Source organism: Salvelinus namaycush, chromosome 22 (assembly GCF_016432855.1).
Source record: "Salvelinus namaycush isolate Seneca chromosome 22, SaNama_1.0, whole genome shotgun sequence".
NCBI lineage: Eukaryota > Metazoa > Chordata > Actinopteri > Salmoniformes > Salmonidae > Salvelinus > Salvelinus namaycush.
This window is the reverse complement of record NC_052328.1, coordinates 12,099,256-12,160,203: the sequence shown is the minus strand read 5'-3', so window position 1 is coordinate 12,160,203 and position 60,948 is coordinate 12,099,256. Positions and strand designations below refer to the sequence as shown.

The 60,948-nt window shown below is 42.8% G+C and overlaps 1 protein-coding gene across 1 annotated transcript; it reads right to left on the bottom strand.

Annotated features, from left to right (window-relative positions):
* Nucleotides 1-5,403: 5,403 nt before the first annotated feature.
* Nucleotides 5,404-39,305, bottom strand: LOC120017551 (suppressor of cytokine signaling 5-like). The gene is made up of 2 exons (XM_038960392.1): nucleotides 38,918-39,305; nucleotides 5,404-10,199 (listed from the first exon to the last, which is right to left on the bottom strand). The coding sequence occupies exon 2, from the start codon at nucleotides 10,180-10,182 to the stop codon at nucleotides 8,497-8,499; it is 1,686 nt and encodes a 561-aa protein (XP_038816320.1). The 5' UTR covers nucleotides 10,183-10,199; nucleotides 38,918-39,305; the 3' UTR covers nucleotides 5,404-8,496.
* Nucleotides 39,306-60,948: the final 21,643 nt, after the last annotated feature.

Here is a 60,948-nt window from a genome sequence, read left to right as displayed (position 1 = left end):
AAATGGAAAAGGCAAGTGAAAGGGGGAAAATGTAAGGAAATTTTCTGTCGACCCTGCATTAAAGACCAACATTGGTAGCTTGGTTTTGGTCACAGGTCCAGGAATGGCTGAAGAATTGCAACATTTACCTAGAACTAACGCTGCAGATAGCAATACTGGGTGATTTGAAAAGTCATAGTCAATCCATCAATAATATAATAATTATTTTAGCAAAAATGTTTATCTTTAATTTACAATCTGTAGAAACGATGAGAATAGAAAGGTTCAGTACTTTTGTGAAGCATCACAGCACAATTGAAAAATATATGGCAAATAGAAATCCAATATGGATGGTGTTAAGAAAGGGGTTGAATGGAGCTGAAGGATGGGACTAATAACCAATGTAAAACATACAGGGTCTGTAAAATGTATATAGGTTCAGAACTTTTATGAAATAGAACAGTTACAAATATATGGCAAATAGAAATCAAACTGGATGGACATCAGAAATAGAGGAAGGCCAGCACTAAAAACAAACAAAATATAACTACTGTAAAATAGATTGTGTCTTTAAAATGTGTGTAGTATGTATAAGCCGGAAGTAGAAGTCTAAGTGTTTTTGTTTATTAGTTTACTCCAATTGGGGGAGCGGTGGTAGGGTTTGGGGAATAATACAGGAAGGTATATTCTAAAAAAAGTGTATGTGTATATATGTATGTATATATGTATGAATGTTTATATATACACACACACTACCGTTCAAAAGTTTGGGGTCACTTAGAAATGTCCTTGTTTCTGAAAGAAAAGCACATTTTTTGTCCATTTCAAGGCCTACTTTCAAACTCAGTGCCTCTTTGCTTGACATCATGGGGAAATCAAAAGTCAGCCAAGACCTCAGAAAAAAAATTGTAAACCTCCACAAGTCTGGTTCATCCTTGGGAGCAATTTCCAAACGCCTGAAGGTACCACGTTTATCTGTACAAACAATAGTACGCAAGTATAAACACCATGGGACCACGCAGTCTTATTTATCGACATAACCTGAAAGGCCGCTCAGCAAGGAAGAAGCCACTGCTACAAAACTGCCATAAAAAAGCCAGACTACGGTTTGCAACTACACAAGGGGACAAAGATCGTACTTTTTGGAGAAATGTCCTCTAGTCTGATGAAACAAAAATAGAACTGTTTGGCCATAATGACCATCGTTATGTTTGGAGGAAAAAGGGGGAGGTTTGCAAGCCGAGGAACACCCTCGCAACCGTGAAGCACGGGGGGGCAGCATCATGTTGTGGGGGTGCTTTGCTGCAGGAGGGACTGGTGCACTTCACAAAATAGATGGCATCATGAGGGAGGAAAATTATCTGGATATTTTGAAGCAACATCTCAAGACATCGGTCAGGAAGTTAAAGCTTGGTCGCAAATGGGTCTTCCAAATGGACAATGACCCACCCCAAGTATACTTCCAAATTTGTGGCAAAATGGCTTAAGGACAACAAAGTCAAGGTATTGGAGTGGCCATCACAAAGCCCTGAACTCAATCCCATAGAAAAGTTGTGGGCAGAACTGAAAAAGCGTGTGTGAGCAAGGAGGCCGACAAACCTGACTCAGGTACACCAGCTCTGTCAGGAGGAATGGGCCAACATTCACCCAACTTATTGTGGGAAGTTTGTGGAAGGCTACCCGAAATGTTTGACCCAAGTTAAACAATTTAAAGGCAATGCTACCAAATACTAATTGAGTGTATGTAAACTTCTGACCCACTGGGAATGTGATGAAAGAAATAAAAGCTGAAATAAATCATTCTCTCTACTATTATTCTGACATTTCATTCTTAAAATAAAGTGGTGGTCCTAACGGACCTAAGACAGGGAATTTTTACTAGGATTAAATGTCAGGATTTGTGAAAAACTGAGTTTAAATGTATTTTTCGGAGGTGCATGTTAACTTCAACTGTATATATGTGGGTATGTGTATGTATATATTTACCCCGAAAATATGGGGGATTGGAAATGATGCAGACAATTACATGGACGGAAGCAACAATGTTGCTGATCCACCCCCTAAAATAAAAATACAAAAATAAAATAAAAAGACCTTTCCTAGAGCTGGCCGCCCGGCCAAACTGAGTAATTGGGGGAGAAGGTCCTTTGTCAGGGAGTTGACCAAGAGCCCAATGGTCACTCTGACAGAGCTTCCTCTGTGGTGATGGGAGAACCTTCCAGAAGGACAACCATCTCTGCAGCACTCCAACAATCTGGCCTTTATGGTAGAGTGGTCAGACGGAAGCCACTCCTCATTAAAAGGCACGACAGACCGCTTGGAGTTTGCCAAAAGGCACCTAAAGGACGCCCAGACCATGAAAAACAAGTTTCTCTGGTCTGATGAAACCAAGATAGAACTCTTTGGCCTGAATACCAAGTGTGACGTCTGGAGGAAACCTGGCACGAGCTCTTTGGTGAAGCATGGTGGTGGCAGCATCATGCTGTGGGGATGTTTTTCAGCGGCAGGGACTTGGAGACCAGTCAGGTCTCTTACGATTGAAAATCTCTGGAGACCTGAAGATAGCTGTGCAGCGACACTCCCCATCCAACCTGACAGAGAAGAATGGGAGAAACTCTCCAAATACAGGTGTGCCAAGCTTGTAGCGTAATACCCAAGAAGACTCGAGGCTGTAATCGCTGCCAAAGGTTCTTCGACAAAGTACTGAGTAAAGTGTCTGAATACTTATGTAAATGTGAGTTATTTTTATACATTTGCAAAAATGTTTAAAAAACAAAGTTTCTATCATTATGGGGTATTGACGAGGGATAAAAACAATTCAATCAATTTTAGAATAAGGCTGTAATGTAACATTTTGAAAAAGTCAAGGGGTCTGAATACTTTCCGAATGCCCTGTACGAAGCTCGACGGGTCTAGACGCACAAAAGTTGCTTTGTGGTCTGATTGTGTTCAGATCTGTCTGACCACTGCAGGTGGTGGTCAGGGATGCATTGTGTCTGGACGCAATCAGGCTACCAAAAGTGCATACAGTGGGCGACGTCATCAGCACTCCTCCCACAAGTCTCCAGAAAACGTGTGTTTTGGAACCGCGACACCTTTTCATTGATGGTGCTTCCAACAATAACTGCTTATTCCAGCTCAATGTGCTCAAGAGATATGTGTGTATATTGTGGAGGCTAACACTAAGACTCTCTACTGATGAGGTGTCTCGGGTTGAACCGAGTCAGAGCCCAGCAGGTCTAGAGGTCTTGTGGGTTTGGCCCAGAGCTCACCGCTAGAATCCCCACCTCGTTCCAGTGGTGTCTTGGTCCAGCTCAGGATTCCACAACTTATTGGAAATTCCCTGAACGCCTTGGGGTATTTGTGGCTGAAGGCTGAAGCTTTTAAGGGACTGAGGCGGGGTTACAAGTGAACTTGATGTTGGCATTGGTAGTGTTGGCATTGGTAGTGCAGCACATTTGTTGGGGATCTGCCTGCAAAAAGGTGCTGCTCAGAATCACTGATCTAAAATTCACCTTACATGCCAAATAACCACTCATTATGTGATCAAGCTGAGCAAATCTGTGTAGCACCTTGCTCAGGCTCATCTCCTCAAACATGCTGAGTGTTGAGGGATTGTGAGCTTTGTGCATGTTCAGGTATTTATTATGTATTGAGCTCGAGGTTTTTCAACAGGTTCAAGCTTTTGAGTCAAACCCTGCAAGCCTACATCCTGCGCTTGCTTGTCCCCCTCTCTCCCTCTGGGCGAGCTTCAATTATTTATACGTCTCGGCTAGCTAACTTGAAACCGATAACCCACATGCTATTTATACTTCATTTCAAGGAGCAAATACTAAACTCTAGGGTCGTGCTCGCGTCTCCAGTCAGCTACTGGTAGGCCCTGATGGGAAAGGGAGGATGAGGAGTGGGGAGGCTTGCCCTAAGTGGGCCGGACCAGACAAGAGCAGCAGCCAGGCCTGAGCTGGGAGGAAGGGGTGGGACCAAGGATAGAATGCAGAGAGGGGGGCAATACATGCAGTATTAAGTAAGTGGGCTGTCTCCAGATCCTCCTACTGATCACTTTGTCCCCAGGTCACTAGGCTAACTCATATCCAACCGACTCCACAAACCAAATCCTGCCTGGGTGGTCACCCTCATTTAAGTTTGAAGGTCAACTTGACTAGACTACTTTAAAAAGGTTAGGAAACAAAACACATTTTGTAATTTTTGTGAATTATCCCTTTCATTTATGGTAGAGAGAACGATGAAAGGTAAGAAAATACGGCACAGTGAGAAAGGGAGAAGAATGAGAGATCTGAAATCAAACACGGCCCAATGTAGATTACGCTTAACAGTTTTATTTGGAATATTAAGACAATGAAGCATAAGCCAAGCACCAAGAGTGACAGCTACAAGTGTCGCATCATACGGCTCTTTAAAATGAACAGGTTATAATGGAAAGAAACAACTGTCTGAATGGTGAAGCAGATACACAGAATAACAAAGACACTGAAATGTGAACATTTACACTCTCCAAATCCTTCCTGACAACAGTAAAAAAATGTTTTAATAATAATGGGACGGCGATATTCGTCTGACCAGAGTTTTTTGTTTTTAAAGTCTGTGGCAGTGCCTGCGGCCCCAGATTTGAAAGGGCTCTTGTGATTGGTCAGAATGAATAAGGCAGTCTGGGAACACAATGGTGCTGTAGAATGACAACCATTAGTCCCCATCATTGTCAAGTCCTGTTGCCACGGCACCCACATCCACACAGCAACCAATGTGCACATACAGCATTAAAGTGACAGAGGATTGCGACCATTGTTACAGTACACTCCATTGCATATAAGGGAGAAGAAGAATGAAAAATAATAATTCTTTAGTCATACATCTTTTCATTTTTCCCCCCTCGTTTGCATATAGCATTTTTACCCAGCTTTCCAAAAAAAATAGGGGAAAGATGAGAATAAAACTTGTATTTTTCCTCTAAGAGCTGAAACCTTGATCCAGGCCAGGGGTCGTGATGTGGTCAAACAGGGTTGGCTGGTGATATGACCTGCCTGTCTCAGATTTATAACAAGTAAGTTGAGAAGAGATCCTGGAACTCGCCTAACATTGGGCCTGCCTGAGAATAGGTGGACGAGGCATTGTTCATAGGGGGGGGTACCCCTCACAGCAGACTCCACATCCCCTCCACCAGACCCCCTCTATGTGGTCCATACACACACACACAAACACACACACACACAAACACACGTCTGCAACTCAACAGAACATAAATCTGTCCTCCAACATTGCTTGTGATGTATGAACACAAATGAAATACTCCATACTCACACCCACAACTCCACCTTGAACAAATAAACAAACACACGCACAGACAATTAAAGTGCCATTACTTCAACAAATCCCTAGACCCCCCCCCCCCCCCCCCCCGCACCCCATTCCCACAGCAGGAAACCGGGCCTTCAATGGTACATTGTGTGACTAAGGTGCTACTCTCTTTTAATGCTAACTTTAGCCTAGCTCCCAAACAGGGCTGGGGCGGCCGCAGAACGTGGAGGGGGAAGCAGCCACCAGCACAAACAATAGCCCCTAAGTCTCCTCCACATATCCCAGCAGCATCAGCAGGGTCATGTTGAGGATGTGGTCAGAGAAAGAGAGGGGCACCCATTAGGAAACACAGTGACCCTTTTAGCGCACGGTAAATGTAGATCCTGGCGAGGTACATTTAGCCAGCGATTAGTGCCAGTAGGCCATAGCATGATAAACAGGTGACAAAGAGTAGGTGTGTGTGCGCGCGAGGGTAAGAGCCTGTGTGTGTGCGCAGGAGAGTGAATTTGTAACAGCTATCCCATACAAGATGTCAGGGTGATAGATATGGATGCGGATATAGAACATACAAGTGCACATGCAAGTGACTTATATGTCAACCTATTTTTTTCATTCTTCAAACAGTTCTCCACAGCCCTTCATAGATCATACAAATGGGTGATTTTCACATGCAATCTCCAAGCTTTCTGAAAACAAAGTAAGTTCTGTCTGATTGGGTTTAGGACACAGAAGAGAGAGGGAGGGTCGGATATGAAAAAGAGCATTTAGTTGATTTAACTATCACCCACGCGCCTCAATTACACCATTGACCCTTGACAACGACACACTTTCCTGCCCTTCTGCCTTTCATTAGCACACTGTGATAGTAGCACAGAAGGGCTTGGAAGAGGCCAGAGCAGTTGCAAGACTGAGGTGTAAGGTGATGGGGGCTTGTCTCTGTTTCTACCTGGTAACATCGCCTGCCCTGTAGGCTTAAAATGTTTGTTCAGTTGAAATCAAATTCAGTATGGTAATTTTAAAGAGCCCTAGAGACATAGTGGCGAGCAATACTACTAAAAACAATACAGGTTGTGTGCAACACCGTTGAATAACAGAGCTTTGGTCACAGACACTCAGAGATGGTCATGAATATGCTAATCATATGCATTCATTGCATTTTCATTCATGATCCTCCCCCTCTGATAACACACAAACACACACACACACACACAAACACACACACCGTGTTGGGTAGTTAAAATAAACATCTTCCCTGCCATTCAGAGAGACGGGATTCGAGTTATCTATCCAACCAGGATAAAAATCACTGATATCACACCGATAATTTGTAAGAATTATATTTGTATACATTTGCAGATAGTATTTCCATATACAGGTACTCCTCATTTCTTATCTTTTTCAGAGCGTTCCATAGATTTTACAGACTCGTGCCTATGTGTCGCTATAGGTGTGCCGTTCTAAAACATGTCCAGTGTAGATTCCCTCCAGGACCTGACGCTGCCTTGCCCAACCTATCCAGCCACCTATAAAACCCAATGACTTTTGGAAGTGAAGCCAATAAATGATTCTAGACAGCAGTGGGAGGAGCTACTGTTGGGAGGAGCTATAGGAGGACGGGCTCATTGTTATTGCTGGAATGGAATAAATGGAACGGTATCAAACACCTCAAAGATACGGGAACCATGTCTGACTCCATTCCAGCCATTACAATGAACCCGTCCTCCTATAGATCCTCCCACCAGCCTCCACAGCTAGACAATGGAGTAGTGTATTCACTTCTAGCTAGCTAGCTAACATTGACAATATTTTCTTGATGAAATAGAAATGTGAAAAATGTAAATATATATATAAAAAATATTGAATGTGCACCAATGAACAGAGAGCTCTTCATCCCCTGCTCCTCATCATTCCTTTTCCTCCTCCTCATCCTCCATTTAAGGGCTACATGAGTGGGAAGTGCTGCTGGAGTATTCTATGCACCAGGCTCAAGAGTTTAAAGTAGATCAGGAGGCTCTATGAAAGGCACATAGGTTACGCTTTGTTGTATTCGTCTTCCTGATGCAAGCTTTCACAATATGCTGGGTTATTACGGGCATGGCTAGCAGCAGTGACAATGCGCATATCAAATGTAGCTCCTTCGGGTACTAATACTATAAAGCGGGACTGTGGCTGTAATGTGTAAAGCAGAGTCAAGTTAACTGTAAAATGTAAATGGTCTATGGAGGGTGCAGACATGAATTATATTAACCCTGAGCAGCATGGAGGATGCCACAGAGAGAGATAAGGGACACCATGAAGGCAGAACACAGGTCCAGAAACAAACCAGACCCTGAGACAATAACCAGTGTGTGTGTCTTCAAAAACTGCACGCACAGTTAAAGTGCCTGTTCTGTAGCCAGTTTGAGCCACTCGCTCCCTACAGGTGTACGGAAGCAGGACGCTGTAGCAGCACCTTTGGACCTGGCCGCATTCCACATTGCCCTTGGGGCGAAGACCTACTGGACAGCACCCTTAAACAGCACTTTATTTCAGACATAGGCCTACTCAAAGATGCTTGATGATGGCTGGGTGTGTGTCTGTACGACACTGTCCACCAAGCGGGCCCTAACGAACTGCAGTAGGAGTTTTAGTTGCAGCAAACCCCCCCGCCCACCCCCCTCTCTCTCCAGTAAAGCCACCGTCAACTCCACACCTCAAGCCTCACGATGCCCGCCAGGCATTCTTCTAGTTGCTTGATCAAGCAACAGGAAAAAAAGGAAGGATAGAAAGTATGAGTGACTGTACAACATAGCTAGCTAACCATGTGGGCCTAGATAGAGACTGGGGGAGGGGGGCCATGCAGGCAGCTCATGCTGTGGGATCAGGCAGACACTTGACAGAATGAAAGAGGAGAGAGGGAGACCAAGCATGAAGGCTTGTGCTCTCCCTTTCAGAATCTGTTCAATAGTAAAAATGTGCTTGCCAGACAGCATTATACTGAATATAATAGATATGTATTCCATGTGATGTAAGTAGTAATAAGTAAAACAAAGAGATTAGAATGAATCTAGGATCGATCACTTTACCCAACTCCTCCCCTCCAGTTACCCCTCCCCGCTTGACTGAAAAGTGCCATGTTCAGTATTACCTCTCCTGATTGGATGGGAGTTTTTCCTGTTTTGACTAAGCCCGCGGCTGCATGCACAGGCCGCCAGAGCCCCGCCACTATTTGATCTTGAGTGGCGGCTCCCTCTCCAGCCAGCGCACACGCACTTTCTGTTTGTAGTGATACTCCTTGAGGAAGTCCTGCAGGGCCAGGGGCAGTGGCAGGCCGCCGATGCCGTCGTACGTGGTCCGGGGGCAGATGGCGGCGCGTGCCAGGTGCTGCAAGCCGAAAGGGAAGGCCCGGTGGAGTGGCGCCGTGAGCAGCGGCTCAAAGAACATGCAGGCGCTGGGGTCCTTGTAGTGCTCCAGTAGGCCTGTGACGGTGGATGAGTGGAACACGCAGGGGTCGTGGGCGTCGAAGCTGAAGTTGTGGTTCCACTGCTCGATGCGGGCATGCAGCGAGCGGTTGTAGCGGCGAAAGCTGACCGAGAACAGGTAGTCCTCCTGGGCCGAGTCGCGCAGCAGGAAGGTGCCCTCGGGCCGTCCATCCAGCAGCGCCTCCGCCTCATAGCGGTCCATCACGCCCCAGTAGCAGGGCAGTGCAGTGATCTGCAGCAGGTCCGGTACCAGGCAATGGATGTAGTCGATCTGGGTGTGCACCTTCCATGGCCCAGGCTGGTTCCGGCTCAGATTGCCATCCCCGGACGCGTGCCGCTGCTTGGGCCTCAGGGCCTGCAGGCATAGGGTAGTTGAGTCCTCCTCCGAGTCACAGTCAGCCAACTGGGCTGTAGCCCCCCCGAGCACCTGCACCGATACCCCCCCTCCTGAGCAGCAGGCCGCGGCGCCCCGGGCCTCCCCAGAGGCCTCTGCAATGCCGGGGGCCATCTTTGGTCCCAGTTTGTACAGAGAGGAGCCCTGCGCCAAGGCCTCAAGGGTGTGGATCTGGGCGTTGGGTGGGGGGTCCACTCCCTCTTCAATGCTGAGCCTGCGGCGTTCGCGCAGACGCTCCTCCTCGTCCTCGGGGGAGGGGTGGGCGGTGTCGAAGGCGTCAAGCAGAGCCGTGGAGGAATGCGGGCTGACGGGCGCTGTGTGCTGCTTGATCAGGTGCCACTTGTTGGCCAAGTCCGAGCCCTGGGGGAAGGGACAGGTCTCCAGCATCAGCTCTGTTAGGTGGATCTTGCGCTTCGAGATGGTGGGGGTCTTGGAAGAGCGCGAGCGGCGGCGGGGCAGGGGGAGACACAGGCCCACTGTATCGCTAAGCCGCTGGCGCAGGGAACGGGCGCTCAGACTACAACCCCCGCCCCCAGAGTCCCCCATTTCCTGGATAGAGCTGACCCCGTAGCGACGCTCCCTCCGGCCAGCGGCCCCGCGCGCACGCCCTGACCGCCTGTCTGTATCCATGGAGCTTTGAGTCTTAGTGGAACATGAGTGTTTTTTCTTGCCCCCCCAAGGTGCATGGCGTGAGTACGAGTCTCTCCGTGCCACAGGGACTCCTCCACGACCCCCCCTCGCATCCTCACTGTCTTTGCTGTCTATGGTGATCTCCACTATCTGGGGGATTTCCGACACACAGTTGTGACGTCGTCCTCCAGTAACCATGGGGAGCGGCAAGAGGCTTCGGGACAGGCTAGAGGCCCGAGAAGCCTGGGCCTCGCCTGAATTGTCTCCCCGTCCCAGGTCCACCACACAGTGCATACCGTCCACCTCCACCACGCTGTTCTCTGTACTGGATCCCGCACCGTCGCTGTGGAAGAGGGTCTGGCATCGGATCCTCAGGTTGCTCCACATCTTGCCCACTTTCTCCATGGATAGGAGACCAAGACCTGCCAGACAGATGGACACATCAGATTAGACCAGTTGTAGGGTACAGGAATCTCACACAATCCATGACCTACATTACAATACAATTGCAGAATTTAACCTAAAAAAAGTAAATTTTGTTAGGCTAAACAATTTCCATCCAATTGGCGACAGATTTCCATGCGAATATTCTGGAATCCGCATTAAGAAAATATGCAAATTTCACACCAGTGATGTGTTATCACCAAATTGACTTGTTGCAGATAAAAAATCAGTGCGTGATGACGTAGTGCACACATTTTTTTTTTATGCTTATGTTTCCATGTACCAAAACAAATCGGTTTCCATCGGTTTAAACTCTAATAATAGTTGTCACAAAAATGGTTGCGTTAAATAGCAAATGTGCCTACTCTGGTCTTGGCACCTGCGCGCTAGCCAACAGCTCACAGATACAGTGCGGGTAAACTGTGTGGGTTGTCTAGTCTACATGATGAGATTATTATGGATAATGGATAAGACCCTGGATATATATTGGAAAGCAGCATCAAGCTCATCAACGTGCACTTTCACCACCCTGTCAAGTTCATCATAACTTATTTCATATGTAGCCAAATAAACTGCATGCTTTCCCGAGTCGTAGTGGGAGGACCAAACACCATATCACCACATGACTCCAAATTGACTTCGATATGATGGTTATTCTATCAATATTTGAGCATAAAGGCGTTTCTACCTCAATTTCCCGCATAATTAATTTTAGACACAAAAAGATCCCACCATGTCGAACGAACAAACTATCTGTCGGTATTTATAAAATTACATGGAAACGTAATGTTTCTGTCACGATAATGTTTTATACTATATGACTTTACTTGAATAAAAACTGTGGATGGAAACGTGGTTACCGTAGCAATTCTGCAAATTCAATGGTAGTGATCCTAGAGACAACATTTGGGTGTGGGGGCAATTGGGTGATTCTTTGCACGTGGGATTTTTGCACAGGGATTTCTTGTGTGTGAGAGAGAAAGAGGGCTAGTTGGAGCAGTAAAGTGAGTGAGGAGTTGCCAGGCAGACGTGCAGGGACACAAGGCCACGGCTGTAAACTAACACAGGGATCTGCCTGCACCCAGCTGACCTGCTGGTATGTACCGTATTACAACGTCCGTCTGGACCTGACCAAGATGTTTCCCTTTCCCTTTCACAACAGTGTAGATAGCCAGCACAAACACGCACACAAACACTAAATTCATCAGTGTGCATGGACAATACTAGGTTCTTGAGCGCAGTGACCCCAAACTGCCTTCAAAATGGTTTGCCTCTCCAAGATCATGTTTAGGCTAATAAAATCTACTTGTGGCAGCCAGCTCTCTTCCCTCCTTACCAAAGGTAATGGATCTCTTTAACACTGCATTTCCTTCCAATTGAACGCATTGACTATTGACTTTAAACCTTTAGTAATATAATAAGGAGGTCAGAGACCTGGCCGTGTGGTGACAGGACAACAACCTCTCCCTCAACGTGATCAACATAAGGGAGATGATTGTGGACTACAGGAAAAGGTGGACCGAGCACACCCCCATTCTCATCGACGGGGCTGTAGTGGAGCAGGTTGAGAGCTTCAAGTTCCTTGGCGTCCACATCACCAACAAACTAACATGGTCCAAGTACACCAAGACAAAACCTATTCACCTCAGGAGACTGAACAGATTTGGCATGGGTCCTCAGATCCTCACAAGGTTTTACAGCTGCACCATCGAGAGCATCCTGACTAGTTGCATCACTGCCTGGTATGGCAACTGCTCGGCCTCCGACCGCAAGGCACTACAGAGGGTAGTGCGTACGACCCAGTACATCACCGGGGCCAAGCTTCCTGCCATCCAGGACCTCTATACCAGGCGGTGTCAGAGGAAGGCCCTAAAAATTGTCAAAGACTCCAGCCACCCTAGTCATAGACTGTTCTCTCTGCTACCGCACGGCAAGCGGTACCTGAGCGCCAAGTCTAGGTCCAAGAGGCTTCTAAACAGCTTCTACCCCCAAGCCATAAAACTCCTGAACACCTAATCAAATGGCTAGCCAGACTATTTGCATTGCCCCCCCTCTTCTACACTGCTGCTACTCTCTGTTATCATCTATGCATAGTCACTTTAATAACTCTACCTACATGTACGTATTACCTCAATTACCTCGACATTGGTGCCCCCGCACATTCAGACTGTACTGGTACCCCCTGTATATAGCTCCACTATTGAGATTTACTGCTGCTCTTTAAATATTTTTTATTCTTTTTCTTACTTTTTTGGGGGTGTATTTTCTTAAAACTGCATTGTTGGTTAAGGGCTTGTAAGTAAGCATTTCACTGTAAGGTCTACCTGTTGTATTCGGCGCATGTGACATACAATTTGATAATACTGTAATATACGCCATTTAGCTGACGCTTTTATCCTAAGCGACTTAGTCATGTGTGCATACATTTTTTGTATGGGTGGTCCCGGGAATTGAACCCACTATTCTGGCGTTACAAGTGTCAGGCTCTACTAACTTAGCTACAAAAGGACCTCTAGTAGTGGGAGATCTCATCTGATCTCCAAACTGCCATGATGTACTCCCAGTTTCCCTCCCACCCTCTCACATTTGCAGAGATACCATTGCGGTCCTGTGTAGCTCTGTTGGTAGAGCATAGTGCTTGTGACGCCAGGGTAGTGGGTTCGATTCCCGGGACCACCTAAACGTAAAATGTATGCACACATGACTACGTCGCTTTGGATAAAAGTGTCTGCTAAATGGCAAATATTATTATATATTATTGCCCCAGTTACATAACATAGTTGCCCCAGTTAGCCTAGATGAGCCAAGCAGAGCAGGCTCTACAGTCTGCACTAGCGTCACCAACTAGGCCTACAACAGTGAAACACATAGACAGAGTAAAACCTCTGTTTCAATAGAGATACAGGGATTTTGCAGTCAGCTGCAACGGCATGAAGATGCCAGAGGAATCAGGCCCAGACTCAGCACATGACTGATTACGTCGATTTACCAAGGCCTATCCCCCCTGGCCTAGAGCAGCCTATGACTGTTGCTAATGCCACTCATGACATCCAGAGCTAAAACCAGATGATTTCTCTTAACATTAGGCTATCTTTAAAATCTATTTTTACCAAGGACTTTTTTCTTCTTAAAATGTTGCCTTAATTTAACCAGGTAAAATCACTGACAACAGACGCTCTTTTACAATAATGACCGGACTAAGATGGAGCACAATTAGGGGAATGATGTGTCCAATTGTCCTAAGTCAGGTGGTCAGAGGTGGTCATGACAAAATGACTGCATAGCGTCATGTATTCTAAAATACAGAGAGGCACGAGATATGACTAGTATGTCATGTTTGGTAGAAGACGCAGCAAACATAACTCTCGTGATATATGCATTTGCTAGAAGTAGTAGTGGGCACAAATACCGGTATCCATAATACATCACGATGTTGATCGCTATCCCCCCTCTTACTGCCAAAATAATTGTTGCATTTGACAAAACATTCAAGCCAGTCTGAAATGTCACCTGCTACAGACCTGCATAGACTGTGGTAGAAATTGATATAAGATGGATGTAGGCCTAATGTAGGGCCCTATAAAAATCTGCATTGCGGAAAACACGGACGGAATCCAGACATTAAAACGTAATTCAATGATATTCAAAAATGTATTAATTATGTCTGGCAGAATTATATCATGATTATTTGTATCAATCCAGTGGCTATTTGTTTTGCAAAAATCTGCAATCACACGGGCGCTCCAGAAACACCGCTAACCAAACAACGGTCTCTGGCTGGTGCTCACTTGCATTAAAAGGTACACCCCACATTTTTCTGATACCACAAAAGTGGTCTCCTGATGTGATTTAAGCAGTTGTGGACTTAGAACTTTTCTATAAAAAAGGGTGACACTTAGAAAAACGGAATGAGGCAGAAAATAACAGATTTTATAGGGCCCCTGCAAATTAGGGATAGGCATTTGACATTTTTGACTGTTCGAGTACTCAGATGATTTTTTTCAAGTACTCAAATATTTTTTTATTTGATTTTTGACCCGTTTCAGAAAGCTGGGCGTATGACAGATGTCACTACTTCACAGGGGAGCCATTTGAATGTAAAAAAAAAAAAAACGTTTATGTGCCGTAATAACAAACGTGTATGTAATCTGTAAATATAAATAAAATGTGAAATCACAAAACTGTTTAGAAACGGAGAAAATACAGAATATTCCACAACCACGATTGGTTGAGATAATGAGGGGCCGGGACATTCACGAGAACGAGCATCCATTCTGTCATGCAAGGCTTCTCCGTCAAATGGCACATCCTGCTCTCTGCTACGGTGGATATTTGAAAAGAGCCATTGGATTTACTCATATTTTCATCATGGACAACATGCAAAGTGTAGCTTCAGCTTTCAATATCAGTGTTGTCCTGAATACAGCACAGCTGTCTTCTGTGGCAAAAGCAGTCTGGACTGGTTGAAGCAGAGTGGGAAGGATTATCTTGAAAGTGTTTCAGTCTGCTGTGAATCATCAGAGTACATACACAGGTAAGAGTCTACAGTTAAAATGCCAAGATAGCTACATGTGCATTCGTTATTCTCTCAACTGTATCAGAAAGTAGTTTTCATTGCTAACTATTGTTAGCTAGCTAGCAGTTGCATACAGGTAACGTTATGGCCAGCTGCATTCTTCTGATTGCTGATGTGCTATCTTTTTCATGTATGCCAATTTGTCATGTTTAACTAGCTAACTACAGAAAAGTGCCACTGTAGTGAAAATGCTTTCCGATTAGAAAGCTAATGAAACCATGTTAAGTGATAGGGACACATGCTAAATTTGCTAGCGAGCTAGCCACAATGAAGTGACAGCTAAATATCGAGATATTGGATTATAGTTTTTTTTTTTCATGTTCAACTAGCTTACTAGCTAGGTGAATACCATTTACATCTAACCAACTGATAATTGTGAGGCTAAATGTTTGCTAAATCTAGATAGTTATTTTGTAGTTTCTGCATTGCCAATGTTGGGCTGGAAGCAGGTTGTGTGTACAGGGCATTTTAGTACATCTGTAACAGTCAATAGGCAATAACCTATAGGATATTAATTAATTAATGTTTTAACATATTTTTCTGGAATTTGTCTTTCAGGATAAACCTGTTCACCACCAGTACAAGGAGATGATCGAGGGTGAACAAGCAACAATTCAGGTATTTTGTCTTTGTACTTTGAGCTTATTGCTTGAACTTGGAGGTCAATGAATGTTATGGCAGGTATGCAAGGCTTTAATGTCTTGTCTATTTTTGCCTGCTTTCCCCCTTTACAGCTTCAATTTTCTGGAGCCTGGTGTTGTGGCCAAGGAGATTTCCCTCCGATGGAAGCAGGTTTCAGTTGCTATGCAATGTTGACGTCCTTCCTCCCATAGATGTGAAAGCAGAGATGTGAAAGCATTCCCCGGACTGTACACAACCGGCAAACATATTTTTGAGAAGATCAGGACTTTTGCAATGAAAAGGTCTTGATCCAAAGGGCAGGACAGAAATATGCTCTCAGGCTAGATTCCTTTGTTCATCTTATATCACTGAAGGGATCTTATGATCTAGGTCTAGATAGTGTTTTTCCTAATTGTAGGCTACTACCTTTATAAATTGAAGAAAATAAAGTATTTTAATGTTGAAATCTTTGTTGTTTTTAAGCATTACCTTACTGTTTTAGCACATGACCACAGTCACATCTGTTTCAATTTTAACTCTTTAAGAAGATGGGTGGGTCTAAGGCTTTAGAGGGTGTGAACAATGCTAAATGGGCGAAGACAAAGCGCAGCACTTATCTTTATTCTATAACAACAGTAAACTTAATACTGCCTTTTTCTCCTAAATGGGATTATACATTTATCAACTTAAAGCAGCATTACTTCCCCATGTTTTCTTCACCTACAGTGTATGATATGCCATGTTGACGCTCGAGTCTACTTCTATCCAATGTAAAATAAAAAAATTAAACAACTTCACATTTTGGAACATTAGATTGAAAAGAGATGGCGGTTCACATTTTTAGAACAAGGCCTGCACTGGAAAAAAGGACGAGTTGTGCCGTTCTGCACAACGCTGTTGTCCTGCGCCATTATTTGCCTGTTTGTGGAATGCCGGTTAGCTTGCACGATTCTTGCCATTCTCCTTCGAACTCTCATCAAGTTGTTTTCACCCAAAGGATTGCTGCTGACTGGATGTTTTTTGTTTGTAGCACCATTCTCGCTCCAAGTCGCATAGATCACTCATTTTGCCCATTCTAACATTCAATCGAAAAGTAATGGGACAACTGTCTGCCTGCTTTATATAGCAAGCCATGGCCACGTGACTCACTGTCTGTAGGAGCAAACCATTTTCGTGAACGGGGTGGTGTACCAATACATAACAAAAATATGTTTCATGAGCTGAAATAAAAGATCCCAGAAATGTTCCATATGCACAAAAAGCTTATTTCTCACAAATGTTGTGCACATCCCTCTTACTGAGAATTTCTCCTTTGCCAAGATAATCCATCCACCTGACAGGTGTGGCATATCAAGAAGGCGATTAAACAATGATCATTACACAGGTGCACCTTATGCGGGGGACAATAAAAGGCCACTCTAAAATGTAAACAACACAATGCCACAGATGTCTTAAGGGAGTGCGCAATTGGCATGCTGACTACAGGAATGTCCACCAGTGAATATTAATTTCTCTACCATAAGCCGCATCCAATGTCATTTTATAGAATTTGGCAGTAAGTCCAACCAGTCTCACAATCGCAGACCACATGTAACCACGCCAGCCCAGGACCTCCACATCCGGCTTCTGAGACCAGCCACCCGGATAGCTGATGAAACTGTGGGTTTGCACAACCAAAGAATTTCTGCACAAATTGTCAGAAACCGTCTCAGGGAAGTTCATCTGTGTGTGTGCTCATCGTCCTCACCAGGGTCAAGACCTGACTGACTTCAGTGGGCAAATGCTCACCTTCGATGGCCACTGGCACACTAGAGAATGTGCTCTTCAACTGTACCGGGCAGATGGCAGACTATGCATGGTGTCGTGTGGGCGAGCGGTTTTCTGATGACAATGTTGTGAACAGAGTGCCCCATGGTGGCAGTGGGGTTATGGTATGGGCAGGCATAAGCTACAGACAATGAACACAATTGCATTTTATCGTTGGGAATTTGAATGCACAGAGATACCCATGTCACAAGGACCTGTATACAATTCCTGGAAGCTGAAAATGTCCCAGTTTTTCCATGGCTTGCATACTCACCAGACATGTCACCCATTGAGCACTTTTGGGATGCTCTGGATCGACGTGGAAGACAACCTGTTCTAGTTCCCGCCAATATCCAGCAACTTCACACAGCCATTGAAGAGGAGTGGGACAACATTCCAGAGGCCACAATCAAACCCGGACGGCCAAACCTGGACGACGCTGAGCCAATTGTTCTCTGCCCTATGGGACTCCCGATCACAGTCGGTTGTGATACAGCCCATAATCTAACTCGGGTCTGTAGTGACGCCTCTAGCAGTGCCTTAGACCGCTGCGCCACTCGGGATGCCCAATTCCTATAATTTGTTTCTACAATGTTTGTTCGGTTACGGTAATTTCTGTTAATGCGTTATTATTCCAGTCTTTTACCATTCTCATTGTTGGAGTAGACATGTTGCTTGCAGAGCGCACAACCTATGCTACACTTGTGAGGAACAAGTTTTGGTTTATTTCATTCCAGTTGTCAATTTAGTCATTGTCTTTGTTTAGAGCGCTCCTGTCAATTTTTAGTAAGGACGCGCACCTGATTACGCATATACAGTGGGGCAAAAAAGTATTTAGTCAGCCACCAATTGTGTAAGTTCTCCCACTTAGAAAGATGAGAGAGGCCTGTAATTTTCATCATAGGTACACTTCAACTATGACAGACAAAATTAGAAGAAAGAAAATCCAGAAAATCACATTGTAGGATTTTTAATGAATTTATTTGCAAATTATGGTGGAAAATAAGTATTTGGTCAATAACAAAAGTTTATCTCAATACTTTGTTATATACCCTTTGTTGGCAATGACAGAGGTCAAACGTTTTCTGTAAGTCTTCACAAGGTTTTCACACACTGTTGCTGGTATTTTGGCCAATTCCTCCATGCAGATCTCCTCTAGAGCAGTGATGTTTTGGGGCTGTTGCTGGGCAACACGGACTTTCAACTCCCTCCAAAGATTTTCTATGGGGTTGAGATCTGGAGACTGGCTAGGCCACTCCAGGACCTTGAAATGCTTCTTACGAAGCCACTCCTTTGTTGCCCGGGCGGTGTGTTTGGGATCATTGTCATGCTGAAAGACCCAGCCACGTTTCATCTTCAATGCCCTTGCTGATGGTCGGCTTTGTTACTTTGGTGCCAGCTCTCTGCAGGTCATTCACTAGGTCCCCCCGTGTGGTTCTGGGATTTTTGCTCACCGTTCTTGTGATCATTTTGACCCCACTGGGTGAGATCTTGCGTGGAGCCCCAGATCGAGGGAGATTATCAGTGGTCTTGTATGTCTTCCATTTCCTAATAATTGCTCCCACAGTTGATTTCTTCAAACCAAGCTGCTTACCTATTGCAGATTCAGTCTTCCCAGCCTGGTGCAGGTCTACAATTTTGTTTCTGGTGTCCTTTGACAGCTCTTTGGTCTTGGCCATAGTGGAGTTTGGAGTGTGACTGTTTGAGCTTGTGGACAGGTGTCTTTTATACTGATAACAAGTTCAAACAGGTGCCATTAATACAGGTAACGAGTGGAGGACAGATGAGCCTCTTAAAGAAGAAGTTACAGGTGTGTGAGAGCCAGAAATCTTGCTTGTTTGTAGGTCACCAAATACTTATTTTCCACCTAATTTGCAAATAAATTCATTAAACATCCTGCAATGTGATTTTCTCGATTTTTTTTTTCTCATTTTGTCTGTCATAGTTGTACCTATGATGAAAATTACAGGCCTCTCTCATCTTTTTAAGTGGGAGAACTTGCACAATTGGTGGCTGACTAAATACTTTTTTGCCCCACTGTAAGTAGGCCTATAGGCTACCTGACTTGCCGGCAAATGTAGGCATATAAATGTGCCCATTTGGGGATCTGATAAAATTTCTGATTAGCTTAACACACCACCACTAATGAGCTGTGGAGCTTCTCAAAGTAATGTGTTCTTCACCTCAAACAGCAAGCAAAGGAAGTCTGTTTTTACATCCATAGAGAATGACAAAAGTTCCTCAATATATTCTAAATATCTTTACAGCCCTCTGCTTTTTGATAACCACTCAGCGTGAAAGGGAAAAATGTCATGCTCTGATACAGTGGAAACTTCATAAAATATGCCTACCCGTTTACTTCTTATCCCTTGCACAAATAGCCTACAACTGTTTCTGTCCAGAGCTCACTGGCCCGGGAAACTTGGAGTTCAGACCCAAGTTAATAGTTGATACAATATTTCAAGTTGGTTGCAGACAGGCCATGCGTAGCCAATGTGATTTATAGGATATTTGTTTTTAAATAAAGATATTTTCTACCTGCAGGCTGCAATGTTTTTATTTGTTGGCTTTATGTAGGCTATTTTTACATAGTAGGCAATGGAAGTTACTTTTTAGGTTTATATAATTTCATTAAGATTTGGATATAATTTTGATTTAACCACATGACAATGAGATACGGAGACGTTATTATAAATTTAATTCATATGTTCCACGAAAAAGTGCATTTGAAAATCATAACTGGCACGCAGAGCGGTAGAAATGGTAAGATAAATTGGCATTCCACATGAAAAAGCTTGCAGACTCCTCGTGTAGCCTATTACTGGCCACTTCAGGAGAGTAATGACAGAATCTGCAAAAGCTAGCAGGAGTGGGACGATGGCTGGGTCAGGTTACATTTTTCCCCCTTCTGGTTGTTTGATCTCTGGCTCCCTCGGGTCATGTGTCTTATTTAATCAAGCAGTGTCCTTAAAGCATACGACAAGCTCAATACATATAGTTGATTTTATTAAAAACACACTTGAACTCTGAAGCATTTATTTGGGCTGCAATTTCTGAGGCTGGTAACTCTAATGAACTTATCCTCTGCAGCAGAGGTAACTCTGGGTCTTCCTTTCCTGTGGCTGTCCTCATGAGAGTTTCATCATAGGGCTTGATGGTTTTTGTGACTGCACTTGAAGAAAGGTTCAAAGTTCTTGAAATTTTCCGGATTGACTGACCTTCATGTCTTAAAGTAATGATGTTGTTTCTCTTTGCTAATTTGAGCTGCTCTTGCCAGAATATGAATTTGGTCTTTGACCAAATAGGGCTATCTTCTGTATACCACCCCTACCATGTCACAACACAACTGATTGGCTCAAACGCATTGAGGAAAGAAATTCCACAAATTAACTTTTAACAAGGGACACCTGTTAATTGAAATGTATTCCAGGTGACTACCTAATGAAGCTGGTTGAAAGAATGCCAAGAGTGTGCAAAGTTGTCATCAAGACAAAGGGTGGTTACTTTAAATATATTTTGATTTGTTTATCACTTTTTGGGTTACTACATGATTCCATATGTGTTATTTCATAGTTATGTCTTCACTATTATTCTACAATGTAGAAAATAGTCAAAAATAAAGAAAAACCCTTGAATGAGTAGGTGTGTCCAAACTTTTGACTGGTACTGTATATGGAAAAATACACAATTTAAAATTGATAAATTGATTGGTCAAAAGAACAGACGACTGTCGGTCAACCAATATTTTTGTTGGGTCGGGGACAGCCCTCCTAACCAATTCTAAATGGCACTAGCAGTTCGCGAAGTAGCTTAAGTGGAAAATAGACGGGACTCAATTATTCCAAAACTTATTCCAACAGTCCATTTGTGATAAAACTGTAGTCGATCGTCTCATTGCTGCAACTCCCCAACGGGCTCGGGAGAGGCAAAGGTGGAGTCATGCGTCCTCCGAAACATGACCGGCCTAACCGCGCTCCTTGACAACCAACAGCTTAACCCAGAAGCCAGCCGCACCAATGTGTCGGAGGAAACACAGTTCAACTGGCGACCGAGGTCAGCCTGCAGGCACCCGGCCCGCCACAAGGAGTCGTTAGAGCGCAATGAGCCAAGTAAAGCCCCACCGGCCACACCCTGCCCTAACCCGGACAACGCTGGGCAAATTGGGCGCCACCTATGGGACTCCCTTCCACGGCAGGTTGTGGCCCAGCCCGGGAATGAACCTGGTTCTGTACCAACGCCTCTAGCAATGCGATGCAGTGCCTAAGAACGCTGCGCCACTCGGCAGGGCCAGTAGATACGTTTTTATAGGCATTTATTTCTGTAGGCCTAAGGGGTGCTTTTGTGCGCACTCAGCACATGTGTGTGGAGGGAGCGGACGGAACGCAATTGAGTGAATGAGACACAGAGGGGAAAGGGACCTTAGAGAGTAGAACAGTGTGATGCTTGGCTTGGTTTATTTTCTGTTGTGCCCCGGAAATGCACATGTAGAAATGGAACACTCGAGTCAAAGCATATTAAAAGTGGTCTTCAAGATAAAATGTTACTTGCCGGGCAGCCACAAAACACATTCCATCAAATAGTTTCACAGTATTTCAAAAAAATGTGATCTCTGGTTAAAGATCGAGCTTTGACGTCCGTTCGAGTACTCCATTACTCATGCCCATCCCTACTACTAACAATGATCACACAAATACACACCCGTCACTACGTGGGGGGAGAGAATCAACAGTGAACAGTGTGTAATGATCATAGGCCTAACTCATAAGGTTGCTCATGGCAGGCTAAATAGTGAGGGGGAGGGAGGGACGAGGGAGTTTCAAACAGGACATTCCTCCTTGAACTGTAGCTGTAAACAGCCAAGATTGGAACAGGGGGCCTGGGTGTGACATCCCTCATTCTTTCTTTGTAATTGATCTAGTGTTACAGTCAGTCTCCCGTCCCGACTAAGTCGTGGATAAGAGTGCGAGTGGGGGTGTATTGTGTGTTGGGTTGGAGGTGTTCCCTCTATTCTCTCAAGGGGTGGTGCCACTTCCGCTCTCTCCACAAGAACTTACGGACTTTACACGGCATCTCCCTTCCCTCCTTCAAGACATGGACCTTGAGGCCCCATTCACACTCAACCATGTTAACTTAGTGGTCAAAAGCTTAAGTTATGATAACAGGCATTTGCAATTACGGCAACCTATCCATCATCGGTTCTCACAAGATTTACTGAAAAACTCACTAGCCTATAGTGTACAATTCATTAAAAAAAACAATCCAGCTTTGACAGACTTGATATAAGGACTTAGTCTAAGATTCAAACAGCAAAGCCATTCACTTACACGCTAGGTTCAGATATGCACAGAAATTCCCTCGCATAGTAATATCAGAGATATGGCCTCTATTACTACCATTATAACAGTCCAACGCAAAGCAATCTACAAAAAGGTAAGAATCATCCCACTCAAAGCAAGACTAACTAAGAACATACGTGCATGTGTAACCTTTTGTGTGAGCTAATCTGTGCAGAGTACTGGGTTTGCATGTGTGGGCCTAGTTCAATTCCATACACAGACTGATTGGGAACGGTTAGGCCTTTCACAAACAAACAAGGTTGTGGTAAAAAAAAAAAGAACTGCCCAGTCTACTGGACAATGCAGCTTTCAGCAAATGCACTTAATAGGAGAAAGGTGCACACCCTCCTTTTCCTTTTGTCTTTCCCTCCAAATGGACTGGTTGGTAATGTGAAGCAACATCCAAACTTTCTAAGGGGGGGGCCATGTTTTTCCATGTGGGTTGGCGGATTTTATCCTTACGAAGTCTAATCACGTCCATGAAAAAACAAAGGTTAGTTTACAAGACAAGAGTCATTTGAGGATTTACATTCCAACATTTAAAAAAAGTAATAATAATCGTGCCCAAGAACAGCTAACCCATGTGGTGTTTTACACAGAAATTAATATTGTGATTGTGCAACTTTAACAGTGGTTATGTTGGGCCGGTGACAAATCTGAATTTTGGTGTCTGCACGCATAACCGCCACATAACCTTTAAAATCACAATCAAATGTAGGCAAAGTTTCTCAAAACATCAGAAGGACATTAGCCTGTCCATTCATCCAACATAGCAGAGGTGTAACATGTAATGAGTGTTTCAGAATGATATGAAGGCAGTGGGAACTAGGAAATAGGATGAGGCCTCGGCTACATACACTGCCACCATAATGTAATGTGGTCGAATAGTTTTACAGGCCCAAAGAGTAGTATGACCTTTATCTGCTTAATGCTCCTAAACAGGGTAGCCTATATGCTGCTGTCGTTAGGCTAACACGGAGCGAGTGACCAGGTAAAAATGACGAGGGCTGCCAGTGTTTGGTATGGGGTCAGTTAGCTAATCTGCATCCATCCTGTGTCTGGCTAGTATAAAAAGATCCCTAGTGGTAGGTCTATATGCACACCTCCCTGTGTACCGTGCCTGTGCCGCATCTCAGTGCAAAGCTAACAAGATACAAGCCTAAGTTCCGCAAGAGAGAGATGAGAAGGGGAGAGAGGGTTGCAGAGAGCAACCTATTGAGAGAGGTGACGACAAAGCACAATCAACGCCACAACAATCGCCCTCTTAACACAACTAAAACTGCAGCCATCTGCAATTCCAGCTTTGCCAAATGACTGAGCAATCCAATTTCACATAATACACACCAATAAAAGCCCCAGAGCACCATTATGGATGGGTCATGCTACTTCAGAGAGCAGGGCAATTCCACGGTAAACGGAATTGTGCTGAGACTCAGATTCTTCACTTAACATGTGTGCCAAAAACACCTGATTGATTTCAGTTTAACAAACCATACAACTCTATGCACAATGTCAACTTTAAACAATTTACACTGAAAAATGTACAAAAATACATTTACTTGGAAGAACTGTGCAGTTGCAAATTTTGGTAACAGAATTTCAGTAAAATCTCCCTCAGTTTATGTGTCCACGTTTTCCAAAAACTCTTAAATAACTGCACCGAATTAAGATTCTATGATGTCTGCTGAAAGAATGGGGTATCAGCTATAACATGACCCATTCAAATTCCTGTTAACGGGATCTCAGCCATAAGAAGTTAAGGTTCCACCTCGAAGACTGACGCAGGCTGCTAATACATACAGGAATTGGGGGTGGGAATGTTGTGGTCATTTCCACGTGTAGCAGGGAAATAACAACAATTATAAACACGGATGTGTCAATACCTTCAGGCTATGCTCAAACCCTACACCCCAATCTGAGCAGTCCTCAGGTCTCTTGGCCCTCCCACCCCTATGGGAGGGCAGCTCCTGCTCAGCCAAGTCCAAGCTCTTCTCTGTCCTAGCACCCCAATGGTGGAACCAGCTTCCCCCTGAAGCAAGGACAGCAGAGTCCCTGCCCATCTTCCAAAAACATATGAAACCCTACCTCTTCAAACAGTATCTTAAAAAATCTTTCTCCTCACCTCGACCCCCACCAACCCCAAAATGTAATACATTTTTTTTTTATACAATTAAATAAAAAAATAGAACCCCTTAACCGACACTTACACTTGAAACCCAGCCCCCCCGCCCCACCCCCCCTTCTAGCTCTGACTCTACTGACAGCTACATTATTGAGAAAAATATATATTTCTATGCCTGTAATATGTGGTTGTCCCACCTAGCTATCTTAAGATTAATGCACCTTAGCCTAACCCGAACCTTAAATTAGGATCAAAAAGAAAATGTTTGTTTTCATGAATTTGTACGATATAGCCAATTTTGACCTAGAGGATGTTTTATCTAGTGGAAGCACAAGTGTAGGCTACAAAGAAAAGCTGTTTGGTTCTCAGACAACTCGCGAATAGGAAGAACTTTACAGCAGGTGTTTCTGATTAATAAAGATTGCCATGCTGGTGGATGGTAAGAGTTAAATAAAACCCAGCCCTGAAACGAAACGTAGGCTGAAAAGAATTTGCACGTCATCTCATAGGAAAGACACGTAAAGACTCACGGAAACATCCGAAGTCACACATTTGGATTTGGCACTTAAAGCCCAAATACATCATACTTTGACTAAGACGATGACTTATTCACTTACGTCATTGTGCAACATCAAAGGGTAAGCTCTAGCCACTGTCTTTCAGCTCGAAAAGGTGGATTTCTACTGGCAGTTTTTTCCAGAGAAATTAATGTTAATTTCTCTACCATAAGCCACCTCCAATGTTGTTTTAGAGAATTTGGCAGTACATCCAACCGGCCTTCCAACTGCAGACCACGTGTTACCACGCCAGCCCAGGACCTCCACATCCGGCTTCTTCACCTGCGGGATTGTCTGAGGGGGAGTGGGGGTGCTGAGGAGTATTTCTGTCTGTAATAAAGCCTTTTTGTGGGGGAAAACTCATTCTGATTGTCTGGGCCTGGCTCCCCAGTGGGTGGACCTGGCTCCCAAGTGTGTGGGCCTATGCCCTCCCAGACTCACCCATGGCTGCCCAGTCATGTGAAATCCATAGATTAGGGCCTAATGAATTTATTTAAATTGACAGATTTCCTTCTATGAACTGAAACTCAGTAAAATCTTTGAAATTGTTTCATGTTGCATTTATACTTTTGTTTAGTATAGTTTTTTTATTTTTTATCATCTTGCTAGCTAGTTATATAGCTGTGGCCATCTGCCTAGTATCAACAAGGGCTTTCTACAACAATAGCATCATAATCGCAGCTAGCTAACATTGACTAGACCAGGGTATTCTACTCTTACACGGGGGGGATTGCAAAGCTCATCGCGTTCTAGCAACTCCTTGTGGTGGGCCTGCAGGCTGACCTTGGTCGTCAGTTGAACGGTGTTGCCTCACCCATTGGTGCGGCTGGCTTCCGGGTTAGGCGGGTGTTAAGAAGCGCGGTTTGACGGGTAATGTTTCGGACAATGCATGACTCGACCTTCGCCTCCCGAGCCCGTAGGGAAGTTGCAGCGATGAGACAAGATCGAAAAAGGGGGTCAAATAAAATACATTTTTTTTTAAAACTACACTACCGTTCAAACGTTGAGGTCACTTAGGAATGTCCTCATTTTTGAAAGAAAAGCTTCTTTTTTTTGTCCATTAAAATAACGTCAAATTGATCAGAAATGCAGTGTAGACATTGTTAATGTTGTAAATGACTATTGTAGCTGGAAATGGCAGACTTGTTATGGAATATCTACGTAGTCATACAGAGGCCCATTATCAGCAACCTTCACTCCTGTATCCCAATGGCATGTTGTGTTAGCTAATCCAAGTTGATCATTTTAAAAGGCTAATTGATCATTAGAAAACCCTTTTGCAATTATGTTAGCACAGCTGAAAACTGTTGTTCTGATTAAAGAAGCAATAAAACTGGCCTTCTTTAGACTAGTTGAGGATCTGGAGCATCAGCAACTGTGGGTTCGATTACAGGCTGAAAATGGCCAGAAACAAAGACCTTTCTTCTGAAACTCGTCAGTCTATTCTTGTTCTGAGAAATTAAGGCTATTCCATGTGAGAAATTGCCAAGAAACTGAAGATCTCGTACAATTCTGTGTACTACTCCCTTCACAGAACAGCGCAACTGGCTCTAACCAGAATTGAAAGAAGAGTGGGAGGCCTCGGTGCACAACTGAGCAAGAGGACAAGTACATTAGAGTGTCTCGTTTGAGAAACAGACGCCTCAATTGGCAGCTTCATTAAATAGTACCCGCAAAACACAAGTCTCAACGTCAACGGTGAAGAGGCGACTCCGGGATGCTGGCCTTCTAGGCAGAGTTGCAAAGAAAAGGCCATATCTCAGACTGGCCAATAAAAATAAAAGATTAAGAGGGGCAAAAGAACACAGACACTGGACAGAGGAAGATTGAAAAAAAGTGTAATGGACAAACGAAGTTTGAGGTGTTCGGATCACAAAGAAGAACATTTGTGAGACGCAGAAAAAATTAAAAGATGCTGGAGGAGTGCTTGACGCCATCTGTCAAGCATGGTGGAGGCAATGTGATGGTCTGGAGGTGCTTTGGTGGTGATAAAGTGGGAGATTTGTACAGGGTAAAAAGGGAGGATTCTTAGACGAAAGCAAAGTTTGAAGGATACAATTATTATTTAAATTCAAAATCATTATTTAGAACCTTGTCAACGTCTTGACTATATTTCCTATTCATTTTGCAACTAATTTCATGTATGTTTTCATGGAAAACAAGGACATTTCTAAGTGACCCCAAACTTTTGAACAGTAGTGTACTTCTGAAGTTTTTCAATACATTTGAATATTTGTAGCTACTTAAGTTAATAACTGCAGTCAACTTATGCAATACGTTAGGAGATTAAGCAGATTGCGTTCATTTCACATTATGAAGCTTACTGTACTTCCCTGGAACAGTCGAGCCAGTCACGTGTTTGTTTGTAAATAGCACAACGGGAGAAAGCAGGAACTGGTGAGTCCATAACGTTCTATATATTTTGGCGAGTCTCTGTTGTGCGGCACACATGAGGTGATGAAGTTACACTTGTATGCAATTCACTACTAAATGTTTGCCATCGGCCGTCTTATAATGGCTTTCTGCCAGAAGTCAAAGAGACCTGGATGAGTTATCTGTAACATAAGGACAGAAATACCCTCCTTAGAGGTGACAGCTTTCATCCATGTCCACTTACTAAAAGTCTCCCTATAAGTCAATTCAGTCGTATCAGAAGAATATGCAGCTCTGATGCTTCTTATCTGAAACAGACAACGGACCTCAAACAAAGGTTTAAGGAAAGGGTACAAAGACAATTGTGTAAAACATGCCAATGATCGTTTTGAAGGACTAACACAGTTGGAAAGCCTATAACCAAAAGTAAAAGCAGAATATGTCCCATCATGCTTTACCCAAAATACTCACCATTGGGGAAGGCATTTAAGGACATTATCAGGAAGCACTGGTATATTATTGATACTGACCCACAATTGAAACACATTTTTCAATATCCCCCACGTATGGTTTTTAAAATATCTCCAAACGTGAGAGATATTGTGGTTAAATCTGAAAAAAGTTCCAGAGGGTAATTACAAATGTGGCCAATGTGCTCAATTAAGCTTTACGTACAAATGTAACTCATTTACCCACCCCCCACAGGACAAAGATTTAAGATCAAGGGCTTGATTACTTGCATGTCCACCAATGTTATTTACATGTTGAAATGTCCTTGTGGTCTGTCTTACATAGGGAAAACCCATAGAAGCCTTAAGACACAGATCAGTGAGCACCGCAGCAACATACAAAACAGATGATACAAAAAAATCTGGTGGCTGCTCATTTTGTACAAGCTGGACATCCTATTAGTTCTCTGAGATACATTGAAATAGAAATGGTCAAGATGTCACGCAGGGGAGGGGACATTGAGAGGAAACTTCTTCACAGGGAATCTTTCTGGATCCACAGGCTGAACACACTGTCTCCTCTTGGCCTTAACGAGGAGTTTGACTTGAAACCGTTCTTATAGTTTCAATAAGTCTGAATTGTGTTTTTATCCTAATTGAATATTGTATGTATATTACTATAAATATTGATCACATTCTGTGTATGATCACATATTTTGATACATTGAATGTTAATACTGTGAAACTATGTTATACATTTTTTTACCTCCTATTTCAGGAAGTGATGTCACCGAGTACTGCCCCTATATATAGGACCTTCCACCCCCACCTGGGATGCCTGATGAAGACCTAAGGGTCGAACCGTTGTAAATAAATATCACCTGGGAGCATGAGCGGCAGTGTGCAGCGTTTTTCTGTCTGTTTTCTATGAGTTTACTCCCTGTACAAATGCTGCGCTTCCTTCAGAAAAGTATGCATCACAACTTTGTTCATTTCTCTCATTCACTTTCGCTCATAAAATGTCCACACTCACCGAAAATGACATTCGGTAGGTACTAGCTATGCTTGTATAACTTCACGAGCTCGATTTGCCAGACTTTGCTCCCAAGTGGCGCAGCGGTCTAAGGCACTGCATTTCAGTGCTAGAGGCGTCACTACAGACCCAGGTTCAATTCCAGGCTGTATCACAACTGGCCGTGATTGGGAGTTCTATAGGGTGGCGCACAATTGGCTCAGCGTCATCCGGGTTAGGGTTTGGCTAGGCCGTCACTGTAAAAAAGTATTTATTCTTAACTGACTTGCCTAGTTAAATAAAGTTTAATAATAATAAATAAATAATATTTATGTTCGCTCTCGCTCGTTAGCATTTAGCTAACAGCGTCTATGTGTTCACTATTTGTTTGTGACAATTTAGTAACACAATGGGCTTTTCTTGCGTTTTTAGCAATGCTGGTAAAACTAACTAGCTATGCTGGTAAAACCCGTAAATCCCAGGATGATAGTAGGACAGTATTGACGATATGAAAATCTGGATGCCTACTAGCTACCACATGGACAGACTTCATCAGTGTGTTTGTGTGAGGAACATGCCGTCCATTGAATCAAGCAATGCCCACATTATTCGGACACATTTTAGAATGTAAAAATATTGTGAATGTCAACACATAATACCATTGAATAGGCCTATAAAAAAAAAATGCATTATTCGTAAAGTGATAATGCATACTTTTCTGCATGCATTTGGGGGGGGGGGGGGGGGTTCTATAGGCTATTACAACAATTCAATATAAAATGTAGGTCCTTGAAAATTATAAGTGCTTGTTAAACTCCTGAAATTTGACTTGCCAATGTCTGTATGAACCCTGTATAAGCTACTTGCTCAGCCCGCAAATGAAAGACATTTCCTGCTATTGAAATTTTGCACACATCTTTCGCTTTCCTGTCAGATCTTGACCCGGGGCAGTATTCCCCCCCTCCATTTGGGCCTGTAGCTTTCATTTGGCACTGGCCTGGTGTGCCACTGGCAAATTTACCTGAATGTCTAGTCCTGCTGTGTGCGGTGTGCATAGGGCCTCTCTCTTTACCACTGTGTAGCCATAGCGATGCTAATGACAGCCTAACTGTTTTTGGGTATATGGAATGGCAATTAAAAGTTAACGACAAAGTAGACTATGCCTACCTGACAGAATTATGATTATCTGCGTCAATCCAGTTGCCATTCATTTCGAAAACTACATCACGTGCGCAATAGAAACTGTGCTAGCCAAACCACGGTCAGACAAGTGAAAATGGTCTGTAAAGAGAACTTTAAGCTCGTCTCTCAATTTTTAAAAAAACGTGTCAATACTTTGCCCCTTGATAACCTCTCGGTGGATGCTGCAGTGTACCCAAGTGGCGTCGGGAGCAACTGCTTGCACATGCGTTACCACTCCACTATGTCTCCTTGTCATGGCTTTTGCGCCATCAAAAGCTTTACGGAAAAAGCAAACCATGCAATAATCTGAGGTCGGCGCTAAGAGCCCAATCAAGACACAAATATATCCACCATATTGTGCAGTCAACAGAAGTCAGAAATAACATTATAAACATTCACTTATCTTTGATGATCTTCATCAGAATGCACTCCCAGGAATCCCAGTTCCACAATAAATGTTTGTTTTGTTCGATAATGTCCATCATTTATGTCCAAATTAATCCTTGTTGTTCTAGCGTTCAGTACACTTTCCAAACTCACGACGCGCGTTCAAGTTCAGCGGAAAGTACGAACGAAACGTTTAAAAAGTTATATTACAGTCCGTAAAAACATGACAAATGAAGTATTGAATCAATCTTTAGGATGTTTAACATAATTCTTCAATAATGTTCCAACCGGAGAATTCCTTTGTCTTCAGAAGTGCGATGGAACAGAGCTCGCTCTCACATGAACGCGCATGGTCAGCGCATGTTCAGGTCATAGTAGACCTTACTCAATCCCCTCTCATTCGGCCCCACTTCACAGTAGAAGCATCAGACAAGGTTCTAAAGACTGTTGACATCTAGTGGAAGCCTTAGGAAGTGCAACATTACCAATATCCCACTGTATCTTCAATAGGAGCTGAGTTGAAAATCGACCAACCTCAGATTTCCCACTTCCTGGTTGGATTTTTTCTCAGGTTTTTGCCTGCCATATGATTTCTGTTATACTCACAGACATCATTCAAACAGTTTTAGAAACTTCAGAGTGTTTCCTATCCAATTCTACTAATAATATGCATATTCTAGCTTTTATGGCTTTGTAGCAGGCCGTTTACTCTGGGCATGCTTTTCATCCGGACGTGAAAATACTGCCCCCTACCCCAAAGAAGTTAAGGAGAAGTGTATCTATAATCCCATGTATAACACTTGTATTTTCATCAACATTTATGATGAGTATTTCTGTAAATTGATGTGGCTCTCTGCAAAATCACCGGATGTTTTGGAAGCAAAACATTACTGAACATAACGCGCCAATGTAAACTGAGATTTTTGGATATAAATATGAACTTTATCAAACACAACATACATGTATTGTGTAACATGAAGTCCTATGAGTGTCATCTGATGAAGATCATCAAAGGTTAGTGATTAATTTTATCTCTTTCTGCTTTTTGTGACTCCTGTTTTTCTGTGACTAGTTGCTGACCTAACATAATCGTTTGGTGTGCTTTCGTCGTAAAGCCTTTTTGAAATCGGACACTGTGGTGGGATTAACAACAAGTTTATCTTTAAAATGGTGTAAAATACTTGTATGTTTGAGGAATTTTAATTATGAGATTTCTGTTGTTTGAATTTGGCGCCCTGCACTTCCACTGGCTGTTGTCATATCGATCCCGTTAGCGGGATTTCAGCCGTAAGAAGTTAATGCATTTGAGCCAATCAGTTGTGTTGTGACAAGGTGGTCCCGTGGTCCCGTGTGGCTCAGTTGGTAGAGCATGGCGCTTGCAACGCCAGGGTTGTGGGTTCAATTCCCACGGGGGGACCAGGGTTCAATTCCCACGGGGGGACCAGGATGAATATGTATGAACTTTCCAATTTGTAAGTCGCTCTGGATAAGAGCGTCTGCTAAATGACTTAAATGTAAATGTAAGGTAGGGGTGATATACAGAAGATAGCCCTATTTGGTAAAAGACCAAGTCCATATTATAGCAAGAACAGCTTAAATAAGCAAAGAGAAACGACAGTCCATCATTACTTTGAAACATGAAGGTCAGTCAATGCGGAAAATTTCAAGAACTTTGAACGTTTCTTCAAGTGCAGTCGCAAAAACCATCAAGAGCTAAATTGAAACTGGCTCTCATGAGGACTGCCACCGGAAAGGAAGACCCGGAATTGCAGAGTATAAGTTCATTTGAGTTAACTGCACCTCAGATCACAGTCCAAATAAATGCTTTAGAGTACAAGTAACAGACACATCTCAACATCAACTGTTCAGAGGAGACTGCCTGAAATCAGGCCTTCATGGTCAAATTGTTGCAAATAAACCACTACTAAAAGGACACTAATAAGAAGAGACTTGCTTGGGCCAAGAAACACGAGCAATGGACATTAGACCAGTGGAAATCTGTCCTTTGCTGTGATTAGTCCAAATGATTGATATTTGGTTCTAACCGCCGTCCGTGTCTTTGTGAGATGCAGAGTAGGTGATATCCGCATGTGTGGTTCCCACTGTGAAGCATGAATGAGGAGGTGTGATGGTGCTTTGCTGGTGACACTGTCAGTGATTTCTTTAGAATTCAAGGCACACTTAACCAGCATGGCTACCACAGCATTCTGCAGCGATATGCCATCCCATCTGGTTTGCGCTTAGTGGGACTATCATTTGTTTTTCAACAGGACAAATGACCCAACACACCTCCAGGCTGTGTAAGGGTAATTTGACCAAGGAGAGTGATCCAGAGGTCTCCTTGGCGAGTGATCCTGAGGTATTTGACCAAGGAGAGTGATGCTGAGGTCTCCTAGCCTCCTGAGGTTGAAAAGGCGCTATTGCGCCTTCACCACACTGTCTGTTTGGGTGAAACATTTCAGATTGTCAGTGATGTGTACGCTGAGGAACTTGAAGCTTTTCACCTCCACTGCGGCCCCGTCAACGTGTATGGGGGCGGGGCGTGCTCTGTCTGCTGAAGTCCACAATCAGCTCCTTCGTTTTGATGACATTGAGGGAGAGGAAGTCCAGGACCCAGTTGCACAGGGCGGGGTTCAGACCCGAGCTTGGAGGGTACTATGGTGTTGAAGGCTGAGCTGTAGTCAATGAACAGCATTCTTACAAAAGGTATTCCTCTTGCCCAGATGGGATAGGGCAGTGTGATGGTGATTTCATCGTCTGTGGATCTATTGGGGCGGTATCCAAATTGAAGTGCGTCTAGGGTGGCAGGTAAGGTAGAGGTGGTACGATCCTTAACTAGCCTCTCAAAGCACTTCGTGATGACAAAAGTGAGTGCTACGGGGGCGATAGTCATTTAGTTCAGTTACCTTTTGCTTTCTCGGGTACAGGAACAATGGTGGACAACTTGAAGCAAGTGGGGACAGCAGACTGGGATAGGGAGAGATTGAATATGTCCGTAAACACTCCAGCCAGCTGGTCTGTGCATGCTTTGAGGACACGGCTAGGGATGCCGTCTGCCTTGCAAGGGTTAACACGCTTAAATGTCTTACTCATGTTGGCCACGGAGAACGAGAGCCCACTGTCCTCGGCACTGTGTTATTCTCAAAGCGGCGAAGGAGGTGTTTAGCTTGTCCGGAAGCAAGCCGTCGGTGTCCGCGATGTGGCTGGTTTTCCATTTGTAATCCGTTATTGTCTGGTGTCCCTACCACACTCCGGTTTCCACGAATCGAGGCCAAAGACAGCATCGCTAAGGTAGGTCTCAAATTCACTGTGCTACACCAAACAGTACCTATCTTGTAACTCCCAGTAATGGATACCAAAAATATATTTGGTTAATTCACATTATCTGGTGTAACAATATGTAGCTAAGAGAACTGGTGTTAAGCAGATGATGGGAGAGGTTGCCCCGATGAAATTGCCATTCCAAAGAAACATACAGTAAATTCAGGGAATACTTGTAAAGCTGTGGGAGGAGTGTTGTAATAATTAAATTGCCATTCAGCACCTCATGAGTCATCTGCTTGAAATCCAGCATAATGTCTAATCCCTCAACAGGGATACAGTTCTGCTACAATGACACACGCAGGCAAAGGAATCCACTACAGGAAGAAACCCAGGCACTACACTGTTTTGTCTGTTGTACAAAGAACAAGAACAACTATATTCTATTGTACAGTTTGAACAACAGTTGAACCATGCCAGCATTACATCAACATTAGGGTAGACTAGTTGTACATGCATACATGTGCACAGGCATAAAGATTACATGTACAACAATATCTAGCCTAATAGAAATAAATATGGCATAACCCTCAAACTTTGCCCAGTGACCAGACCGTATAAATGAGCCTAGGTAGGTAGGTAAGTAGGTAGGTAGACAGTATCTACCTACAGCCATGTCCATCAGGCATGCTTAGGCAAATATCTTTATAGTAAAACAAGCTTCAGTTTTAGAAATGTACAACAGTAAATTGTTGTATTATTGTTTCTCCTCACTGTTTGGTAGTAAATGTATGATATATGCAATACTTATTTACATCTGTTTGTAATGATATCTTACGTCACGCCTATCATTTTGTGAGATTGAAATGCATCCAAGATCATAACCAATGGCAACCCTCGTCAATCATGTTAACTAGCTAGCTAGTCATTTATTTACAGTTGCTGATGTTACACGTTTGCTAACAAGTTACAAATGGGAGGCGTGGCGCATAACAAGTTAGCAGGCGCGTGGCTAACTAGCTAGTCAACTCCAGTCATGCGCTAACGTTTGCTGGTAAACCTAGCTTTAGGTGGCTGGTTGTAACGTTATAGCTTGCTGTTTATGTAGCTAGCCATATCTACGACTAAAAGGAGAAGCGGTTTTACATATCGAGATACAAAATATCGCCGATTGTAAAACCTCTATTTTTTGTCATAGATATGGATCCCGGTAGTTGTTTAGCAAGCTAGCTTAGCTAGCTAGCTACCTCGATAGCTAGCCAAGTTAGCAAATAATTGTATTTCCCCCCCACTGTAACACAGTAGTATATTAGCCAGCAATACACAATATGGATTTAAGTAGATAAACTAAAGTTTAGTAACTAGATAAACTAAAGGAAAAATAACTTAACTGGGCACCGCATTTGTCATCTGCCTTCTTGGTGCTAGCATCGGCTGTAGAGGAGCTTCAAACATTAACAAAGAGTTGGATTTAGCTTTGAATCCTCTTCGCTATATTCCGGTTGAAACATGTATGGTTGAATGTCACCATGTAGCTAATAGAAGCTCCATCGTCGAATTCGTGTTGATGAGAGGAATTACTTGAAGCCATTACGTCTGGTCAGTTCTTTCAGTTTTGCCCAAAGGATTGTTGTTAGTTTCCACCTCCTTTGTAAAAAAAAAAAAAAGAAAGAAAAAAAGAAAGAAAAAAAAGTCTGCCTTGGGGGAGAGATGGGGGCCAGAGCACAAAGCACCGCTCAACACAAGTTGTAGTCTTTCATAGACAGGACAAATGTGTGACCTGCTTGTATATTTACTAATGAATCCGCAAACAGGAACATCGCTGAATGACGTCCGATGGCAAACAAGGACAGCCATATTTACATACACAAAAACGTATATATAAAAATGGGCAAAATATTGCACAATCCAGGTGTGGAATCTCTTAACAGACTTATCCAGAAAGACTCACAGCCGTAATCGCCGCCAAAGATTATTCTACAAAGTATTGACACAGGAGTGTGAATTTAAACATGTTTTCACTTTGTCATTATGGGCTATTGTGTGTAGATGGGTAAGAAAAAAACACATTTAATCCATTTTGAATTCAGGCTGTAACAACACCATGTGGAATAAGTCAAGGGGTATGAATACTTTCTAAAGGAACTGTAAATGTACAGTACATAGCTACCCCTGCACATCGATTCGTACTGGTACTCCCTGTATATAGCCATGACATTTTCTACTCCCTATATAAAGTCATGTTTTTGTTACTCTTTATTCCCCGTGTCACTATTTCTATAATTTTTTTGTTTTATCTTGAACTCTGCATTGTTGGAAAAGGACCCATAAGTAAGCATTTCACTGTTAGTATACACCTGTTGTCTATGAAGCGTGTAACAAATATGTGTGTGCTGCCAGTTGTGGGCTGGATTGAAACAAACCTAACCTTCATTTAAGTTGTGATGCAGTCACGACCACAAGTATCACAAAACTCTTATGGACGAGATTGACTATGACCAAAATGATCCTATCCACTTAGTGGTCAATTTTGACAGTAGAATAAATGTTTCTGACTCATATCGACGCAACCAGGGTGGGAAATGAACTTAACACAGTGGCTGGTGGATGCCCAAATTTTACCAGCCACTAAAATGTTTTACCAGCCCCCTCGCAAATAAAAACTATGAGGATAAAATGACAGAAAACACATGCACGCATTGTAATGTTAAAACAATAATATATGCCATTTAGCAGATGCTTTTATCCAAAGCGAGTTACAGTCATGCATGCATATATTTTTGCGTATGGGTGGCTCCGGGAATCGGACCATACAGGACATTTATTGAATGGTTTTGAAATTGATTGAAAGTGATTTCAAAGAACAACACAGAACATGGACAGACAGTGAATATCAGAGTGTGTTCTATACCTGTTCCAGCAGGCAAGGTCTACATCTTTCTCTCTTGTTTGAACCTATGCTGTACCCCACCCCACTTTCACCACTGTAGCATTGAGATTCTCTCTTCCAGAGCTGACACAAACACATTTGGGGGGGAAAAACTACTCCCAAATGCTCTGTGATGACCACCTGCCAATGTCTCTGGTAAGAATAGCCATTCTGACAGCCAATGCCAACATCTAATTTCCCACCCTGGATGCCACATAGGCTGTTTTCTAATTTGTTTTTTTAGTGGCAGCTGATCTTTAAAGATGACAATAAAACATGTTTTATTTCATTTTTAAAGGCACCCTATCTGACCACCTTGTCCTGAACACAGGCGTCCCACAAGGTTGTGTCATGTCACCTCTCCTGTTCTCCATATACACTAATGAAATGGCATGCAACAACAGCGACCTCATCAAATATGCGGACGACATGGCTCTGGTTGCTTGCTTGGAGGGCAAGTCTAGCTCAAGCTACTCCCAGTTAATTGACTGCCTTGTGAAGGGGATTGACAATAGCTTCCTTGACCTCAATGTCACCAAGACTAAAGAACTGTGGCTTGGAGGGTAAGCTGGGGAACAACGTAAGTCCCTCTTTTGAGCACGTCATCATGGAAAGGCTGGGATGTGGAACAAGTCACATTTTAAATACTCTGGGACAATTTAAGACCACAAACCTATTTTCCAGGAAAACAATTACCTCATTAACAAAAAGGCAAGTCAGTGTCTCTTCCTACTTAGGAAGCTAATAAGTTAATGCAAGCAAACACACACTGATCATGGTGTACACCTGATAGTGTTCTCATTTTCAACATCTCTTCCTGGAATTGGACTTTCTCAGTCAGGAACAGGAGTAAACGAACACAACTTGTCAATCAGGCCAGCAAAACAGTGGGCAGGAAAGAGCCACAACTCCAAGAAGTGTACACAGAACATCACAAGGAAAGCCCTCCAGGTCTTCGACAACACCCACCCACTGCACACATCCTTCCAAATGTAGTGACAATCCTAAATTAGACTGATGGACTGACATGTACATGTTTAGTGTGTGTGTAATGTTTAATGTCTGCTTTTACTGTAAGCCAGATCACCTAAGACACATTTCCATTCTGTGCAAACTTGACTGACAATCAAGTTCTCTTATCTTAAATAATATGCCTACATAGCCTTGGGATAGGCTAGCCCTACAATAAATCAGACGTTTCAGGTTACTGCATGACAATGCCAACGGTGGAAGACATACTGGGACACAGATATGGACACAACTACAGTAGGCTACTTTCCTGGATTCATTATTCTGACATAAACATGAAGTGAAATACTTCATAATAGCATTAATTAGGATATGGTGCTTGCACAGAACGACATCAGCTATAACGTTATTATAATTTGGACCATTCACTGCATTGGTGAGGTAGGCTATAGCGTAACAACCTAACGTTAGCCTAATTTACAACATCATAATTGTTGAATATTTTCTAGGTTGTGAGATTAGTATTTGACATGCTAATATTTAGGCAATCATAAACTAATAGTTTAGCATTGCATGCGAGATAGATGAGATAGGGCCATTTAAACCGATGTGCCAAATCGAGGCCTATCATCGGTCAGACAGCACTGGTTAACTGTTTAACTATCTACAGTAGCTAGTTAGCTACTGCTACCACTGGACGTTGACAATAGTTGGCATTGCATCATGACCTGGCTGTAAGTAAGGATCTGTCTAATGCGATATGTTTTAGACATGATGTAGGAGTTGTGATAATATACCTCCGTAGATCAATGGTAACATTATGCAACAAAAAGACTTCACCGACAGATCACCACCTTCCTCCAAAAAAATGGCTGCATTTCGCAAATAACGGTGTCTAGCTAACGTCAACTAGCTGGATGCTAACGTCAACTAGCTGGATGCTAACGTGAGCTTCAACATCGAGTTGGTCTGCTCTAGCTAATTAGCTAGCAGGATGAACAAATCTGTTACCAAATTACACAGACAGACGTATACAGTACAGTTATTTAGCGACATAAAGTAGCTAAATGACATGTATTCCGTAATTAATCATGGTTATTAATATTCTCAACTCACCCTTTTGTCTTTTATAAACACTACTCAACAGTTCTCTTTGTCTGCAAAAAATGGCTATCAAGATAAGTCAGGCACATATCCCCCTTGAGCTCCACGGTGTCGAACGAAACACAAAAACGTACGCGGGCGCTTTTCAATGTCATTCTGAATGGTCTTTCTAATACATAAGACAATGTATATTTTAATTAAAAACTCAAATTATACATAAAAGTCAGAAATCCCGTTCGGTCTCTTGGCCGACACTTCTCTTCGGCCGTGGTGGTCGTTCCTGTTCCTGACAGCCAATGCCGTCGCTAAGCAAAGCCGAGAAAAGAAGGGGCGTTCAGTGTTGATTGCAGGCGGGTAGAGAATGGCAACATGGAACTCCAATGGGGGAAGCAGGACGAGAGCGAGCTTCTGATGGTGGATACTGCAGGGAAAGTCCATGCCTGTGGCCCAGCATGACAGGCACTGCATCTCGCCAATGACAGCGGAGTAGAAAATCAAGTAGTGGCCTGTTGGCATTTACTTGGAAACGTGGAGAGGCTGCTGTGAGCCCCGGATGTCTCGGTTGATTCGTGTCAATTTGCTCGAGACAAACAGCAGGTTATATTAGAGGGGCCTGGGTCGAAGAAGTTCCTCGTGAATTTAATTTAGCAGCTAATGAGAGACTGGGCTGCTCTCTGCCTTAAAGGTTATTATGTTGGGATAGTTCCACCTGCCAAATCCTGAATTATTTAATTTACTTTGTACCAATGCATTCAACAATGGGCTATGCTATTTAACTTTGATTTGATTGATGAAGGCCTCTAGAAATGCTATATTCTTACATCCTATATTACTGGTGACTTTAGTTGACTGATTCAGAGCTCCAGTCTGCGACCATAGCGTAGTCGCATTTTTCGACCCTTTTCACTTGGCTGTGCAATGGTGCGATCTGTACATTATACCTACTCACCTCAATCAAATCCTATTTTGTCAGCAGATAAAACCATGGTTTGTTCAAACAGTAATGTGCATTATCCTAATGATTCCTGTAATGAAAGTGTCTGCCCAGCCGCTGTGCCTGTTTCACACTGTTTTACAATCAATAATTTTGGTCATGTAGTGTATGTGGACACCTGCTCATCGAACATCTCATTCCAAAATCATGGGCATCGATATGGAGTTGGTCCCCCCTTTGCTGCTATAACAGCCTCTACTCTTCTGGAAAGGCTTTCCACTAGATGTTGGAACATTGTTGCAGGGACTTGATTCCATTCAGCCACGAACGAGCATTAGGGAGGTCAGGCTCTGATGTTGTCCGATTAGGCTTGGCTTGCAGTCGGTGTTCCAATTCGTTCTAAAGGTGTTTGATGGAGTTGAGGTCAGGGCTCTGTGCAGGCCATCAAGTTCTTCCACACCGATCTCGACAAACCATTTCTGTATGGACCTTGCTTTTTGCACAGGGGGCATTGTCATGCTGAAACAGGAAAGTGCCTTCCCCAAACAGTTGCCATAAAGTTGGAAGCACAGAATCGCCTAGAATGTTATGTATGTTGTAGCATTAAGATTTCCCTTCACTGGAACTAAGGGGCCTAACCCGAACCACGAAAAACAGCCCCAGACATTATTCCTCCTCCACCAAACTTTATAGTTGGCACTATACATTAGGGCAGGTAGCGTTCTCCTGGCATCCGCCAAACCCAGATTCGTCCGTCGTACTGCCAGATGGTGAAGCATGATTCATCACTCCAGACAACGCGTTTTCACTGCTCCAGAGTACAATGGCGGTGAGCTTTACACCACTCCAAACGACGCTTGTCATTGCGCATGGTGATCTTAGGCTTGTGTGTGGCAGCTCGGCCATGGAAACCCATTTCATGAAGCTCCCGATGATAGCCGAATCCACTAATTTGAAGGGGTGTCCACATACTTTTGTATATATACATATAGTGTATCTGATATGGCTTTGAAGCTGCACATTGGCTACTGCGAGTGTGCTAGGCCTCACTGGGTAGTAGTAGCCTATTAAACTTCACAGGAAATCAATTAAATGTATTGAACTCATTAGAAAATGTATTCATTTGCCCAAATTCATAATAAGACATGAACAGAAGACAGTGATTCGTATTTCCTGCAAGTTTCTGTAGAGGCAATGACACTGCAATGCCTGTTTTTTTGTGTGTGTGTGTGTGTGTGTGTGTGTGTGTGTGTGTGTGTGTGTGTGTGTGTGTGTGTGTGTGTGTGTGTGTGTGTGTGTGTGTCACTGTAGGCATTAGTGATGCTAATGATAACGGTCTTCTGGTAAATGGAGAAAGGCTTTACCAAAAACCTTCTCATTAATTAGAAAGTAGTGTATACCTTATGGAGGACCAAATCTGACATAATTAGAAATTAATTAATTAATAAATGCACACATAAATAGATGAATACATGAATAAATAAATACATGTACATATATATAAATAAATGCCCACATAAATAGATACATAATTAGTCCCACCTTATTTCATTTTATTCATTTATATATTTACATATGTATTTCTTCCTCCAACATGATAATGAAGGGGTGTCAAACGTATGGGTGGTATCTAACGCAACATTGGTTGACCAATGCCACCGCATGTTGCTCGATTGCATTTGCCTGGGCTGCGTTCAGGATGACACAATGGTGTTTAAGGCCATGTTTCACATTAGCACCCCCCCAAACAATAATGATTAGCGCATATAGCTATGTATCAATATGATATGTCACCTTTTTGGGGGGGGATTGGAGATAAAATCAATTTATATGCTGCTGTGCCGCACACACACAATTAAAACACACAAAAATAACAAATCGAACATTGTCCTTGCTTGACGTAGAAACAGGTGAACAGTTTTAGAACACAACCATTAACTGCTTGGCTCTGTTACGAGTGGGTTACTTTTGACAATAAGACACCGGACTGCAGCCATATATAGTAGATTTGAATTTATAAATAGACCGGGATTGCCCAGAAAATCACGGTATGCTAAAGTTATTGAGTGAGTATCAAGCAAGCTAGCTTGGCTACAACTGATAAAGTCAAGTTGGCCAGCTACAGTAGCTAACGTTTTACAGCCAGACCATGACCCTTACAAAAATGAATTTGTTATCACAAATTTCCCACAAGTTTATGACAAATTAGCTGCAAACTTAATAGTGTACCACAAAATGTTGCCAGAACTTTGCAAATGTTTGCCACTAGTGGTGAATCTGTGGCAACAATATTTATTACCACTAGTGGCAAACAGAAGAACAAACAGAAGCCGTTTCTGGTGAATACATGAGTTCCAAGACCAGTAACCGTTGACGACCAATCGGGGCGATTAGAAAAATCTGTTGGAAAATGGAAACCAAGCTATCTAAGTTAGCTTGCTACCTACCAAAGTTGTCAGGTGTCTAATTTATTAATTACATGTCCTAATAAACTAAACAATTGTGTTTGCTAATTGATGCCTAGTTAGCAATGTCATGTTTTATGGGATAGAGTGAAACACATTTTGTTGATACCAGTTTCAAATCGGTCAATGCCACTAACTGGCTAGCGCTATCATATTTTTGCACAATTAATGTGATAGCTAGCTATCTAACTAATGATTTTCCTAAACACTTTCTATTTTTTAGGTGAATATGTTGATGTCTTATAATATGATTGTGTCACTGTTCAGTAGCATGTTAGCTAGCACAACCGCTAAGGTAGAAAAGATATGAGCTGACTTGACATCAAAGCCAAGCTTCACTTTTGCAGTTGGATACCCTTACCCTACCCGTGATGTTGGAAGAGGCTGTATTGGGAGGAGGCTGCATAAACACCCTGGAAAGATGTTTGTGGTGCAACCAGTCATACCTTTTTTTGTGTGATAAATTAGTGTATCATCTTCAAGCTTGATAAGGTAAGCAAATACATGTATTATTCTCATAAATGTAGCCCATACATTCATTGTTTGTAAAAAATTACACTAAACAAAAATATAAGCGCAAGGTGTTCTTAATGTTTTGTACACTGTATATTATGGCATCACGTCTCATCTCACTAACAATTGCTAAAGTGACAAGCAAATTCCACTATTGTGGATAATCTGTATTGTGGCTAGCTTCACATATTTACATTATTCAACGTAAAGTGTTAGTTTCATGAGCTGAAATAAAAGATCCCAGAAATGTTCTACACACACAAAAAGCTTATTTCTCTACAATTTTGTGCACACATTTGTTTACATTTCTCCTTTGCCAAGCTAATCCATCCACCTGACAGGTGTGGCATATCAAGAAGCTGATTAAACAACATGCCCATTACACAGGTGCACCTTGTGCTGGGGACAATAAAAGGCCACTCTAAAATGTGCAGAACACACATGCCACAGATGTCTCAAGTTTTGAGAGAGCGTGCAATTGGCATGTTGATTGGAGGGATGTCTACCAGAGCTGTTGCCAGAGAATTGAATGTTAATTTCTCTACCATAAGCCGTCATTTCAGAGATAGCTTCCGTCCTCCTCTGGTTACATTGACTTCATTACAGAACCTAGGAGGCTCATGGTTCTCACCCCCTTCATAGACTTACACAGTAATTATGATAACTTCCAGAGGATGTCCTCCAGCCTATCAGAGCTCTTGCAGCATGAACAGACATTTTGTCCACCCAATCAAAGGATCAAATAATGAATAGTACTGAAAGCATAAACTACAGCTAGCTAGCACTGCAGTGTATAAAATGTGGTGAGTAGTTGACTTAGAGAGACAGTAGTTGAACAGTTTCAAACAAATTAATTTCTTCCAAAATGAAGGAGAGAAATAGAGAGTGACATTTTTTCAGTTTCACTGCATGCAGCTTTCTAGTTTAGCCTACTGAAACAACCTGCTCAGAGGGATGTTATGTTAGCTAGCTGGCTATGACTTTACAGCACAACATTGGAAGTCTTCCAAGTCAAGGTAAGCTTTAATACTAATTTATTGCCACCGGGACCCACTGGTCTAACTGCTTACTGACTGTACACTAATGTTACTGCATGATTGTAGCGGGTTTACTAACGCGTTAGATATATTAGCTATTCTGACTGACGTTACTTTAGCTAATATCGTGACAACGATGTACGCTGATTGTAGCGGCAACTGCACACAGCCATTGAAGAGGAGTGGGACAACATTCCACAGGCCACAATCACCAGCCTGATCATCTCTACGCGAAGGAGATGTGTCGCGCTGCATGAGGCAAATGGTGGTCACATGGCTTTGAGATGTAAGTTAACAATAATTCATTTAGAAAAATAAATTGCCATATTAGGTATAACTCAATATTATTGTAATGAAACTGGCAGGTAGCAGGTCTCGAACCCTCGACCTTCTAACCCGAAGTCCAGCGCGCTATCGACTGTACCGCAAAAGTAGAGTCGATATCCGCGTTTATAAACCCAGGAACGTTACATTATGCTGTTTTTCTTCCGCCCACGGCGTATACACCTGAGTTAGGAAGAAGAGACAACCAGTATACAACTGTCTCTTAATGATGAAGTCCCAAGTCTAGATTGAATGTCATAATTAGTTGATTAGTTTGAATCAATTGTGTTGAGGCAAGGCTGTGGCTCGCAAGGAACACTTGGCCACACATTTAAAAGTAGATTTAGTAGGCCTAAATCCCAGTTTATGCTAGCTACATCATTTGTTTATATTGCATTCATCCAAGGCAGGAACATTGTTTCCTCGCTGAAAAATATATAAAATGCCAGTTTCAGTGCGAAGCATAGCAACATCAAGGAAACTCAAACAGCTGATTAAATTTTTCAATGGTAGCCATTTAGTCTGTCCGTTTGTATGTGTGATCCTTGAGATCAGAGTTTTTAATGACCCTGATCCTGTTTACAGAAGCAAATATTTTATGTTAAGGTGGATGCTGTATATAACAACTATTATTTTTAGATCTCAGTCTCTATTTTACTTGTACAAAGATTTCGGATTGAGAAGGCCTTTTTATTTTATCTACACCTTTCTGGAGTTGGAGCTCTCCGAGTTAGGAGCGTCTGTCTGCGCGCAAGGCCTGCTACGCGAGCGCAGATGCGTACCGAAGGCTAGGAGCGGAGAAGCGGTTATCGGATTGGAAAACCTGATGGGCCGTGGGAAAATGTACGTTCTACACAACGTTTACTGGTCATTGCACACCTGTGCTGAAATACCGCTAAAAATCGCCATTATGTATCTGTTACCGTGCCTGCTCTTTACTCAATGCCATCCTGTATTAAATAGGCTGAATGATCAATGGGTGAGTGAATTATCTTCGCCTTATGCCATACCGTTTGCAAACACTCCGAGACCATCATGTCAATACCACCAGGGGCCTGTTGCACAAAAGTAGAATTAAGACATCCGGGATAAATGACTCAGCTGAGCTCAATGAAGCCAAAACATGTGCGTCCAGGCTTAATTGGTTGCACAAAGACCAAGCCAGGATGAGCAGACACGGATTCATTAAGCCAGGTGAAACCAATCCTGGATAGGTGCGCGCTCACGGCTCACTCAAATAGACCCCGCCACAGATCACAGATTAACTGATTTACCATGGCAACTAGAGCCGCGTACTTTTCCCCGTCGGAAGCACAAATCCTCATGGAGGCATACGAGGAGGTAAAAGATATAATTAAGAAGAAAGGCAACACCGCCACAGTGATAAAGCAAAGAGAAAAAGCGTGGCAAAGTATTGCAGACCGCCTGAATGCGTAAGTAGTGCACAATTACACACTCACCGCTCCGCTGAAACATCACAATTACAAATCAAATATTTAATTCACATCTCCAAAAATGCAGTTGTACTGTAATTATGAAACGGTTAAATTTTTAATTGAAATGCACTGCAGATATGAGTGAAATTGTGTAAAGTAACTCCATCACACTGTATAAAGCTATGATAAATTTTTTGATATTTTTACTGAAAACAAGACAAAAATACCAAGTAATTTTTTGCAGTGTGACTCCATTAAATGTGTGTGTGTGTGTGTGTGTGTGTGTGTGTGTGTGTGTGTGTGTGTGTGTAGATTAAACATGAACGGGCCAAAACGGACATGGCAGCAGGTCAAAATCAAATACAAGAACATTCTGCAGAATGGTATGGTCCCTGACTAATATTTAACAAAGCACAAGCATATATTGTACCCAGAAGGTGCCTGCTCACACATTGTCTGTACTGTTTTAGCAGTGAAAAAGAATACCCACAGACAAGGCACGGGTGGTGGGTCACCAAAGGCTGACCTTACCCCAGCAGAGGACATGGCCTTGGAGCTAAATAAAGGCAGGCCCGTCTTAGAGGGGATCCCTGGGGGGAAAGAGACGAGCATAGGTTCCTCCCAAGATGCCACCCGCTTCATTCAAGGTATGTCCTTCCATCTCTACATGGGATACAACCACATTCATATTGAATCAATTTGGACTGTCTGACTTTGGTTTACCTATTGCCTTGCAGTGTCTGGCAGCACTGTGTTCCTGTTAGAGCCACCAGCACAAGCACCAGACGATGCTGATCCAGTGAGTACTCCATCAAAGGCATACTGTAGGCCTGGCATGTCTTGTCTACTAGCTTCAATATGAATCCGATTAAATGTGATAGGGTGAAGGCCCCAGTGCAGCAGCAACAGCACATGATGGAGATGATGATGAGGAGGAGACCATCTCTCTGGATTCCAGAAGGCATGAGGTATCATGTTAAGACTGTGAAAGTACTATTTACTCTACAATGGTGAGGAGTCCTCATCAAAATCAAAAAATCTAATTTCTTTTACAGGACCCAGATGCTATACAGTGGGAAAACCAGCCTGGCAACATAGTGCGTATTAATAAAAGGACACCACATCCTGCCAAATTCCAGCTGCGCTAATTGTATTGTGTTCACAGAGCTCACAAGCTATCAGAAAGTTGTATGGCAACCACCTCCGGCGCCAAATAGAACTGGCAGACATAGACATTCAGTACAAGAAGAAAAAGATGGAAAATCTTGCACTGGAGTCCGAAATAAAAAAGAGGACAATTAGGAAACTGGACCTTGAAATAAAAAAACTTGAGAGGGAGGTGAGATATGCCTTCAATGTACACTGTATGCTAACTGTAACACAAATGTATTAATCATTATTTTTCTTTCCTCCCCCAGCTCCAAGAAGATGACACAGCTCAAAATAAAAATTAGGTATATTCTCGTAAAGTCAAGTGAGCCATGACATATGAGCTCTTATTGTGAGCACACAGGACGGTGGCATCTTTCTAAGGTTTTTTTTATTTTCCCAGCAATCAGTACAACCAAGTCATCGTTATAAGGCATCGCCCTCTTTTGCCCACCCCCCCAGCACCAGGTGTGGCCACTAGCCTATATGAAGGCCCAAAATTGTGTGTTCCTTTCTGCTCTGACAATGGCATGCCCATTCGTGCGAGATGTGGTGGATGAAGAAGCACTTGTGCTGAGGAGAGCCTTCAGGCGAGAAAGGGTCTTCAGGGACCGGTTGGACCCACTGGCCTTCCCTGATGACCATCTATATGAAAGATACAGGTTTTCTGCAGATGGCATCAGGTATCTATGCAGACTACTGGGTCCCAGGATTAAGCACCGCACTGCACGGAGCCATGCACTGAGTGTGGAGCAAATGGTTTGTGTGGCCTTGCGCTTTTTTGCTAGTGGAGCCTTCCTGTACTCAGTGGGGGATGCAGAACAGCTGAACAAGGCCACAATTTGCCGCACAATAAGGAGTGTGTGTCTGGCTATCAAAGCATTAGCAGATGTCTTCATCTCCTTCCCTGGCCACAGAAGACTCTGTGACATCAAAGAGGAGTTCTATAGGATTGCAGGTAAGAGGATCTACAAATTACAGGACAACTGTTAACACATAGTAGGATACTCATTACTTTGTGTGACAGGTTTCCCCAATGTCATTGGTGCAGTGGACTGCACACACATAAGGATAAAAGCCCCCTCAGGTGCCCATGAGGCCGATTTTGTGAATAGGAAATCCTTTCACAGCATTAATGTTCAGGTGAACATAACTTTTTGATATTGTCCATTGACGAACACTCTGCATTGCCAGTGATGTGCATTGATTGGTGTAATATTCCTCATCTTATGATTTCAGATGGTCTGCAATGCTGACTGTGTGATCAGCAATGTTGTGGCAAAATGGCCTGGCTCAGTCCATGACTCCAGAATCTTTCGGGCCTCTGAAATCTATCAGTGCCTATCACAAGGTAAGCCACACAACCCCTATTTATAACCATCATGGCTGTGTCAAGAATATCACTGTGTTTATGAGGTAGTAATGATGAGATTTTGTGTTGACAGGTGAATTCTCTGGTGTGTTGCTGGGAGACAGGGGGTATGGCTGCCAGCCTTTTCTCCTGACACCTTTCACAGACCCCCAGGAAGCACAGCAGGCCTACAACCATGCCCATGCCAGGACCAGGGCCAGAGTTGAAATGACCTTTGGCCTCCTGAAGGCACGCTTTCACTGCCTTCACAAATTAAGGGTCAGCCCTGTTAGGGCATGTGATATTACTGTGGCTTGTGCTGTCCTCCACAATGTGGCCTGCCTGAGGAAGGAGAGGGCCCCCAGAGTGCCACCAGCCATGGACTGGGACAATCCGGCAATCTTCCCTGATGACGACAGTGGTCGGCTGCTGAGGGACCAATATGTGTTGAATTATTTTAGTTAGTATGTGTGCTTTCAATTTTGGTTAAATATGTCCTGCGGTGGCAGAGGAATTTGGGTTTTTTTGGGTTCGTTTTTTGACGAATTTGGCCTCTTATGATGTTTGTGCGGTATACTGTGTGTAATACAAGGCTGCAGGGAGGCTACTGCATCCATTCATTTGTCTGTTCAGTTGATGTGTATGGATTTGTCCTGCATTTATTTTAGTGTGGAGACATGCAGGGTGTGTTATATACAGACCTTTGAATGTGTATGTATCATTTTGTATAATATGCTTGGATTCTGTGCTTTCCATCTTGTAGAGTCACTGTGACTTCAGTTTCGAAAGGAGCTGATGGTTTACCTGCTTTGTTTTGTCCTTATTCAATAAAGGAACATAATGTTACACATTGTGTTTTTATATTCATATGGAATGTGTATTTGTTTATATGACAGAGTACTAGGGCCACACTGAAGAAAAAGGATAAAGTCATAAATTTATGAGGCTGGTTCTTTCTGCAGAAAAGCTACATATTGTTTTTACAGTTTTGATACTTATGACAATGTGATACTTAATATTCTGGCACATCAGCATGTCTTTGTTTATGAAACCATACTGAAGTACAATTTCACGAAATGCCCCACATCTGTCATTTTAACAACTGTCCTCCTTTAAAACAACTGGTTACAATATTATGACTTGTGTTTTTTTCCCCTCTGTGGCCCTAATATTCTATCATTTTATATATAGCCTTATAGTCTATGGGAAACTGTAAATTATCTAATGATAGCAACATCATCTAAAAATCATTTTTTATCCAAAATCATTGAAATTAATGATCACAAACGTTTAAATAATGACAGTGGGTCTAGTTATATGTGATAACAATGTATAGTGAGCAGTGAAATAACTATTGGTTTCCATTTGTGGTGACTGCTGACTGACATTAGGGATGAGATTAAATAGATCCTGGAATTTAGCCTGGTCTGGAGCAGGCTAGCTCCACAGAATAAATCTCCATGGTAATTTATACCATAACATATCCTCCTGCCCCCTATCCATCTTTAGTGCAACCGGATTACGGATCAATTGAGCCAGGATCACCAAGATATCCTGGCTTAATCCCTTATCCTAGTTTTGTGCAACAGGCCCCAGGAACTTGGTCTCTCTCTGGAATTACATTTGTACCACTCTCAAACGCAACTGGACCTACACTTGATAGCATACTTCCAAAATCTCACACTATTGAATTACTTTTATTCTGTGTCGAAAGACTCAGTTCGTTTTATTGACAATGGTGCTGGCTCCACCAAGTCCTCACGCATTGGGCAACTGAGATATATTGTTATGCTTTTATTGTTGATCTCTGGTAATGTGCGACCAAACTCTGGGCCGGTAGATACCATGCAATCTCTACCGACTCCCTATGATTTTAGAAACAGAGCAGGTTTTGGCCTCTTGCATGTTAATGTCAGAAGTCTATTCACAAAAATAGACATGATTAGAATATGGGCCAAAACGACAAATGCAGACGTAATGGTTTTATTAGAAACTTGGCTAAAGAAATCTGTGTCAAATAACTCGATTTCTATTGATGGGTACACCGTTTTTAGAACGGATCGGAGAAGGGGTTGCAATTCATGTGAAATCCGAGTTTAACACCTCTAAAATTCTCTCGATTACCAAGCCAAACATTTTGAATTGCTTGCGGTTAAAGTGAACGTAATATAAGGACTGTAGTCGGCTGCAATTTACAGACCGCCCAGACCGCCGACCGGCTACGGGAGACGCACTTAACTCTCTTTCTGATGTCCTGCACAAGCTAAATTACTCTAAATTCATTATTTTAGGAGATTTGAACTGGGACATGCTTACATCCTGTATCTGACTATTTTATAGAACTGTGTGACTCTGAATCTCGCTCAATTCATTAATGCGTGTACAAGACCGAATCCCAGAGCACCTAACAAATCAACGCCATTGGACATTATTATAACGAATACCCCTCACAAATACACATGGACTGGGATATTCTGTAACGATGCCAGTGATCACTGTGCAATTGCTTGTGTTAGAAATACACAAATGACCAAAGCCAAACCCTGTTATATTTTTAAAATACATTTTGACAGTTACATGATCTGTACCATAATATTTCAGAGTAAGTCTGATTCCCAATGTTTTCACTGCCTGGGACTCTTTTTATATGAAATTTGTGTCGATTTGTGTTGAACATGCACTTTGAATACATTTAGAATCGGTGGAAGGGACAATCCCTGGTTTTCAGAATACACGGCAGAATATATTGGAAAGATAAATATATCTTGGGCTCAAGCTAGAGCGCTAAGAAACAAATGCACAGGATTTATCAGGAAGTCCAAATCAGATTACTATTTAAATGCAGTCACAGAGAACCTAAACAACCCTACCAAGTTCTGGAATCAAATCAATGTCAGGTTCTAATCTATCCACTGGCCTTCCTGACCATTTAATGATGGATTCTAATGAGTCAGGTAAGAACAAATTGTTATTTACAATGACAGGCTAGGAACAGTGGGTTAACTGCCTTGTTCAGGGGCAGAAAGACAGATTTTTACCTTGTCAGCTCAGGGATTCGATCTAGCAACCTTTCTGTTACTGGCCCAATGTTACAAGCACTTTTTTTTAACAAGCATTTCATATCTGCTGGTTCAGTTTTTGATAATGGTGTGGCCCAGGTCTCTAATGTAAGCTCTGTTACAGTCAAATATGATATAGGCTCTCATGTGAACCATTTTAACTTTGAACCTGTTTCTTATGCTGAGGTCTATATAGCACTAAAGGCTATAGACACTAAAAAGTCTGCAGGTCCAGACAACCTGGATCCCTACCTCTTAAAGATAGCAGCTGGTATTATTACTGAACCCAGCTCACATTTTCAACTTGAGTCTCTTGACCAATTCCATACCCAGCATTTGGAAATCAGCTTATGTCCTCCCACTGCTAAAGGGTGGAGATCTCTCAGATGCTAATAACTATCGTCCTATCTCTAAACTCCCTATCCTGGCCAAAGTCTATGAATCCCAAGTGAACTCACAGTTAAAACTTCTTAATTAAAAATAACCTACTGAGTGGTTCAGTCTGGCTTTAGATGGGGGCACAGCACCACAACTGCAGCTATGGCAGTGGCAAACAACATCATTAATGCACTTTATAAAAAAGCAACATTGTGCTGCTCTGTTTGTGGATTTATCAAAGGCCTTTGATTCAGTTGCCCATTAATTGCTGCTAGCTAGACTCATTGGTGTCAGTGAAGGGGCAGTAAATTGGTTTAGGAACTATTTTTCTGACAGAACACAATGTGTGTGTATATACTGACAATCACAAGTCTAGCTTTCTTGATATTATTAGAGGTGTGCCCCACCCAGCAAAGTTACATCTATATGCAGATGGTAGTCATGTTCATGTGCTCCTTCTCTGGTTCAGGCTGTTGAAGAGCTCCAGACTGCTTTTCTGTCAGTGCAGGCCTCCCTTTATGGTCTTGAATGTACAAACAAATTAAATTCATGACCTTTACCAGAGCTAGAACTCTGCCGGAGAACGTTAGCATTGTCACATCTGGTGGCTTATCCATTGAAAAAGTGTCATCCTACAAATACCTAGGTACAGTATTTGGTTGGATGACAAGTTCTCCTTTAAAGTTCATGTTGATAATCTTGTGACAAAGCTTACATTGAAATGGTGTTTTTATATAAGGCTTGCTTCCCGCTTGTAGCTAGAAAGAAGCTTGTTCAGGCCACTTTTCTCTCTGTAATTTGTCTGGCGACTTGTTGTATATGCATGCAACCTCCTCCATCTTACAGAGACTGGAGTCTGTTTATCATGCATCCTTGTGCTTTATTACAAATGCCAAGTCACTCCCCCACCATTGCACATTGTACCAAATGGTAGGTTGAACCTCACTTTATATGCGCAGAAAGATACATGTTTATGTGTTCATCTACAAAGCCCTTTTGGGTAAACTCCCTCTGTAGTCTGGTCTCCTTCACCACCAGCAGTTACCATAACCGGTCTGCTAGGTTGGTTGCTACTTAAAGTCCCCAGGACATTCACAGTATTAGGCAAGTCTGCCTTCTCTTCTTGTGCACCAGATGCATGGAATAGTCTACAATCCATGCTTCATCCAGATATGTTAGTGCCACTGAATGAATTTAAAATATTGATGGAGACTCTGTTACAGAGGAGTGTAAATGCTTTTTTTAGGCTGGATCTTATTGTTGTATGTTTTAATTATGTAATGCATTGATTGTTGCTGCCTTCTTGGCCAGGTCTCCCTTGTAAAAGAGACTCTGGGTCTCAATGAGCTTTTCCTGGTTAAAAAAAGGTTAAATAAATAAAAATAGAACAAAGTTCGACAGTATTTGTACAAATGTAATCGATACATGTGGATGATCTTGTTCATGTAGTGTTTGTAAACACCCTGCTAGGTTGATTAATAACATGAACCAGATTACAGGCACTGGTTACAATGAGAAGCTTCCTCTTGAGCGGACAGCTTGATGAAAACCAGTTAATATTCAGGTCTCCAAGAAAGTAGACTCTGTTTACATCACATACACTATCAAGCATTTCACACACATTATTTATATACTAGGCACTTGGTGGCCTATAGAAACACCCCAAAAGAAAAGGCTTTAGATGTGCCATGTGAACCTGCAACCACAACACTTGACAGAAGATATTATTTAAACATTACAGGGATATGGCTCTGAATACAGTTGAAGTTGGAGGTTTACATGCACAACTTAGCCAAATACTTTTATACTCAGTTTTTTACAATTCCTGACATTTAATCTTAGTAAAAATTCCCTCTCTTCGGTCAGTTAGGATCACCACTTTATTTTAAGAATGTGAAATGTCAGAATAATAGTAGAGAGTATGATTTATTTCAGCTTTTATTTCTTTCATCACATTCCCAGTGGGTCAGAAATGTACATACACTCAATTAGTATTTTTTACCATTGCCTTTAAATGTTTTAACTTGGGTCAAACGTTTCGGGTAGCCTTCCACAAGCTTCCCACAAGCTTCCCACAATAAGTTGGGTGAATTTTGGCCCATTCCTCCTGACAGAGATGGTGTACCTGAGTTAGGTTTGTAGGCCTCCTTGCTCACACACTTTTTCAGTTCTGCCCACACATTTTCTATAGGATTGAGATCAGGGCTTTGTGATGCCACTCCAATACCTTGACTTTGTTGTGCTTAAGCCATTTTGCCACAACTTTGGAAGTATGCTTGGGGTCATTGTCCATTTGGAAGACCCATTTGCGACCAAGCTTTAACTTCATGACTGATGTCTTGAGATGTTGCTTCAAAATATCCACATATTTTTCCTTCCTCATGTTGCCATTTGTGAAGTGCACCAATCCCTCCTGCAGCAAAGCACCCCCACAACATGATGCTGCCACGCCCATGCTTCACGGTTGGGATGGTGTTCTTCGGCTTGCAAGCATCCCCCTTTTTCCTCCAAACATAACGATGGTCATTATGGCCAACCAGTTCTATTTTTGTTTCATCAGACCAGAGGACATTTCTCCAAAAAGTACGATCTTTGTAGCCGTGTGGAGTTGCAAACTGTAGTCTGGCTTTTTTATGGTGGTTTTGGAACAGTGGCTCCTTCCTTGCCGAGCGGCCTTTCAGGTTATGTCGATATAAGACTTGTTTTACTGTGGATATAGATACTTTTGTACCTGTTTCCTCCAGCATCTTCACAAGGTCCTTTGCTGTTGTTCTGGGATTGATTTGCACTTTTCGCAACAAAGTACGTTCATCTCTAGGAGACAGAACGCGTCTCCTTCCTGAGCAGTATGATGGCTGCATGGTCCCATGGTGTTTAAACTTGCGTACTATTGTTTGTACAGATGAACGTGGCACCTTCAGGCGTTTGGAAATTGTTCCCAAGGTGAACCAGACTTGTGGAGGACTCCAATTTTTCTTCTGAGGTCTTGGCTGATTTCTTTTGATTTTCCCATGATGTCAAGCAAAGAGGCACTGAGTTTGAAGGTAGGCCTTGAAATACATCCACAAGTACACCTCCAATTAACTCAAATGATGTCAATAAGCCTATCAGAAGCTTCTAAAGCCATGACATCATTTTCTGGAATTTCCCAAGCTGTTTAAAGGCACAGTCAACTTTGTGTTTGTAAACTTCTGACCCACTGGAATTGTGATACAGTGAATTATAAGTGAAATAATCTGTTTGTAAACAATTGTTGGAAAAATTACTTGTGTCATGCACAAAGTAGATGTCCTAACCGACTTGCCAAAACTATACTTTGTTAACAAGAAATTTGTGGAGTGGTTGAAAAACGAGTTTTAATGACTCCAACCTAAGTGTATGTAAACTTCAGACTTCAACTGCATGCATACATAGCGTCACAATGTAATGTTTATTTGCATCAATCCATTGGGTGTTTGTTTGTCAAACTCTACCATCACATGTGCGCTACAAAACAACAGGGTCTAGGTATGCACATGGAGATCCTATTGATCTAATTCTATGGGTGTGCACTTGAATTGGAAATTATTCGACTTTTCGTAGACCTCAAATTTTCTCCTGATGTGCTTTCAGCATCGTTGTGGATGTAGAACATCCAATGTTGTTGTTTTTCTACCAAGAAAAGTGTGAGAAAGAAAACAAAATAGAATGTATAGGGCCCTAGAGTTCCCATTTCTCAGGTGGTGAGTTAGCACTCATTGAATCAGGCCTATATGTCATATTAGTGTACAAAATGATTACATTCATCTCTAATGAACTCCAACAAATCTGGAGGCCTTTTTTGATGGTAAAATATAACAATAATAGCCTAATTGTCAACCCAAAATTCACGACAGTCACATGATCAGGTTGCATATCACAATATCTTGCAATCCTGCTTGGACATGTTGTATGTAACTTATTTATTGAATACCATCTCAGTATTCGAAATTACACTTCTTATTAAGCATTGGGAATTACTTTATACGTATAATATTTGGGGTTGTGACCAAATCGTGGGCTGGTGCCACCAACTGAAACAGTTAGTGGCATCAGTGCCAACAGGGGAACTGGTTAGTCTGGGGGCCTGCTGATTTGAACAGCCTACTAATATGAAATCACATTGTCCACTCAATCAATTTGTTTTTTCAGTTTAACTGTTGGCATTGAGCTGTAGTAAAGCTGTAATGAGACACAATAAGACCTTTGTTGAGAATTCCCACTGCTAATGGTGTGTCCTGGTGGGCCCATGCACTCCATCACACATGTCCACTTGGAGAGAGACTAAGAAGGCACTGACCTGAGCAGGCAAAAGGACTGCCAACCTGACCTACAGCAACCAATCAGTGGCCTGGAGAGGTCATGCTAGTTTGAGGAGCAAGTTTATGGCCCGCTCGTCTCTCATTACCATCTCACTCCACCCATCCCCCGAAGGTGCCAGAGAGACTACAGACTAGCGGGCCACAGGTGTAAGTGAATCACAGACCAGCTCAACTGGAGAACCGCTACTTGTGGACCCTTCAGTAATATATTAATTTCGAAACCATAGACTCTTTTTTTCTTTTTTTCCCTCTGTGTGCAATGTTGACAACTACTAAAAATGACATTCTTCGAGAAAGTGGCAAAATGTAGGGTGTGATGAGGGTGGGATGAAAACATGAAGTAAGAGTGAACAGCCCCAGCTATCCCCATATGGCCATATAGTATCATTAAATGTAGCCTACACAGTACACACTAATACATCACAATGGTCTCAGAGGAGCATTCATACCCAGCCACCTACAGGGGATGTCATCTGTTGGAGTCAGAGTATTCATGACCATGTGATGGGACACAAATTGGCATGTTCGACATTGCATCCGACTTTAAAGGCGAGCCAAGACTGACTGATCTGCAAATCCCCTTGCATCATAAATAACTAGTCAATATTACTTGTAAGTCAGTCACAATTTACTCATGATACATCAGGGTTTTGATGCTCTTGAACACGGTCACTTTGAGCAACCGGAAGTGCTGTGAGCAATGTGGTAGGAATTGCTGTCATACCTTGTCCGTAGACTGCTTACAGGGTAAGGAAACCAATATGTAATTGTATAATTTGGGTGAAGCTTTGCACACTCTTGCCAACCACTTTTTTGGTTACTACATGATTCCATATGTGTAATTTCGTTTATTCTACAATGTAGAAAATAGTAAGAACAAAAACCCTTGACTGAGTAGGTGTGTCCAAACTTTTGACTGGGACTGTAAGAGGAAGAACATTCAATGATTTGCAAGCATTCTGAGGCCTTATGCATTCTTAGTAGGCCTAATGTAAACAATCAGATCACTGCACTAGATTGATGTATTGTGCAATGAGGTACAGAAGACAACGTGATGGTGTAATAGGTGTGCGAATGAGATACTCTATTTACAAGACCATACATTACATTACTTGAACCTCTCCAAAGCAGGCTGATGCAGAACATATCTTTCAAAGGTTTTCATAGCATGTTTGACAGAAATTGCAGTTCAACTTTGAGGTCCTAGTTACTTTTTGTCACAAAACAGAAGGTTCTTAGATCTGTTTTACACCATTTATTTATGATTCATTTTGTGTAATTAACAGATTTGCTTTGAAGTTTGTTGGCGCATATAAATGACAGACCTTATTTCGTTTGAATTTAGATGTGCATCAAGTGCTTACAATCAAGGACCAGCACTCCTAATTGAATTGAAATGGGCACGCCGATTCTGAAAGTCCCCTCCAGTAAACCAGAATAGTTAAGACTGGTTTGGAAGTCAAGGGCTGCCAAGTTAGTGATCATTCCTTTTTAGATGGGGTATGTTAGTAGCCTGACAACTCACACTGAGTTATTCCGCTGCTCTGTTGTTCGCGACATACTTTAGTCTGAGACTGCCATCATTGAAGTCGTTTTTGGTGACCAGGGGCACGAGGGGCGTTGTACAAAACAAAGTCTAACCAATCAGAGTATCAATGCCAATTACACATTTTCAAACCACTGCTTTACCAATGTGTGTTCTGGTTCTGGCCCAACCCATCGGTTTCTGGACCAATCAGATGACCCCGAATGTGTTCACATTTTTGTGACAGGTCTGGGAGGTACTCGGATCCAGACTCATTGCGGAGAGGAAACTAACGTCCATGGGTGTGGCATAGCGTTTGGCTGTCAGGAGTCTGGGTAACCAGACAAGTATGTTAGCCTGATCCCAGCTCTGCATGTGTTATAGCCAACTCCTCTGACCATCAGTGTCATGCCACTGTACATGTAGGGATGAGTATCTTGAATGGTGTAAAGCATTGTTTGGCTTCAATAAAGTTCTGTAAAGTTCTGGCTCAGCAGATTTAGTTAGATGGGAATTCAATGAAGAGTCATAACTCTTCAGCTTTGATTAGAAGGGAGTTGGAAGACTTTCAACCACAAAACTATACCCCTCCTGTCTCAGCCTCCAGTATTTATGCTGCAGTAGTTTATGTGTCGGGGGGCTAGGGTCAGTTGGTTATATCTGGAGTACTTCGGTCTTATCCGGTGTCCTGTGTGAATTTTAGTATGCTCTCTCTAATTCTCTCCTTCTCTCTTTCTTTCTCTCTCTCGGAGGACCTGAGCTCTAGGACCATGCGTCAGGACTACCGGGCATGATGACTCCTTGCTGTCCCCAGTCCACCTGGCCTTGCTGCTGTTCCAGTTTCAACTGTTCTGCCTGCGGCTATGGAACCCTGACCTGTCCACCGGACGTGCTACCTGTCCCAGACCTGCTGTTTTCAACTCTCTAGAGACCACAGGAGCGGTAGAGATGCTCTTAATGATCAGCTATGAAAAGCCAACTGACATTTACTCCTGAGGTGTTGACTTGCTACACCCTCGATAACTACTGTGATTATTATTATTTGACCATGCTGGTCATTTATAAACATTTGAACATCTTGACCATGTTCTGTTATAATCTCCACCCGGCACAGCCAGAAGAGGACTGGCCACCCCTCATAGCCTGGTTCCTCTCTGGGTTTCTTCCTAGGTTTTGGCCTTTCTAGCGGGTTTTTCCTAGCCATTGTGCTTCTACACCTGCATTGCTTGCTGTTTGGGGTTTTAGGCTGGGTTTCTGTACAGCACTTTGAGATATCAGCTGATCTAAGAAGGGCTATATAAATACATTTGATTTGATTTGATCATGAGACCCCTCCGCCTTTTTTCCCCCCAGAGAGTTCTTTTTTCCCATCCTTGCGATGAACAGAGAACCTCGCTGGCTGTATGGACGTGGACAATATATCAGAAGAGCCATGATTCCATAAAACAGAGTATGTTACAGTCCCTTATGTATCTCTGAAAGGAGATCCTCGCCCAGAGCTCATCTACTTTATTGTCCAGAGACTGAACGTTAGCGAGTAATATACTCTGAAGCGGTGGATGGTTTGCTCGCCACCTGAGCCTGACTAGAACCCCACCTCTCCTAGTGCTGGGCGATATATCGAATTAATTTGATTTATTCTAATGTATGTTTTAGCGCGATATTCCAAATGCCTGTATCGCAAGAATCAATGTCTTTTTTTTTTCGTTTTCATGAGCGTTTATGTCCGCTTGTTCTCATGTTGTATTTTTGGTCTCGTCTCCTTCGCTCCTTCTGTGCTGTGTGCACCTTCCCATTTGCAGTGCCTTCAGAAAGTATTAACACCCCTTGACTTTTTCCACATTATATTGTGTTAGCTTCAGCAAGCACACTAATAACTATTGGTAGGAACCAATAGATATAATTCGATATGGTATTGATATTGTTTGATCGAAATGAGCAAGGTTATATCCCAATATCGTCACCTATTGTACCTCTAACCTTCCTCTTAGCATACAATTATATTTGATTTATTTTTTAACGGAGAAAAGGATATTCTTTAAAGGAGATCTGATCCCCTTACATATTTGATTGTTTTTGACAGGACAAATGTAAGTACAGATAGGGAGAAACTGGTTAAATTAGATTTAAAAATCGACTTCATATTCATCACATCCAGCACCACCCCAACATCAACATACACTCCCCTAAGTATTTATTTGTACAGTGAAGCTAAAACTTTTTGGATTTAAGATGTAAAAAATATGAGGGGACAGTACAGAATGTCACCTTTTATTTGGGGGTATTTTCATGCATACCTGTTTTACTGTTTAGAAATGAAAGCACTGCCTCCCGAGTGGCGCAGGGGTCTAAGGCACTGCATCGCAGTGCTAGCTATGCCACTAGAGATCCTGGTTTGAGTCCAGGCTCTGTCGCAGCCGGCCATGACCGGGAGACCCATGGGGCGGCGCACAATTGGCCCAGCGTCGTCCGGGTTAGGGTAGGGTTAGGCCGGCAGGGATGTTCTTGTCCCATCGCGCTCTAGCGACTCCTGTGGCAGGCCGGGCACAGTGCACGCTGACACGGTCGCCAGGTGTACAGTGTTTCCTCCAACACATTGGTGTGGCTGGCTTCCGGGTTAAGCGGGCATTGTGTCAAGAAGCAGTGCGGCTGGGTTGTGTTTCGGAGGACGCATGGCTCTCGACCTTCGCCTCTCCTGAGTCCGTACGGGAGTTGCAGCGATGAGACAAGACTGTAACTACCAATTGGATACCACGAAATTGGGGAGAAAAAGGAGTAAAAGTACAAAAAAAGAAAGGAATGAAAGCACTTCATGTATCTAGTCCCTTCATTTCAAGATGTCATGAGTATTTGGACAAATTCACTTAGTGCATTCGGAAAGTATTCAGACCCCTTGATTTTCTTCAGATTTTGGTATGTTACAGCCTTATTCTAAAATGGACCAAAAAAAATTCCCCTCATCATTCTTTACTCCATCCAACTTTCCCTTGATCCTGACTAGTCTCCCACACAATACCCCATAATGACAAAGCAAAAACTTCTGCACAGCTATTTTCAGGTCTCTCCAGAAATGTTAGATTGGGTTTAGGTCCAGACTCTGGCTTGGCCACTCAAGGACATTGAGACTTGTCCCGAAGCCACTCCTGCGTTGTCTTGGCTGTGTGCTTAGGGTTGTTGATCTCGTGAAAGGAAGACCTTCGCACCAGTCTGAGGTCCTGAGCTCTCTGGAGCAGGTTTTCATCAAGGATTTCTCTGTACTTTGCTCCGTTCATCTTTCCCTTGATCCTGACTAATCTCTCATTCCCTGCCACTGAAAAACATCCCCACAGCATGATGCTGCCACCACCATGCTTCACCGTAGGGATGGTGCCAGGTTTCCTCCAGATGTGACGCTTGGCATTCAGGCAAAAGAGTTCAATCTTGGTTTCATCAGACCAGAGAATCTTGTTTCTCATGGTCTGAGAGTCCTTTAGGTGCCTTTTGGCAAACTCCAAGCAGGCTGTCATGTGTCTTTCACTGAGGAGTGGCTTCC

Coding starts and splice junctions, on each gene's coding strand:
- LOC120017551 (XM_038960392.1), bottom strand. CDS start 10,182: ATGGAGAAAGTGGGCAAGATGTGGAGCAACCTGAGGATCCGATGCCAG.